Genomic DNA, 71,479 nt, shown 5'->3' with positions numbered 1-71,479 from the left:
GGTGTTCTTGGGGTCATAGGCAGCATTCCTCCTCCTCCAAACACAGCGAGTTGAGTTGATGCCAAAGAACTCCATTTTAGTCTCATCTGACCACAACACTTTCACCCAGTTGTCCTCTGAATCATTCAGATGTTCATTGGCCAACTTCAGACGGGCATGTATATGTGCATTCTTGAGCAGGGGGACAATGCGGGCATTTCAGTCCTTCACGGCGTAATGTGTTACCAATTGTTTTCTTGGTGACTATGGTCCCAGCTGCCTTGAGATCATTGACAAGATCCTCCCGTGTAGTTCTGGGCTGATTCCTCACTGTTCTCATGATCATTGCAACTCCACGAGGTGAGATCTTGCATGGAGCCCCAGGTCGAGGGAGATTGACAGTTATTTTGTGTTTCTTTCATTTGCGAATAATCGTACCAACTGTTGTCACCTTCTCACCAAGCTGCTTGGCGACGGTCTTGTAGCCCATTCCAGCCTTGTGTAGGTCTACAATCTTGTCCCTGACATCCTTGGAGAGCTCTTTGGTCTTGGCCATGGTAGAGAGTTTGGAATCTGATTGATTGATTGCTTCTGTGGACAGGTGTCTTTTTTACAGGTAACAAGCTGCGGTTAGGAGCACTCCCTTTAAGAGTGTGCTCCTAATCTCAGCTCGTTACCTGTATAAAAGACACCTGGGAGCCAGAAATCTTTCTGATTGAGAGGGGGTCAAATAATTTTTTCCCTCATTAAAATGCAAATCAATTTATAACATTTTTGACATGCGTTTTTCTGGATTTTTTGTTTGTTTGTTGTTATTCTGTCTCTCACTGTTCAAATAAACCTACCATTAAAATTATAGACTGATCATTTCTTTGTCAGTGGGCAAACGTACAAAATCAGCAGGGGATCAAATACTTTTTTCCCTCACTGTATAAACACAATGGGACCACGCAGCCGTCATACCACTCAGGAAGCAGACACGTTCTGTCTCCTAGAGATGAACGTACTTTGGTGCGAAAAGTGCAATCCCAGAACAACAGCAAAGGACGTTGTGAAGATGCTGGAGGCAACAGGTGCAGACGTATCTATATCAACAGTAAAACGAGTCCTGTATTGACATAACCTGAAAGGCTGCTCAGCAAGGAAGAAGCCACTGCTCCAAAACCACCTTAAAAAAAGCCAGACTATGGTTTGCAACTGCATATGAGGACAAATATTGTACTTATTGGAGGAATGTCCTCTAGTCTGATGAAACAAAAATAGAAAGTTTTGGCCATAATGACAATCGTTATTTTTGGAGGAAAAAGGGGGAGGCTTGCAAGCCGAAGGACACCCTCCCAACTGTGAAGCAGGGGGGTGGCAGCATCATGTTGTGGGGGTGCTTTGCTGCAGGAGGGACTGGTGCACTTCACAAAATAGATGGCATCATGAGGATGGAAAATTAATGTGGATATATTGAAGCAACATTAAATCTTGGTCACAAATGGGTCTTCCAAATGGACAATGACCCCAAGCATACTTCCAAAGTTGTGGCAAAATGGCTTAAGGACAACAAAGTCGAGGTATTGGAGTGGCCATCATAAAGCCCTGACCTCAATCCTATGGAAGATTTGTTGGCAGAACTGAAAAAGTGTGTGCGAGCAAGGAGGCCTACAAACCTGACTCAGTTACACCAGCTCTGTCAGGAGGAATTTGCCAAAATTCACCCAACTTATTGTGGGAAGCTTGTGGAAGGCTACCCGAAACGTTTGACCCAAGTTAACCAATTTAAAGGCAATGCTACCAAATAATAATTGAGTGTAAACTTCTGACCCACTGGGAATGTGATGAAAGAAGTAATAGCTGAAATAAATTATTCTCTCTATTATTATTCTGACATTTCACATTCGTAAGATAAAGTGCTGATCCTAACTGACCAAAGACAGGGAATGTTTACTAGGATTAAATGTCAGGAATTGTAAAAAACTGAGTTTAAATGTATTTGGCTAAGGTGCATGTTAACTTCCAATTTCAACTATACGTACTGTCACTCTGGGGACGATGTCGTCGATGTACTTATTTATGAAGCAGATGACTGAGGTGGTGTACTCCTCAATGCCATTAGATGAATCCCGGAACATATTCCAGCCTGTGCTAGCAAAACAGTCCTGTAGTGTAGCATCCGCATCATCTGACCACTTCCATATTGAGCGAGTTACTGGTACTTCCTGCATTCATTTTTGCTTGTAAGCAGGAATCAGGAGGATAGAATTATGGTCAGCTTTGCCAAATGGAGGGCGGGGGAGAGCTTTGTATGCATCTCTGTGTGTTCAGTAAATGTGGTCTATGATTTTTTTTCCTGTGGTTGCACATGTGACATGCTGGTAAAAATTTGGCAAAACTGATTTAAGTTGCCCTACATTAAAGTCCCTGTTGGTTGAGAGCGGTCTTAGTGCCAGCTTCATTCTGTGGTGGTAAATAGACGGCTACGAATAATATAGATGAGAACTCTCTTGGTAGATTGTGTGGTCTACAGCTTATCATAACGTACTCAACCTCAGGCGAGCAAGACCCCGAGACTTCTTTAATATTAGACATCGCGCACCAGCTGTTATTGACAAATAGTCACACACCCCCACCCCTCGTCTTACCAGACATAGTTTCTCTGTTCTGCCGGTGCATGGAAAATCCCGCCAGGTCTATATTATCCGTATCATCGTTCAGCCACGTCTCGGTGAAACACAAGATATTACAGTTTTTACTGTCCCGTTGGTAGGATGATCTTAATCGTAGGTCATCAATTGTATTTTCCAACGATTGCACGTTAGCCAGTAGAATGGAGAGCAGTGGGTGTTAATTCGCTCGCCTACGGATTCTCAGGAGGCAGCCCGAGCTGCGGCCCCTTTTCCTGCTCCTTTTCTTCAAGCAAATTACGGGGATCTGGGCCTATTCCAGTGAAAGCAGTGTATCCTTCTCGTCAGACTTGATTAAGGGAAAAGTTTCTTCCAGTCCGCGGTGAGTAATCGCTGTCTGATGTCCAGAAGTTATTATCAATCATAAAAGACAGTAGGAAATCAAATCAAATCAAATGTATTTATATAGCCCTTCGTACATCAGCTGATATCTCAAAGTGCTGTACAGAAACCCAGCCTAAAACCCCAAACAGCAAGCAATGCATGTGAAAGAAGCACGGTGGCAGCAACATTATGTACAAAATAAGTTAAAAAAGAAGTTACACAACACGCAAAAAGACAATAGCACAATTGGTTGGGAGATTGTAAAACGTCAGTCTTGTTCTTCGGCTCCATCTTTTGATGTCCATTGCTCGTGTTTCTTGGCCCAAGCAAATCTCTTTTTATTATTGGTGTCCTTTAGTAGTGGTTTCTTTGCAGCAATTCGACCATGAAGACCTGATTCATGCAGTCTCCTCTGAACAGTTGATGTTGAGATGTGTCTGTTACTTGATGTTACGTACGCCTCTTGGAGGAGGGAACGCAGCACCCTGCTACATCTCAACTCCCCGTGGAGTGAAAAAGTAGGTGACCGTAGGTGTGGGTGAAGTTGCTAGCTAGCAAGTTAGCATAAACTAGCGCCTACTGGGCAAGTCAGGTAGAAACACATTCATAACCATAAAGGGGTAACTAGCCCCCAGTTGTCCCCAACACACTCATTCAACATTTTACTACTTTACTCAAAAATTATGTGAATGTTTCCTTCTAAACAAGTGGATTATTTATCTTAAGGCTTTCCTCCTTGTATATTAAACAAAAAATGAGATCAAACTTCAATGGAATATATCTACAACTTTTTCAAAATGTTAAAAAAATGGTTCAATTTAGCACAAAATTGTTTTGTTGAATTATCTCCAAATGTTGTGATGAAACAGGAACATTTTTGTTGAGCAAGAGCAGTGGCAGCCAGGGAAAGTGTTGGGAAAATAATTTTGCGACATCTTGTGGTCTTAATGTGAATTACAGTGGAAACACAAATATTCTGGACGTTCTTCGTGAACACCTTCTTCTTCTTTCAAAATCAAATCAAATGTATTTATATAGCCCTTCTTACATCAGCTGATATCTCAAAGTGCTGTACAGAAACCCAGCCTAAAACCCCAAACAGCAAGCAATGCAGGTGTAGAAGCACAGTGGCTAGGAAAAACTCCCAAGAAATGCCAAAACCCAAGAAGAAACCTAGAGAGGAACCAGGCTATGAGGGGTGGCCAGTCCTCTTCTGGCTGTGCCGGGTGGAGATTTTAACAGAACATGGCCAAGATGTTCAAATGTTCATAAATTACCAGCATGGTCAAATAATAATAATCACAGTTGTCGAGGGTGCAACAAGTCAGCACCTCAAGAGTAAATGTCAGTTGGCTTTTCATAGCCGATCATTGAGAGTATCTCTACCGCTCCTGCTGTCTCTAGAGAGTTGAAAACAGCAGGTCTGGGACAGGTAGCACGTCCGGTGAACAGGTCAAGGTTCCATAGCCGCAGGCAGAATAGTTGAAACTGGAGCAGCAGCACGAACAGGTGGACTGGGGACAGCAAGGAGTCATCATGTCAGGTAGTCCTGAGGCATGGTCCTAGGGCTCAGGTCCTCCAAGAGAGAGAAAGAAAGAAAGAGAGAAAGAGAGAATTAGAGAGAGCATACTTAAATTCACACAGGACACCTGATAAGACAGGAGAAATACTCCAGATATAACAGACTGACCCTAGCCCCCCGACACATAACTACTGCAGCATAAATACTGGAGGCTGAGACAGGAGGGGTCAGGAGACACTGTGGCCCCATCCGACGATACCCCTGGACAGGGCCAAACAGGAAGGATATAACCCCACCCAAAGTACAGCCCCCACACCACTAGAGGGATATCTTCAACCACCAACTTACCATCCTGAGACAAGGCCGAGTATAGCCCACAACGATCTCCGCCACGGCACAACCCAAGGGGGGGTGCCAACCCAGACAGGAAGACCACGTCAGTGACTCAACCCACTCAAGTGACGCACCCCTCCTAGGGACGGCATGGAAGAGCACCAATAAGCCAGTGACTCAGCCCCTGTAACAGGGTTAGATGCAGAGAATCCCAGTGGAGAGAGGGGAACCGGCAAGGCAGAGACAGCAAGGGCGGTTCGTTGCTCCAGTGCCTTTCCGTTCACCTTCACTCTCCTGGGCCAGACTACACTCAATCATAGGACCTACTGAAGAAATGAGTCTTCAATAAAGACTTAAAGGTTGAGACCGAGTCTGCATCTCTCACATGGGTAGGCAGACCATTCCATATAAATGGAGCTCTATAGGAGAAAGCCCTGCCTCCAGCTGTTTGCTTAGAAATTCTAGGGACAATTAGGAGGCCTGCGTCTTGTGACTGTAGCGTACGTGTAGGTATGTACGGCAGGACCAAATCGGAAAGATAGGTAGGAGCAAGCCCATGTAATGCTTTAAAGTTTTATGTCAGACTACACCTATTGGTGCATTGCTGCCATCTACAGTACGGGGTCTTCTTCTTTGATATTATTGAGGTCCGCAAACAAATACTACAGTGCATTCGGAAAGTATTCATACCCCTTGACTTTTTTTACATTTTGTTACTTTACAGCTTTATTCTAAAATGGTTTAGTTTTTTCCCCTCATCAATCTACACACAATACCTCATAATGACGTATCACATTTACATAATTATTCAGATCCTTCACTCACTACTTTGTTGAAGCACATTTGGCAGTGATTACAGCCTCAATGCTTCTTGGGTATGACACTACAAGCATGGCACATCTGTATTTGGGAAGTTTCTCCCATTCTTCTTTGCAGATCCTCTCAAGCTCTGTCAGGTTGGATGGGGAGCGTCGCTGCACAGCTATTTTCAAGTCTCTCCAGAGATGTTCGATTGGGTTTAAGTCCGTGCTCTGGCTGGGCCACTCAAGAACATTCAGAGACTTGTCCCAAAGCCACTCCTGCGTTGTCTTAGCTGTGTGCTTAGGGTTGTTGTTCTGTTGGAAGGTGAATCTTTGCTCCAGTCCGAGGTCCTGAGCACTCTGGAGCAGGCCTGATTGGTGGAATGCTGCAGAGATGGTTGTCCTTCTGGAAGGTTCTCCCATATCCACAGAGGAACTCTAGAGCTCTGTCAGAGGGACCATCAAGTTCTTGGTCACCTCCCAGACCAAGGCTCTTCTCCCCCGATTGCTCAGTTTGGCCAGGCGGTCAGCTCTAGGAAGATTCTTGGTGGTTCCACATTTCTTTCATTTAAGAATGATGGAGGCCACTGTGTTCTTGGGGACCTTATATGCTGCAGAAATGTTTTGGTACCATTCCCCAGCTCTGTGCCTCGACAGAATCCTGTCTCGGAGCTCTACGGACTTTTCCTTCAACGTCATGGCTTGGTTTTTGCTCTGACATGCACTGTCAACTGTGGAACCTTATATAGACAGGTGTATGCCGTTCCAAATTATATCCAATCAATTAAATTTACCACAGATGGATTCCAATAAAGTTGTAAAAGCATCTCAAGGATGATTAATGGAAACAGGGTGCACCTGAGCTCAATTTGGAGTCTCATAGCAAAGAGTCTGAATACTTATGTAAATACGTTTTTATTTTATTTTTATACATTTGATAAAATGTCTAAAAACCTGTTTTCGCTTTGTCATTGCAATTATGCATAATTGTTGAAGAAACGTTAATGACAGTATCGATTTAGATTTTAAGTATCAAGGTAAGGTGACTCTTTCGTTTAGAAACATTTTTCACCCCCTAACATGAGACATGAAATGTTACACTACATTTCTAAGATCTTTATACATAAAAACTGTCTGACAGCTAGATCCAGGATTCGTACAGGGTTCAAATTCAATGTCTAAATTAACTGATTAATGCTTAATACTGTATATGATATAATGATATCTAATATTGTTATAAATGAAAAGACAGAAAAGTAATGTAACACAATTTTGGACAAATCTGTCAACACACCAGCAGTGGTGCGTGGGTAAAATCACTGGGGAAGCCAAGCCAGTAAAAAAGCCATATTACAACTTATGTTGTGATAATTGCACTGTTTGCTCTGCAACTCTTTCGCAACTGTGAGATATGATATGGTCGTGACAACAAAAAGACAACAGTCACACAGTGGCGGAATAAATCAAATCAAATTTTATTGGTCACATACACATATTTAGCAGATGTTATTGAGGGTGTAGTGAAATGCTTGTGTTTCTAGCTCCAACAGTGCAGTAATATCTAACAAGTAATATCTAACAATTTCACAACAATACACACAATACAACCAATTTAAAGTAAAAGAATGGAATTAAGAATATCTACATATTTGGACGAGCAATGTCGGAGCGGCATAGACTAAAATAAAGTAGAATAGAATAGGATACAGCATATACAGTTGAAGTCAGAAGTTTACATACACCTTAGCCAAATACTCAGTTTTTCACAATTCCTGACATTTAATCCTAGTAAAAATTCCCTGCCTTAGGTCAGTTAGGATCACCACTTTATTTTAAGAATGTGAAATGTCAGAATAATAGTAAAGAGAATGATTTATTTCAGCTTTTATTTCTTTCATCACATTCCCAGTGGGTCAGAAGTTTACATACACTCAATTAGTATTTGGTAGCATTGCCTTTAAATTGTTTAACTTGAGTCAAACGTTTCGGGTAGCCTTCCACAAGCTTCCCTTCCACTATTCCAGCACCATTTCAACTTAAACATTTAAACATCATCAAATCAACAAGGCTATATATGCTTAGTTTAATACACTGAAAACAAACATTTTGTGCCTTTAGACCCATATGCATATAGGCTACCTAGCTAAAATGCTTTCTAGCCTAACTTCCTTGCATGGGTAACAATGAACCAGCTATGTTAGCTAGCTAGTTATCTAGGCTACCTATTGATCATCTCAGGCCAGTGGCACAAGATAATTCATTTATGATTAGATCAGAATCGCTGTCATAATCATTGGCCTGTACAGAGAATTAAGTCAAAACCACAAGTTCAAATCCACATCTCCATCCATGGCTTAGGAAAGCGACAATTTAGCAAGGACATCAACACAACATCAACACTTGCGAATTGACGGAAAACACAGAGAGAAGAAAGATACATTATTTTATCATTTACATTTTTTTATTGGTCAAATTTTTGGGGAAGCTTAGCTTCACTTGGCATCCATGAATACACACAACTGCAAGACACCAACCACGATAAAGGGTTATTAAGCAGGTTTTAAATCAACTTGTGAATTTAATTAAATATAGATAGCTATGTTCCACCTTTATATCTTAACGTAATGACATGTGTCACTATTTCTGTGTTATTTGATTGTTGTTTCCTTAGGTTACCGCTGGAGTGCACCCTTACCTGGTTTTCTAGTTTCCAGGTCACCCTGATTATTACTTATTGGATTCACCAATGTTTAATTACCTTCTCTGTTCACCTGGTTGCCTTGTTATTTAGGTTTCTCAGTTGGCCTGTATCATTGCTTAGGTCTCATGTTTTATTAGTGTGCTCTTGTGCTGTTGCCTTGTTTTTGTGAAGACTCTAAGTAAATGTTCTGGATTTACCCTTACCTCTGCTTGCTGTGTTTTTCTGCGCCTGGGTTGGAGTTCGTACTAGCATAATTTGTTACAGACATGAACAAAATTGGCAGATTATTATCAATGACTTATCAACAGCTGTAAGAAGTTGTCCAGAGTAGGAAATCCTCACTGGTAGCCTAGTTTATAGAAAGACCCATATGCATTTCAGCTGTATACCTGAAGAGGGCTTTAGATCCAACCCTGCTCTAACACACCTGATTCTACTCCTCAGCTGAAGGACAGGGTTTGGGGCCTCGCGGCTACGGCCTGTTAAACTGTCTGCGTTCATCTCATCTCAGATGTTCTGTTCAAATGCTCCAATTAGTCTCCAACCCCCTCTGGCGATAACATTATTAACCGAACTACAGACACACACACACACACACAGAGTGAGGTTCAAAAGTATTTGGACAGTGACACATTTTCTGTTGTTTTGGCTCTGTACTCCATCACTTTGGATTTGAAATTATACAATGACTAAGTGCAGACTGTCAGATTTCATTTGAAGGTATTTGCATCCATATCGGATGAACCGTTTTGAAATTACAGCACTTTTTGTACATAGTCCCCCATTTTAGGGAACCAAAAGTATTTGGACAAATTCACTTACATTTGAAGTTGGAAGTTGGAGTCATTAAAACTCGTTTCTGAACCACTCCACAAATTTCTTGTTAACAAACTATAGTTTTGGCAAGTCGGTTAGGACATCTACTTTGTGCCTTTAGACAGCTTGGAAAATTCCGGAAAATGATGTCATGGTTTTAGAAGCTTCTGATTGACTAATTGACATTGACATTGACTAACTGGCTAATTGACATAATTTGAGTCAATTGGAGGTGTACCTGTGGATGTATTTCAAGGCCTACCTTCAAACTCAGTGCCTCTTTGCTTGACATCATGGGAATATCAAAAGAAATCAGCCAAGACCTCAGAAAAAAAATTGTAGACCTCCACAAGTCTGGTTTATCCTTGGGAGCAATTTCTAAACGCCTGAAGGTACCATGTTCATCTGTACAAACAATAGTACGCAAGTATAAACACCATGGGACCACGCAGCCGTCACACCGCTCAGGATGGAGACGCGACGCGTTCTGTCTCCTAGAGATTAACGTACTTTGGTGTGAAAAGTGCAAATCAATCCCAGAACAACAGCAAAGGATCTTGTGAAGATGCTGGAGGAAACAGGTACAAAAGTATCTATATCCACAGTAAAATAAGTCCTATATCAACATAATCTGAAAGGCCGCTCAACAAGGAAGAAGCCACTGCTCCAAAACCGCCATAAAAAAAGCCAGACTACGGTTTGCAACTGCACATTGGGACAAAGATCGTACTTTTTGGAGAAATGTCCTCTGGTCTGATGAAACAAAAATATAGCTGTTTGGCAGTGATGACCACCCTTATGTTTGGAGGAAAAAGGGGGAGGCTTGCAAGCCGAAGAACACCATCCCAACCGTGAAGCATGGGGGCGGCAGCATCATGTTGTGGGGGTGCTTTGCTGCAGGAGGGACTGGTGCACTTCACAAAGTAGATGGCATCATGAGGATGGAAAAGGACGTGGATATATTGAAGCAACATCTCAAGACATCAGTCAGGAAGTTAACGCTTGGTTGCAAATGGGTCTTCCAAATGGACAATGACCCCAAGCATACTTCCAAAGTTGTGGCAAAATGGCTTAAGGACAAAAAAGTCAAGGTATTGGAGTGGCCATCATAAAGCCCTGACCTCAATCCTACATAAAATTTGTTGGTAGAACTGAAAAAGCATGTGCGAGCAAGGAGGACTATAAACCTGACTCAGTTACACCAGCTCTGTCAGGAGGAATGGGCCAAAATTCACCCAACTTATTGTGGGAGGCTTGTGGAAGGGTACCCGAAACGTTTGACCCAAGTTAAACAATTGAAAGGCAATGCAACCAAATACTAATTGAGTGTATGTAAACTTCTGACCCACTGGGAATGTGATGAAAGAAATAAAGCTAAAATAAATTATTCTTTCTACCATTATTCTGACATTTCACATTCTTAAAATAAAGTGGTGATCCTAACTGACCTAAAACAGGGAATTTTTACTAGGATTAAATGTCAGGAGTGTTGAAAAACTGAGTTTAAATGTAGTTGGCTAAGGTGTATATAAACTTCCGACTTCAACTGTATGTGTAAATTAATGCAGTTAAAGGTTTAGTATTTGGTCCCATATTCCAAGAATGCAATGATTACATCAGCCTTGTGACTCTACACACTTGTTGGAAGTATTTGAAGTTTGTTTTGGTTGTGTTTCAGATGATTGGTAAATAATGTATTGTGTCATTTTAGATGAACTTTTATTGTAAATAAGAATATAATGTTTCTGAACACTTCTACATTAATGTGGTTGCTGCCATGATTGCGGATAATCCTGAATGAATCATGAATATCGATGAGTGAGAACGTTACAGATGCACAAATATCATACCCCCAAGACATGCTAACCTCCCCTGTTATTGGTAATGGTAAAAGGTTAACATGTCTTGGGGGTATGGTCTTAGTTCCTCTGTATCTTTTTCAGTCATCAGTATTCACAATTCATTCAGGATTATCCGTAATCATGGTAGCAACCACATTAATGTAGAAGTGTTCAGAAACATATACATTATTTTCTGTTGGACACAAAATAATCTGAAACACAATCAAAATAAACTGCAAATGCATCCAACAAGCTTGTAGAGTCACAAGCATGATGTAGTCATTGTGTGCTAAGAATATGGGACCAAATACTAAATATTTGACTACTTTAAAAGGGAATTAAGTGCACTTACCCCAACCAGCGATTCACTTCCTCATACTTGTTGTGCAGTACAGGGGCTCAGAATATTTTTTTAAAGACCAAAAACATTTAAAGACCTGCATCACTGTACTGAGAGCTTTTCAGTTTCTAAAAGGACATATTTGAGTGTTTGTGGAGCATTTGTTCATGAGCCCCCGTACTGCACAACGAGGATGAGGAAGTGAATCGCTGGTTGGGATTTCTCAAAAACAAGTGAAAAAAAGTATCTGGACCCTTCTATAACATGCCATTTACATCAAAAATAGAGATTTGGTTGTAAAAAAATATCCTTTAATACACATTCTAAGTTAATTTGTCCAAATACTTTTGGTTCCCAAAAATGGGGCGACTCTGTACAAAAGGTGCTGTAAACGGTTCACCCAATATGGATGAAAATACCATCAAATGAAATCTGACAGTCTGCACTTTAACCTCATCGTCATTGTATAATTTCAAGTGCAGAGCCAAAACAACAAAACATTTGTCACTGTCCAAATGGACCTCACTGTATGTGATTGCAGACACACATGGCACACGCACACACACACACACACACACACACACACACACACACACACACACACACACACACACACACACACACACACACACACACACACACACACACACACATCCTGAATGTTTTAGAGCTGAAGCTGTGTAAATGAATTTACTCATGAAGGAAATCTATATCTGAGTGCACTGTCAGTTCAACTGAGCTTAACTCTGATGTAGCCTGAATGAATCCTGTCTGGCACTGAGGTTAAACCCACACTTAGCCAATATTACACACACACACACACACACACACACACACACACACACACACACACACACACACACACACACACACACACACACACACACACACACACACACACACACACACACACACACACACACACACACACACACACACACACACACAACAAACACATGGCTTTTATCATCCCTAACCTGGCCCTGAGGTCAAACCCTCAGTAAAGCCTATATGACAGTGTAACACTGGAGAGGAGCCAGTGGATGACAGGCTGTGTGGTACAGTGGGTTTGTTAACCAATCTCTGTCTGTTCACTGGCCAACACACACACAGGCAGAGAGACTAACAAGAACGCACGGCAGTACACAAACACACACACTCTGCTGCTGCTCTCTCGTCACGTGGTTAGGACCAAAGTGCTCTTAAAGATGTGTTACGTTTGTTGCTCAGTTCTGGTTGAAACCTCTAAAAATGGAGGACGGGCAGTCTGAGAGAATCTCTCCACACGTCCATGTTGTTTCACACACAAACACATACACAGAGACAAACAGGCATACACTCGCACATGCACACGCACACTCGCACGCACGCACGGTTGGAGAACAACATGGAGAGCAACATCACATCTATAGAGAGCAAGCATTGTCAACACAACTCACAGAAACAAAGATCTTTGTAACCTGAAGGCAGATTATTTCTTAGGGTTAGTGGAGGAAATTCTTTCAGCACAGAGAGACAATGGCTGAAAGGTTACATAATGATCCTCCAATGAGATAGAGGCACAGAGGGTTGTGGGTAAGTGAGGGGCAGCAATGCGCACTAACGACACTGAAATGTCCTGTACGCCGCTACGTCTGCATAGTGACAACTCTCAAGTGCACTCCATGACCCACTTATCAGAGAAGTGTTTACTTTTGAGAGCACTCCATCTCCATTGTGCAGTATACTGTATCTATATAAATCGAATGTGACTAATTCATGTGAAGCTTCTCACTGGAACTTTAAGGCAGGGGTTTTCTCCACCCCTGCACTAACACATCTGTCAATTCCCTAATGAGCAGAGCTACCCTTGCCTGTAACTTGAGCTCAGTGGGCTCACACTTTTAGCTCAGTGGGCTCACACAGTCTTGAGTCGTGCAATCATCTGCCATTGCGACATGTTAATGTCATTTTTTGTATTAACACCGCTAAAAGTATTTTTATACAGTATACTGTATGTGCTGGAGAAAAAGGGAGGTGTATTTTCCCTGACGTGACCTCTATCTGAATGCTAGTCTTGGTTGGTTTGGGTTTTTGGCTCAGAGACAGTCCCTTCATTATTTTTTGAGATGTTTGTGTGTATGTTACGTAAGTCGTGCTCATGCACAGTGCTAATCGAATCATTCCCATGACCGAGTCAGCTGGAGCAGAGGCCCAATCTGACTCGTCCTCTTCCTCTCCTCTTTATCCAGATTTCTCTCTCGGGCTTTCTCTCTTTCTGTGAGTCCCTCTCCTAATCTAGTCATTAATATGTTATTAACATGTAATATGCGTCATTCGAATGAGCATTTCTTCATCTCACCGGTAGACACGGGCCATCTACATTTCCTGGTTGTAAGCAAACGACAATATCCAGAATTGTGTTTGTAGCTCCAACAGCGCAGTAGTATCTAACAATTCACAACATTACACACACATCTCAAAGTAAAAGAATGGAATTAAGAAATATATAAATACATATAATATATACAGTATATACAAAGTTGACACACACACACACACACACACACACACACACACACACACACACACACACACACACACACACAGAGAGAAAGAGAGAGGACAATCATAGAGGCACACAATAGCTGTTCTCACACAGAGGACTGAATGGCTGCCCTGTTGGCAGGTCAAGAGGTAGGTGAAATGGGGTTGTGTGTAGGTTGTATGGTGGTTGTGTTGTTCTCTTAAAGGTTGTGTGAGAGTTGTGAGCGATGGTGCGTTATTGGTCAAAGTTGTGTATATTGTTGTTCCCTAGGGAAAAAGTTGTATTGGTATGTTGTGCATTACTAAGGTCTGGTAGAATAAATTATGCAGTCAACAGCCTTTTCATTCAACAGAGTGAAAGACAGATGTCATGTTTCCTTATCATCTAACACTGATGGCATTTGATTGGCTCTTTCAGATTCTTTGATCATTGTTGCAGCTCTCAGGCACACACACACACACACACACACACACACACACACACACACACACACACACACACACACACACACACACACACACACACACACACACACACACACACACACACACACACACACACACACACACACACACACACACAAGTATCTCAGTAGGAGAGTTTTTCACAGCATATTTAAAAGGTTCACAAGGGTTAGAGGTCAAAGTAGTTCTGCTCCCAGGTGTGTGTGGTCGGGGCAGTGGGGGTGGGTGATCAGCCCACTGGATCAGGTGACAACAACAGATAACTCAGGGTTTTAAGCAGACATGGGCAAGACATCTGGAATAACTATTTTGTCTACTAGATTAGTGTGTGTTTGTGTGTGTGTGTGTGTGTGTGTGTGTGTGTATGTGTGTGTTATAGCATCTGATGTCCCAAGGGAATGTTCTCTGGAAAATTCAGCAGGCAAATTCCCAGTCAAAGCTGAATGAAATTCCCATGTCATACTCACTCCTCCCTCCCTCTCGCCTTCTCTTTCTCTCTCTCCCCTCTCTCCCTTGGCTTCTCTCTCTCTCTGTTTCTCTCTGTCTTTCTTTGTGCCCCAGTGTTGCTTTCTCTCTGTTCAGTATAGTCAGGCTGAGTGGTAGGAGGGGGAATGTATGGCAGAGACTGAGGGTCTTACTGAGTGTGGGAGACAAGAGTGTGAGGGGTTTTTAGGAAGAAGAGTGTGAGGGGGTTATAGGAAGACGAGTGTGGGGCAAGAGAGTGTGTGTATTTGTGAGTGAGGGTAGTGTGTTTGTGAGTGTGTGTGTGAGTGAGTGTCCGTGGGGGTGAGCTGCTCGCGTGTCGCATTCCAGCTTCCAGGGCTCGACCCCTGTCTACCGGGAGACGGACCTGGAAAACTTTGAAAAATCATTCTTGGAAAACTGTGTGATTGTAAAACCTCTGAAAACCTGTACCTCTCTGTGACTTTGAACTGTTGCTGGTCTCGCTCGGGAAAATACTAATCTGTTGAAGGAGGGATTCTCTCTACTCTCCACTTGCTCTGTTTCTGCTGCTGGGTCTCTGGGCTTTGGATAGTGGTTTCACTGGTGCTGCACTTACCACGGCTCAAAAACAGGACCGGAGGAGAAAAAAGAAGAGGGCAGATGAAGAAAGGAGAACATGAAATTTAAAAAGTGTTTCAGTGGAATGGATGAATAATCTGGATCATGGATGTGTAAGTATGAACAGTAGCCTATTTGTTGACGTTAATGTTCCCTTAACGTTTCTGATGGATGAGTGGGACATATAGCATGTGTCTTTGTGTGTGTATGAAGTTGTGTGTTGGTGTGTGTGTGTGTGTGTGTGTTGGATAATGTGTGGCATTTCGAGAAGCATAATAATCTAGTGTGTCACATTGTGACTCCACTGCTGGTCTGTTGGTTTGGCTACAGGATGCGTAGGATTGTATGTGTGTAGGGAACACACACACACACACACACACACACACACACACACACACACACACACACACACACACACACACACACACACACACACACACACACACACACACACACACACACACACTGGCACCAGCAGAGAGTTGTTGAGTTGATTTATGAATGGGGGGCTCCTACAGTGTGGTTGTGAGGGGAGGGGGGGGGGGAGTGCAGACTCTTTCTCTTTCTTGCTCTCCCTCTCCATCTTCCTCTCCAACTGTCTCGCCCTCTCGTTCAGTCAAAAGGTGTGATCTATATTTGCTTTGAAAAAACTGGTGGCCTGTAGTATTGCTGTGTTTGAACTGTAGCATGTTCTAACTACAATATCCTCTCTCTGTTTCCATTTCTTTTTCTCTGTATTCCCATTTGTTCTTTAAGCAGGTTAATGAGATGGTTGTATGTTAAAAGCAGACAGGGAGGAAAGTCCAGTGTCACTCTGCAATCGTCTCAGAGTCAACACACACATGCACATGCACGCTTTTTTGGCTAAATTTGGTCTGAAAGCTAGAGGCATGACTTCTCTGGAATATTAATGGCCAGAGCTCTGTGTGTGTGTGGGGGGGGGGGGCTTATTTTTGTCAGAATTCTGCACACACTGGTCGGAGTCATGCCAAGGTGGGGTAGGAGTTGAGCATTATAGGAGAGAAATAGGAGCCCAGTTTAAAACAGCACAGGGACTCTGCACTACAATGGACTATTGTGCTGTAAGACTGTCTGTCTGTCTCTGTCTGTACACATCTCTGTCTATCACCAAGAAATAGGTTTTCGTCTGCACCTGCAGTCTCACAGAAACAGAGTAGAAGAAGAAGAAACAGGAGAGAAGAAGGAGACATACGAATGGAAAGGAGGAAGAGGGGAGAACGAGAGAGGAAAGGAGAGGCTAAAAAGAAGGAGAGTTCATGAACTGTGTTTAGTCGAGTCATTCTAACTGTATTAGACTGTAATCCATTGAGTTGAGTGTTCTAATGAGGTCTAACGAGCTGTAACCAGTTTTAACGAGCTGTGTGTGAGCCAAGTCTGACTCTTCTAAAACTCACCTGTCATTATCAGTACAGTCTGTTTGATACGGACATCAGACAAACCATGCCTGGATAATAGATTTCATTTCACCTTTAGCTGACCTATTCTGTTCCCCTCTTTTTCTCTTTGTTTCTCTCTCCCCATCCATCACAAAGCAGCCTTCATGGATTGTTTCACTGACAGCCAACTAAACTCAGTCTGAGTTCCAGAGGTGGGACCAAGTCATTGTTTTACAAGTCACAAGTAAGTCTCAAGTCTTAGCACTCAAGTCCCAAGTTCAGACAGGCAAGTCCGAGTCAAGTGTCATGTCAAGACCGTCAAGTATCAAGTCAAGTCTCAAGTCCTAAACTTTGAGTTTCGAGTCCTAAACAAGTCATAATGTGCTCTTCACCAAATGTAATACCATTTCATATTTTTAACAAGAGTAATAGTATATTACATTCACGCAAATCATGAATGCTTTTAAAAATATCTATATATTTATTACTTTCCAAATAAACGTCATATTTCCATGGAAATACATGGGTAGCCATGAGAAAGATACACCCCCCCAATAGTGATCGACTATCGAGGATCGCTATGGGGCGCAATCGGGCGATGTAGGCTTGTACACAATCGCCCAACCTTAACACACTCTCTCTCTCTCTCTCTCTCTCTCTGTCTCTCTCTGTCTCTCTGTCTCTCTCTGTCTCTCTCTGTCTCTCTCTGTGTGGTTACAGTAGGCTAACGTATGTCAATGGTTTTAGGAACAGCAGTAACATCAGGCAGGATTTAGGCTGCCAACTGCCTAGCCAGTTGTAGCTCAATCTTGGGTGCAATGATCACGTTCCCTCACTGACTGACTGTGTGGAGGCTTATTGATTTAACGTTACGTTAGCCTACATGATACACTTGTAAAGTAATAAAATATATAGCTGTTTTGTTGATACAGCGTCGTCTATATTTCCGAAAATAATAATTTTGGGTATCATCTTTCCAAGAGCCGACGTTCCTCTGCACTGCCACGCACAACTTTTTCTCAGCTGGCACAATTTGATTGGCTGCTGTCCGATTCAAACTGTAATCTGTTAAATGAAGAGTTGATGCGCTGCACACTTTTTTTAATAGCATCATTTTTAATATTTGGGCTTGGGGAGGGTATCAAGTCAGGTTGAGTCATAAGGCTCAAGTCAAGTCAGGAGTCATTGGTGTTAAAGTCAAAGTCGAGTTGCAAGTCATCATATTTGTGACTCGAGTCTGACTCGAGTCCAAGTCATATTACTCGAGTCCACACCTCTGCTAAGTTCACACGCAAACACACACACACACACACACACACACACACACACACACACACACACACACACACACACACACACACACACACACACACACACACACACACACACACACACACACACACACAACCAGCTGTGATACTGTGTAGTCTACAGTTCCCTGTTCCTCATTTTCAGTACTGTCCAAATCATCTCCACGGAAGATAGATGAATATGTACCTGTCATAAATTTACACAGGGCTTTCTCCCTTATTTAAGTTATTTCTTTCCTTCTTTCTGTTGAGTGTGTGTGCATGTGTGTGCTTGTGCCTACGCGGGCGATTGCATGAGTTTATGTGAGAAAAGGAGAGAAGACATACCAATGCAACTTTATTTTCTCTCTGGAATATGAGTCCTATGTGTGTAGGAGGGAAGAGAATGAGAGGGGGAGCGGAGGAAAGAGAGAGAAGGAGAAAATGGGTAGAAGGGGAAATGGAAGAGAGGGGTGTTTTCTTCAGGGTTGCAGGTCTGCTATTCTGATCAGACAATGACTCATGGACCCTATATTACCACACCTTCACACTCTCCCTCTTCTCTCTCTCTTTCGCTCTTTTTCTTTCTCTCCTCTCTCTCTCCCTCTCCTTGGAAAACCGTAACCCAAGGAACAAGGCTTTATAAAAAATAAAAACATATCTTTTTTTTAGAGGGAGTATCAGTTTTAATATTGCGGATAGATTGTTGCTTCCATCAATGTAATTGTCTGCATCATTTCCAATCCCCCATATATTTTGGGGGTAAATATATCTAAATACATGCATACATACATACACATACCCATATACATATACAGTTGAAGTCGGAAGTTTACATACACCATAGCCAAATACATTTAAACTCAGTTTTTCACAATTCCTGACATTTAATCCTAGTAAAAATTCCCTGTCTTAGGTCAGTTAGGATCACCACTTTATTTTAAGAATGTAAAATGTCAGAATATGTCACGACTTCCGCCGAAGTCGGTTCCTCTCCTTGTTCGGGCGGCGCTCGGCGGTCGGCGTCGCCGGTCTTCTAGCCATCATCGATCCACTTTTCATTTTCCATTTGTTTTGTCTTGTCTTCTCACACACCTGGTCTCAATTTCCCTCATTACATGTTGTGTATTTAACCCTCTGTTCCCCCCATGTGTTTGTGCGGAATTGTTTATTGTAAGTGCATGTGCACGTTTTCTCTGGTGCGCGACGGGTTTTGTACCCATTTGTTTGTGGTTCTGGTTACCGGTGGTTTTATGAATAGGCTGAAAAGGCAGAGAAATTCCTGTTCTTCCAGCAGTCCGTCTCCTTCCTAGGGTACCGCATTTCCACTTCAGGGGTGGAGATGGAGAGTGACCGCATTTCAGCCGTGCGTAATTGGCCGACTCCCACCACGGTAAAGGAGGTGCAGCGGTTTTTAGGGTTTGCCAACTACTACCGGAGGTTTATCCGGGGTTTTGGTCAGGTAGCGGCTCCCATTACCTCACTGTTGAAGGGGGGCCCGGTACGTTTGCAGTGGTCGGTTGAGGCGGACAGGGCTTGTCACCTGAGGGCTCTGTTTAACCTCGGCTCCCGTGCTGGCCCATCCAGATCCCTCTTTGGCGTTCATAGTGGAGGTGGACGAGTCCGAGGCTGGGATAGGAGCTGTGCTCTCTCAGCGCTCGGGTACGCCACCGAAGCTCCGCCCCTGTGCCTTCTTCTCGAAGAGGCTCAGCCCGGCGGAGCGAAACTATGATGTGGGGGACCGGGAGCTGTTGGCTGTCGTCAAGGCCTTGAAGGCGTGGAGACATTGGCTTGAGGGGGCTAAACACCCTTTTCTCATCTGGACTGACCACCACAATCTGGAGTACATCCGGGCAGCCCTCGTCAGGCAAGGGCAACCCTCGTCAGGCAAGGTGGGCCATGTTTTTCACCCGTTTTGTTTTCACCCTGTCCTACAGACCAGGCTCCCAGAACGTGAAGGCAGACGCACTGTCCTGGCTGTATGACACAGAGGAGTGGCCCATGGATCATACTCCCTTACTTCCGGCCTCCTGCCTGGTAGCGCCGGTGGTGTGGGAGCTGGACGCGGACATTGAGCAGAGCCCGCTCCCATCCAGTGTCCCGCTGTGCGGTTGTACGCCCCGTCTGCTGTCCGTGACCGGTTGATCTATTGGGCCAACACGTCACCCTCCTCTGGTCATCCTGGGATTGGTCGGACAGTGCGCTGTTTGAGCAGGAGGTACTGGTGGCCTACCTTGGCTAAGGACGTGAGGGTTTATGTTTCCTCCTGCTCGGTGTGCGCCCAGTGTAAGGCTCCTAGGCACCTGCCCAGAGGGAAGCTACACCCCTTACCCATTCCACAACGGCCGTGGTCGCACCTGTCAGTGGATCCTTACTGATCTCCCCCCCTCAGAGGGTAACACCGCGATCCTGGTTGTTGTGGATCGGTTCTCTAAGTCCTGCCGTCTCTTCCCTCTGCCCGGTCTCCCTACGGCCCTACAGACTGCGGAGGCCTTGTGCCTGAGGATATAGTGTCTGGTCGAGGTCCCCAGTTCACGTCGAGGGTCTGGAAGGCTTCATGGAACGTCTGGGGGTCTCGATCAGCCTCGGGGTTTCACCCCGAGAGTAATGGGCAGGTGGAGAGAGTAAACCAGAATGTGGGCAGGTTTCTGTGGTCTTATTGCCAGGACCGATCGGGGGAGTGGGCGGCGTTCGTGCCCTGGGCCGAGATGGCACAGAACTCGCTCCACCACTCCTCCACTAACCTCTCTCCCTTCCAGTGCGTACTGGGGTACCAGCCGGTTCTGGCGCCTTGGCATCAGATTCAGACTGAGGCTCCTGCGGTGGACGACTGGTTCAGGCATGCGGAGGAGACATGAGAAGCTGCCCGTGTTCACCTTCAGCAGGCCGTGCTGTGCCAGAAAAACAGAGCAGACCGTCACCGCAGTGAGGCCCCGGTGGACCGGGTCTGGCTCTCGACCCGAAACCTGCCCCTCCGCCTGCCCTGCCGGAAGCTGGGCCCGCGGTTTGTGGGGCCATTCAAAGTCCTGAGGAGAGTGAACGAGGTGTGTTACAGGTTACAGCTTCCCCCCGATTACTGTATTAACCCCTCGTTCCATGTGTCTCTCCTCAGGCCGGTGGTGGCTGGCCCGCTCCAGGAGTCTGAGGTGCGGGAGGTTCCTCCGCCCCCTCTGGACATCGAGGGGGCCCGGCATACTCCGTTCGCTCCATACTGGATTCAAGGCATCGGGCGAGGGGCCTTCAGTACCTCGTGGAGTGGGAGAGGTACGGTCCGGAGGAGAGGTGCTGGGTTCTGGTCGAGGACGTGTTGGACCCTTCAATGCTGCAGGAGTTCCACCATCTCCGTCCGGATCGCCCGGCGCCTCGCCCTCCGGGTCGTCCCCGAGGCCAGTGTCGGCGCGCTGCTGGAGCCGCGCGTCAAGGGGGGGTACTGTTATGACTGCTGCCGAAGTCGGTTCCTCTCCTTATTCTAGCCATCATCGATCCACTTTTCATTTTCCATTTGTTTTGTCTTGTCTTCTCACACACCTGGTCTCAATTTCCCTCATTACATGTTGTGTATTTAACCCTCTGTTCCCCCATGTCTTTGTGCGGAATTGTTTATTGTAAGTGCATGTGGATGTTTTCTCTGGTGCGTGACGGGTTTTGTACCCATTTGTTTGTGGTTCTGGTTTCCGGTGGTTTTATGAATAAAACTGCTCCGTTGATTACCAAGTTTTGCTCTCCTGCGCCTGACTTCCCTGCTGCCAGTTACGCACTCCCTAACAGAATAAAAGCAGAGAGAATTATTTATTTCAGCTTTTCTTTATTTCATCACATTCCCAGTGGATCAGAAGTTTACATACACTCAATTAGTATTTGGTAGCATTGCCTTTAAATTGTTTAACTTGGGTCAAATGTTTTGGGAAGGCTTCCACAAGCTTCCCACAATAAATTGGGTGAATTTTGGCCCATTCCTCCTGACAGAGCTTGTGTAACTGAGTCAGGTTTGTAGGCCTCCTTGCTCGCACAGTTCTGCCCACAAATTTTCTATAGGATTGAGGTCAGGGATTTGTGATGGCCACTCCAATACCTTGACTTTGTTGTCCTTAAGCCATTTTGCAACAACTTTGGAAGTTTGCTTGGGGTCATTGTCCATTGTCCATTTGGAAGACGCAAGCTTTATCTTCCTGACTGATGTCTTGAGATGTTGCTTCAATATATCCACATAATTTTCCGTCCTAATGATGCCATCTATTTTGTGAAGTGCACCAGTCCCTCCTGCAGCAAAGCAACCCCACAACATGATGCTGCCACCCCCATGCTTCATGGTTGGGATGGTGTTCTTCGGCTTGCTAGCCTCCCCCTTTTTCCTCCAAACATAACGATGTTCATTATGGCCAAACAGTTATATATTTGTTACATCAGACCGGAGGACATTTCTCCAAAAAGTATGATCTTTGTCCCAATGTGCAGTTGCAAACTGTAGTCTGGCTTTTTTATGGTGGTTTTGGAGCATTGGCTTCTTCCTTGCTGAGCGGCCTTTCAGGTTATGTTGATATAGGACTTGTTTTATTGTGGATATAAATACTTTTGTACCTGTTTCCTCCATCATCTTCACAAGGTCCTTTGCTGTTGTTCTGAGATTCATTTGCACTTTTCGCACCAAAGTACGTTCATCTCTAGGAGACAGAATGCGTCTCCTTCCTGAGCGGTATGATGGCTGCGTGGTCCCATGCTGTTTATACTTGCGTACTATTGTTTGTACAGATGAATGTGGTACCTTCAGGCGTTTGGAAATTGCTCCCAAGGATGAACCAGACTTGTGGAGGTCTACAATTTTCTTTCTGAGGTCTTGACTGATTTCTTTTGATATTCCCATGATGTCAATTAAAGAGGCACTGAGTTTGAAGGTAGGCCTTGGAATACATCCACAGGTACAACTCCAATTGACTCAAATTATGTCAAATAGCTGTCAGAAGCTTCTAAAGCCATGACATAATTTTCTGTAATTTTCCAAGCTGTTTAAAGGCACAGTCAACTTAGTGTATGTAAACTTCTGACCCACTGGAATTGTGATACAGTGAATTATAAGTAAAATAATCTGTCTGTAAACAACTGTTGGAAACATTACTTGTGTCATGCACAAAGTAGATATCCTAACTGACTTGGCAAACCTGTAGTTTGTTAACAAGAAATTTGTGGAGTGGTTGAAAAACGAGTTTTAATGACTCCAACCTAAGTGTATGTAAACTTCCGACTTCAACTGTACCTTTATTATTACCCACAAACCCTACCACCCCTCCCCCAATTGGAGTAAACTAATAAACAATAACACTTAGGCTTCTACCTTCAGTTTATACATATCATAAGTTACACACTTTACAGACACAATCCATTTAACAATAGTTATATTTTGTTTGTTTTTAGTCCTTCCTCGATTTCTGATGTCCATCCAGTTTGATTTCTATTTGTAACTGTGCTATTTCACAACATTTCTGAACCTATATGCATTTTACAGACCCAGTATGTTTTACATGGGTTATCTTGTTGTTAGAAGTCCCACCCTTCAGCTCCATTCAACCCCTCCCATCTATCGCTTAACACCATCCATTTTGGATTTCTATTTGCCATATATTTTTCAACTGTGCTGTGATGCTTCCCAAAAGTCCTGAACCTTTCTATTCTTATAGTTTCTACAGATTGGAAATTAAAGATAAACATTTTTGCTAAAATAATTATTATATTATTGATTGATTGATTGACTATGACTTTTCAAATCACCCAGTATTGCTATCTGCAGCATTTGTTCTAGGTAAATGTTGCAATTCTTCAGCCATTCCTGGACCTGTGACCAAAAACAAGCTACATATGGACAGTACCAAAACAAATGATATAATGACTCTGCCTCCTCACAGCAAAATCTGCAGAGCTGGGATGGTTGTATATATATAACATTCTATTGGTAGCAAGATTTTTTAATAATATTTTAATAACTTCTTACGGCTGAAATCCCGTTAACGGGATCGATATGACAACAGCCAGTGAAAGTGCAGAGCACCAAATTCAAAACAGCAAAAATCTCATAATTAAAATTTCTCAAACATACAAGTATTATACACCATTTTAAAGATAAGATTCTCATTAATCCAACCACAGTGTCCGATTTCAAAAAGGCTTTACAGCGAAAGCACACCAAACGATTATGTTAGGTCAGCACCTAGTCACAAAAAAACATACAGCCAATTTCCAGCCAAAGAGAGTCACAAAAAGCAGAAATAGAGATAAAATGAATAACTAACCTTTGATGATCTTCATCAGATGGCACTCATAGGACTTCATGTTACACATTTACATTACATTTACATTTACGTCATTTAGCAGACGCTCTTATCCAGAGCGACTTAGAAATTGGTGCATTACACAATACATGTATGTTTTGTTTGATAAAGTTCATATTTATATCCAAAAATCTCAGTTTACATTGGCACGTTATGTTCAGTAATGTTTTGCCTCCAAAACCTCCGGTGACTTTGCAGAGAGCCACATCAATTTACAGAAATACTTATCATAAACTTTGATAAAATATACAAGTGTTATGCACAGAATTAAAGATACACTTCTCTTTAAAGCAACTGCTGTGTCAGATTTCATAAAAGCTTTATGGCGAAAGCAAACTTTGCAATCTGAGTACAGCGCTCAGACATCAAAACAATCCATACAGATACCCGCCATTTTGGAGTCAACAGAAGTCACAAATACCATTATAAATATTCACTTACCTTTGATGATCTTCATCGGAATGCACTCCCAGGAATCCCAGTTCCACAATAAATGTTTGTTTTGTTCGATAAAGTCCATCTTTTATGTCCAAATACCTCCTTTTTGTTCGCGTTCCGTCGAGTAATCCAAATGCACTGTGCTCGTGCAGTTAGTTCAGACGAATAGTCAAAAAAGTTGTATTACAGTTCGTAGAAACATGTCAAACGATGTATAGAATCAATCTTTAGGATGTTTTTATCATAAATCTTCCATAATATTCCAACCGGACGATTCCTTTGTCTTCAGAAATGAAAAGGAACACAGCTAACTCTCACGGGAGCGCGCACCACTGAGCTCATGTCATTTTCTCAGTCATCTGATTCCAATGGCTCTTATTCTCTCCCCATTCACAGTAGAAGCATGAAACAACGTTCTAAAGACTGTTGACATCTAGTGGAAGCCTTAGGAAGTGCAAAATGACCCCACAGACACTGTATACTGGATAGGCAATCACTTGAAAAACTACAAACCTCAGATTTCAACACTCCCTGGTTGGATTTTTCTCAGGTTTTTGCCTGCCATATGAGTTCTGTTATAGTCACAGACATCATTCAAACAGTTTTAGAAACTTCAGCGTGTTTTCTATCCAAATCTACTAATAATATGCATATCTTAGCTTCTGGGACTGAGTAGCAGGCAATTTACTCTGGGCACCTTCTTCATTCAAGCTACTAAATACTGCCACCCATCCATAAGAAGTTTTAAACAGAAAAATTTGAAGTTTTGAATCCGGCGTCAATTTGCGTGTCAATTCATAAACCATGTGCCATGGAATCGGTACATCGAAAATCTCTTCCCAACAATTTTGCAATTTATAAGGCACAGCTGTCAATTTTTTGTTCATTAAATTAAATTGGTATATATTTTTATTTATCACAACGAGGCTTGCCAAACCAAAAAGAAAAGCAGCGCTGCCTTTCTAACTTTACAGTGTTTACACATTTTTTCCCTTCACTAAATACTATCGTTGTGTCCTCTCCTTCTGATTGGGTGGAAGGCCACTGTGTTTGGATAACATCTAAGTGGTATGTCTGGTGTAAATTAGGGCATTTTGTAGTGCTTTATTGACTACATAACTGCAATGGCATGTTTACAAGGGGGGCAAGTGGAAACCAATGATTATCTCAGGCTCTGCAATTTTTTCTAGACTCGTCAGACAGTCCCTCAATCATCCAGAGCCATCAGAGTTTGAGACAGGGTTCATCGCTTGCTCAATGTTTATGTGACACTTTTATTTAACACGTGGCTAATGAGGAGATACCAGGATAGGGACATTTCTCAGACTTTCTTGTAAATCATGCAATAATTATGAGATCATATAAAATGATCTTACTTTGTCACTCACTACTCTCCTTCCCTCCCTCCCTCTCTCCCTCCCCCCTATTTGAAGCCTACAGTGACATAGAAGACTGCTGTGCTGTTCTCAGCTGAGGACAAGAGAGAATTCAGTTCAGACATTATGGAAGGGGGTAGCCAGAAGATCTGATGATGCCCTAAGGGTTCAAATATTGTTTCCATAAAACCATATAGGATTAAAGACCAGAGTTAGCCGAGTCTGACTTATAGACAGAAGATACTAGCCTAGACCAGAGAGGCCAAAGACACAGTTAGTGACATCATCATGAATGCCCCGCCCACAGGAAGTCCCAGCCCAAATATGGAGGTGAAGGTGGTCTCCCAGGAGATGGCGTTGTTTAGCAATGCCCTGGCGGCCTACACCTTCATAGCAGGTAAATATTGACTGATACAACAGTTGTACAGCACAGGATGGAGCTGAGTGGAGGAAGGCTCATAACAATGGCTGGAATTGAGTGAATGGAATGGTATCAAACACATGGAAACCACGTGTTTGAAGTGTTCGATACCATTCCATTGATTCCGTTCCAGCCATTACTATGAGTCCATCCTCCCCAATTAAGGTGCCTGGATTGTACATGTGTTATTACTATTGTTTGGAATATATTTTTGTTACAAATGATGATTGAAAAACATATACTTTTTTACCTTTATTTAACTAGACAAGTCAGTTAAGAACAAATTCTTATTTACAATGTTGGCCTACCCCAGCCAAACCCTAACCCTAACCTACTCACGGCCAGGTGTGATACAGCTTGGAATCGAACCAGGGTCTGTAGTGATGCCTCTAGCGCTGAGATGCAGTGCCTTAGACCACCGCGCCACTTGGGAGCTCGACAGGTGTCTGCCAGTGTTACCTGCATATATAAAGAAGATTACTCTTATTCATCTCGGCAGGTAGCCTAGTGGTTAGAGTGTTGGACTACTAACCGTAAAGGTTGCTGGATCAAAACCCCGAGCTGACAAGGTAATAATCTGTAGTTCTTCCCCTGAAAAAGGCAGTTAACCCACTGTTCCCTGGTAGGCCATCATTGAAAATAAGGATTTGTTCTTAACTGACTTGCCTAGTTAAATAAAGGTTACATTTAAAAAATATATTTTCTGCTCTCATGCTCTTTGTTTGTCTCTCTTTCTCTCTCCCTCTCCCTCTCCCTCTTGTCTCAGACCAGCCGGAGCGAGCAGCTCTTGTGTTTGTTAGTGGTGTGTGTGTGGGTCTCCTTCTCACCCTCTGTGCCCTGGTGGTCCAGATACACTGTCGCACCGACTGTCACTACAGTAACCGACGGCGACATCACCATCAGCATAGAAACAGGACTCACCACCATCACCATGGGGACCATCACTGTCACCACCATCACCAACCTGGCAACCCTAACACAGGCAACCCTGGCGTAACCACGGAGATGAGTGAAGACAGCGACTCAGAGGACTGGGACGACAGGAACTCTGACCTTACGGCTCGACGACGAAGGCGCTTTGAGAGAACGCTGCTGCAAACCAGCGTTTTCACCTCCGCAGAAGGTAACACACACACTGTGGAAACATTTGAAGTGCTTTGTTGTTTTTTTGTTGTTAAGTGTACAGTTTATTATTAAAATGTTCTGGAAGCAGTTGAAATAAAGATGGTTTTGTTTTGTTCTGAAGAGTTGGAGCGAGCTCAGAGGGTTGAGGAGAGAGAGAGGATCATGCGAGAGATCTGGATGAATGGACAGCCTGACGTCAACACTGTCACACGCAGCCTCAACAGATATTACTGACAGGAACAGAGAGAGAGAGGAAGAGAGAGACAAAGAGGGTGATGGATACACATACGGATGGAATAAGAGAAAAAGAAAGGATAGGGAAAGGATGCAATTTTAGACAATGTCGCATTGAAGGGTGCGTGAAGCCTTCAAATCAAATATTATTGGTCACATACACATATTTAGCAGATGTTATTGCGGGTGTAGCGAAATGCTTGTGTTCAGTAGTTGTGGATAGAGACAAATGGGAATGGATGAGGGAGAGGACAATGACCTCGATCCAGTCCCTCTGACACTGGGCACAGAACCATGAGGTTTAGGGTGTGTCTGGCACAGTGATGTAGTGGTAAAGAAATAAGTGGGTTTACGCTGATCACCTTCGCAGTGAGTAAAGTAACGTTCCTTCAATGCATTTTCCACAAAAATTGCGCAAAAATAAAAATGGTGCGTAAACGTCTTTTACGTGCGTTTACCCTCTACCACACCACTGGTCTGACATGACACCAGGCTTACGCCAATCTAAGGCTTTTGGGAGCTGTGATGGGGAGGGAGAAAGTGCACACTTCACACTAGAGGAAAGAAGTAGGTAATGAGAATGCAGCAGCCTAATAGTTGCCCAGAATGGTTCCTCTGGAGTCAGCCCCCGCCCGAGACCTGAGGTGGATGTTGTCATCAACCTGTGTGTAAACTGTGACCTTCCTGACATCATCACCATCACCGTTGACAACGGCCCACAATTCACATCTATGGAAATCTCTGTTTTCCTGGCTGAACGTTCTCGTTTTTGTACTTTGTTCCAGACTGGTACTGACTTACACAGCACAGTTCACTACAAGGACAAGCACCACAGAGAAAACCTGTCAACTGGAATGACATTTTTTTTACCTTCCCTCAATCTTAATGTGTATTTCATTGATTCACTGTTGTACCTTGTGGATTAATTCCTTTTTATAAAATAGCAACACTTTCTTAGTTTGTCTCAGGGATGCTTTTAAGGGTTGTCGTTGGGGAAATGTTTGTATTTTGAAGATGAAGCAACAATCATTCCTTAGAGAGACTGTGACTATAAAACCGCGTCAGTTTGGTTTGTCAGCAGGAGTGTGCATTCGTTAGGTAACTAGCACGGCTGTGTGCCTTAAATGTAGTCACGACTGCTCCAATTCAGTCAGCTCCTGAGCAGTGCCCTTCAGATAACAAGTGCAATACGGTCCCCGTACAGCCCTAAAAGAAGCCACCACCATATTGCTAACACCTATCTTTTCCCTTCAGATGTGAAACACTGAAGAGGTAGCTAGAGTCTCTACTATATGTGTTGCTTATGGAGTGACGCGGGGTGGTGCAACACTACCTTGTGATGTTTTTAATCGGGTAAATGGCGCAACACAACAGTGTTATTATCTCTGCAGTGTTTCTGGGTGTTTCCCCCTAGCTTGTCGTCTGTATTAGAAAAGCTGTCTGTGAAGTGAAAAGTCTGTCTGAGAGAGAGGTTCTGTATGCATCCTTCCTTCCTCTCTTCCTTGAGGGAATCACGGATCTGAGAGAGGTGTATAGGTGAAAACAGTAGGATAGAGGCCTTGTTCTCACTTATCCAGTCAATACAGATCCGTGATTTCCTCAAGGAAGGGAGAAAAGAAGGAAATAAAGATTGCATTGAAGGATACTTTAATTTAGCACTCAAACAAGGACTGTGAATGACTGAGACCAACACACTGACCTTTTATTGAATAATAAAACCCTTTAGAAACAAATGGTCTGCCTGTTTTGGTCTGTCCTGTGGGAATATACTACCATCTGATGTTAACTGTAATGTACTACACCACTTGTTCAATCCCTCCAAAACTAGATGGGATGGATGAAGGGGCTTCCTTTCCAAATATTTGGTACAATTCTTAGTTATTTGGTAACAAATGCCATCACGAGATAAATATTGTATCAACTATCTAATACAGGACACTAAATAATGTATTAACTATTTATTATAAAAGTCATGCTTTACCAATGTTATTCATTAGTTGAAATGACAAAAATCTGAGACTTTGCCTTTTTAAAGGGGCAATCACTAGTTGAAACAATAACAAAGCCACACCCCTCCCCTTTCAGTAAAAAGCTGAGGGACGGGACTGGATAAGTGTAACCACTCTCAAATTCATAGACAGAGCTATGAATGCAAGGACTGACCATCCATGATATGAACATTATAATTGTAACCATGTTTGAGGCTATATAATGTTGGTTTACAAACATTGGAATTTAAAAAAAAAGCTCATATTTTGGATTCTGATGGGGGAAAGACAGTTGTACTAAGCTCATGAGATATTTATAAGGTATATTCTTCAAGAATCAATGGGTACATATCATTAATTTATACGTCCCAAAATAGATGTAGCATCTGCAGATTGACTTTTTAATGGGCCATGACGGGACATGACGTCAGAAGCCATCTTCAAAGGACTACGGATCCGAGCAGAGAGCCGGGTAGCCTCCCTACTTTGGACCGGATTATGCTGCATGGGACTCATCACAATAACAACACAACAGTTAAAGATTCTACATATCCGTGATGAGACAATACACCACTTCCCGGGAGAGGGGAGGCTCCTGCGTGGCCTGCTGCCAAGTTTGCGTTTTCGCGTTTACTGCATTTCTCATTGTGGCTGAGCGGACTGCGCGTAAGTTTAGCACTGCCGTTACCGAGAACGACCGAAACACACCCCTCCGGTGATGGAGATAGGCCTGTTATATCTCTCACCACACCTAGGCTACACGTCAAATCATATCAGTACAGTGTTATACCACGAAAAGCTGCATGCATAAAGGTTTAATTCATTCATATTTCCTAAAGTATAAAAATGTTAATCTGCATTTGCAGATACATTCGAATCTTTATAGGTGCGTGCATCACTTGTGTTGTTTTTCTATATTTACCCAGGTGATTATGAAACCATGCAGCAGCACAGCCGCGAACACGTTGCAGCTGTAGCTTTAGTCATGCTAATAGAAAAGTGGCGCATTTTTGTCATATTCGAGCGCCTTTTTCTGGGTGCCATGAATGGATAGCGGGTTGGACGGACCCTACTCTACCCTCTCTCCTATACCGCCCATCTGGTCCGGCAGATGGTTCATATTACTGGGACAGGAGAGGGAGAAAGAGGGAGGGGAGGGGAGGAGAAAGAAAATGCGGATCTGAAGGGAGAGAGCACTGCATCGTTCATTCAATGGTTCTCCCAGACATGAGGAGCGTGCATTTTGTAGCCAATTAGAGATACGTAAACAGCGCAGAATCTCCCAGACCCTACCCTGGCCTCAGCCTATAGTCGTGATGGAGTTCGCACACACACATACTATGCTGAAACTGCCCTTGTTCAAATGCTTAGCACACGTTTGTGGTCTCGAGTCAGAACAGATATTAATTCAGATATTAATTACACATTAGTTCGATGTTAATTACATATTGATTACATTTTGCCTGTTCACATTTGTACATAATCACCATCAGCAAGTAGACTACAAAAAAAAGTGTACATGTGTGTAGATGTACTGTATGTCATCTCTAATCAATTACCTGTGCATTTGTCTCCACAGTGATCTACTGTTTTGTGTACTACCTGTGGGTGGGGCATAACTATTGCTATGGCCACTGGGCGGGGCTTACAGCCTTGTTTCTCCTCCCTGGATGGGGCCCCCAGTTGCTAAGTTGGCTGTGGTACCAGGCAGATGGACGTATATGCAGCAAAGATCTCAAATGGACTCACATCCTGCACCTGGGCATCTTTAGAAGGTAATGTACTACACAGAAAATTGAACAGTGTTGATTTTTCAGTGTAACATTTCTAGTGTTGATTCAGGAGTTAAATTCACGCTGCAAGTGTGAAATTAACACTCAGTGGCATAAAAGAGCCCCCAGTGTTGGTGTTAATAAACAGAGTTATTGTTTTACACTGTGGAGAGTAAAACAGTCCCAAACACAAAATTATATTTCCCAGCATGCTCTACTGTAGGTAGAATTTTTAGGATTGTTTTTAATATCTGTATTTGCATGTACATTGATTCATCTTATACACTAAGATAAATAACATACATTTTTTAAAACAAATCCAATCAGTTAGTTAGATTTACTGCACCCGTTTACTGATTTAAATGGTTTACGTCTTTAGGTCATATTTTTCATCAAGTTTTCTAACCCTGGCAGCCATTCTGAATGCAGTTTGCGGGTGAATAAAAACGGTTGGATATCGTAACTCTGGATTTCAATAGGAATTACACATCACTTTGCAAGCCAGCATAATGTGACTTGCAGGCCTGATGTGGCCTGTAAACCTGGAGTTTCCTAACACCACTGTGTTAAGGCGTCCGCATCCTTCCCCTCTGAAACAGTTCGAAACAGTTTGTGCATATATTATGACATTTTGTGACGTTTTTGTTCGTTTTGGCCTTCGGCAAGGGTTTGTGAACACAAGAAAAATTCTCGAGGCAACTGTCACGAGAATTTTGCTATCTCAATGGTTGAACTCAACTATCACTCAAGCTTTGACCAATTCCCAGAGGTTGTAAGGCTCTGGTGGCTCTGGTTAATGAAGAATTAGACAAAGTCTCAGATTCTGCAATAGATCAATACTTTTTTCAGAGAGCGCTCTGTCTTCAAAATGAGAACACAATCTTTTTATAACACACACACACAAATGAACTCACATCAGTAGGTGGGCTGTATTTTTCCAAAGTTCACATACATTGTTTATCACCCTTCTGCAACATGTTTCATTATCTTCTGCAAGCCTAGCCATTTCTAACAGTTTTTCTCCTCCCTAGGGTGGGGAGGCCTCTTTCCAGTTATTAGTTTCACCGTTATCACAAGTCGACAGTTCAGTTGTCCTTGAATGTCTCAACTATACCCAGTTCATATTGCGAAATAGTAACACAATGGCCTAGTCACACACATTATTGGATTATGACTCTAACACATTTCATACAATTATATGGTTTCAGGGTAGAATACTTTAGTCATTATCTTAAACATACAAATTCTTCTATCAGCAACGCCGAAGATCGGAAGCCGAAGTCTACGCCGATTCGACGGTGATTGGTCAACAGTAGGGATTCTTTAATAAAGTGTTTGTTGTCATTCAACGATAGACGACTCGTTTTCATGATTTTTTTTTTCTTTGAGAAATACTGCACCAAACATCCTAGTTGGATGTACAATTACACAACTAAGCTTTCCTCTGCAAAAACGTCAAAATATATGACAGATTTCTTGAGTTATCGTAGATTAATTCTCACTATTTTGAGGGAGTGTATACTGGCTACGTCGTCTCAAGATGGACAAACAGTACTATTTGTGAAGAGGCGACTTCGGGATGCTGGCCTTCTAGGCAGGGTTCCTCTGTCCAGTGTCTGTGTTCTTTTGCCCATCATAATCTTTTCTTTTTATTGGCCAGTCTGAGATATGGCTTTTTCTTTTCAACTCTGCCTAGAAGGCCAGCATCCCGTAGTCGCCTCTTCACTGTTGACGTTGAGACTGGTGTTTTGCGGGTACTATTTAAGGAAGCTGCCAGTTAAGGACTTGTGAGGCATCTGTTTCTCAAACTAAACACTCTAATGTACTTGTCCTCTTGCTCAGTTGTGCACCTGGGCCTCCCACTCCTCTTTTTATTCTGGTTAGAGCCAGTTTGTACTGTTCTGTGAAGGGAGTAGTACACAGCGTTGTACGAGATCTTCAGTTTCTTGCCAATTTCTCGCATGGAATAGCCTTCATTTCTTAGAACAACAATAGACTGATGAGTTTCAGAAGAAAGTGCTTTGTTTCTGGCCATTTTGAGCCTGTAATCGAACCCACAAATGCTGATGCTCCAGATACTCAACTAGTCTAAAGAAGGCCAGTTTTGTCACGTCCTGACCAGTAATAGGGGTTATTTGTTATTGTAGTTTGGTCAGGATGTGGCAGAGGGTATTTGTTTTATGTGGTTCGGGGTGGTGGTTTGTTTAGTAGGGTATTTGATTTATGTATTCCGGGGTTTTTTGGGCACTGTTCTATGTTAGTGTATTTCTATGTTCTGTCTAGTCTTTTGTATTTCTATGTTTTGTTAATTGGGGTTGGACTCTCAATTGGAGGCAGATGTTTTCTAGTTGCCTCTGATTGAGAGTCCTATATATAGGTATGTGTTTGTTGAGTACTTTGTGGGAGATTATGCTGTGTATAGCTTTGTGCCTGACCAGCCTGTGATTGGTCGTTGTGTTTTCTTTGTGTTTGTTTTGGTTCTCCTTCTTGTCCGTTTATAATAAAGAAGATGAGTGCACATTTCCCTGCTGCATTTTGGTCTAAATCCGACGACAACCGTTACAAGTTTGATTGTTTCTTTAATCAGAACAACAGTTTTCACCTGTGCTAACATAATTGCAAAATGGTTTTCTAATGATCAATTAGCCTTTTAAAATGATAAACTTGGATTAGCTAACACAACGTGCCATTGGAACACAGGAGTGATGGTTGCTGATAATGGGCCTCTGTACACCTATGTAGATATTCCATAAAAAATCATCCGTTTCCAGCTACATTTTTTAAAAAATTTTAGTCATTTAGCAGATGCTCTTATCCAGAGCGACTTACAGTAGTGAATGCATACATTTAATTCCATAAATTTTTCTCTGTGCTGGTCCCCCGCGGGAATCGAACCCACAACCCTGGCGTTGCAAACACCATGCTCTACCAACTAAGCTACAGGGATGGTGTAAATGACAATAGTCATTTACACCATTAACAATGTCTGCACTGTATTTCTGATCAATTTGATGTTATTTTAATGGACAAAAAATGTGCTTTTCTTTCAAAAACAAGGACATTTCTAAGTGACACCAAACTTTTGAAAGATAGTGTACTGTATATATTTATTTTTGGGGACATAAAACACTGTAAAAACACCAGCAAATCAGCTCAGTGATTTTAATTTGGAAATCTGTTCTAAAGTATTCCCACAAATAATAGAGAGATATATGTGATTGTATAAAAATGTAAGCAAGGTTTGAAATTATTATGTTTTAGTCAAATATTATATCTGTTTGGACTTTTTGCGGTCTACAAATTATTTTAATTATGTTCCGGCCCCCTGATCATCCGCTCCAGAAAGAATTGGGCCACAGCTGAATCTAGTTGATGATCCCTGCCATACAGTGTTAAAACAACACCCAAAATGACTTACTGTAACAGTGTTTTTGTTTAACACTAATAGTGGTTCAACACTAGGATTGAATATAAATAAGTGTGAGTGTTAATTACGCCATAGTGTTAAATATGAGTAACACTGGCAAGTATATATATATGCAGTGTACATTTTCTACAGTACGGAGTGTTACATTAACACTATAATCAGAGCACTTTTTACACTCAGAGATAGTGTTAAAATGGACTATTTAAGTGTTGATTTAACACTGCAAATTTTGCTGTGTGCTACTGTAGTACCTCTAGGGTTAGGGGTCAGAGGTGAGAGGTCAGCGATGAAACAAAAACAGTGAGCTGAACTCTGTGTTGAAGTGTCTCACTCCCTCTAACTATGTGTTGTGTGTGTGTGTTCCAGGTTATGGGAGACTATGACATCCACTGGAGTGGATCGGTGTAGTGAGATAATGCAGCAGGCTGATGTTTCAGCTCTCCGCCTGTTGGAGGCGCTGGTGGTAACTCTGCCACAGACTGTCTTGCAGACATATGTCCTCATCTGTACCGATGTAGGACTCTCTTCACCAGGTACCACTTGTCTGTGTGTGTGTCTGTGTCTGTATGTGTGTTGGATACAATCACCCTACAGAGTATTCATATTATCTCTACCTCCACCTCCCTCCCCCTTCCCTCTTTCTTTCCCCAACCTCTTACTCTCTCTCTCTTCAGTGTCCGTGTGTTTTGCGGTGTGCCTGCTCTCCCTGGCCTGGGCCTTAGTGTTGTATGCCAGAGCCTGTTCCCTCATCAGACCTGGACATCTCCCCATGACCCCTGCTGCTATCGCCTGTAGACTGCTCTGGAGGGTAGGAGGGCTGGCTGGACTGGGTGTGTGTTTGTGTGTGTGGGAGTGTGTGTGTGATAGTAACAGACTTATTGTATTGTGTTTAGGTCAGTATGTTGGGAGCACGTCTCGCCACCCTCACGCTCTTCACACGCCTGTTCCGCCAGTGGGTACTTGGAGTTATTGGTGAGTGTGTGTATATATATATATATATATATATGTATGTATGTATGTGTGTGTGTGTGTGTGTGTGTGTGTGTGTGTCTCTTTTAGTGTGCGTTTGTAGATAGATATATGTGTGTGTGAACATTCAGTGATGTTTGTCCTGCTCCTGTGTGTCTCAGGTCTTCACTGGTTGGGTGCTACGTTCTGGTTGGTGTCGCAGCAGAGTGACATCATTAAAACGCCATTGCGCTGGCGCCTGTTCAACCTGGTTCTGGGAGCTGTTCACATCTTCCTCTTCCTCAACGTCAAAGACGGAGCCTCCAGATGCCGCATGGCCGGCTTCTACTTGGTGTGTGTGTGTGTGTGTGTGTGTGTGTGTGTGTGTGTGTGTGTGTGTGTGTGTGTGTGTGTGTGTGTGTGTATATGTAACTCTCTACTCTCTCCTGCAGGCCATGTTTATCGAGAACGCTCTTCTTCTGCTGGCAGGTTCCGACTTCTTCAGTGTTGCATCATGGGATAGCATGGGTATCCCAGCCGCCGTGTTCTGTAGTTTCCTCATTGGTGAGACGCGCGTGCGCACACACACACACACACACACACACACACACACACACACACACACACACACACACACACACACACTCATACTCACACACTCATATGGTGGTCTGTGTTATTACAGGAGTGATAGCCTTAGTCCTGTACTACCGGTTCCTCCACCCTAAGTCCTTTGAGATCTTCCAGAGCATACGTCACCATGGAATGGGCGGAGCTTGTGCAGACCGGGGCTCTTCTCTCTCATTGGAAGAGAAGAGCCATCGCCACGGTCAACTTGTGGGTGGCGGGAATCTGCTGGAGCTCCCTAGCCAATGGCAGGGCTGGAAGCACCACCACTGGTTGCTGATTCGCCTAGCCATGAAGACAGGTGATGTGGCTAGAATAAGCCATGCCTATGGTGAAGGGGGATTGGTCGGGCTGCTGGGACTAGAGGAAGAGACTCTGCCAAGGTCCCCAGACATTCCGCAACGTTCTCTCAACGTTCCACAAGATCCCCCCATCGTTCCACAATCTTCTCCCATCGTTCCCCAGGTTGACCAGGTCAGACAGGTGGAGGAGGTGAGATGAGCACCCAATTCCATTTGTCCCCCTTCTCCTTGAAGTGTACCCTTGACAGGTTGTTGTTTTTGTCAAGTTCCTGTGTCATGTTTAGATGTTCAGAACTCCTATCTTTTCCAAATAAACCCGCACTCTGGTATCTGCTTTTGAATGTTCTGTTTTCATGTGGTTGAAGCGTTGTTTGTCTTAAAACAGAGCAGGGTGCGGATTTATTTGCTATTCTCTACTACTGTTGGATGTTCTCTGATAAGTTATCTATTTCCTGGATGTGAAAACAGGACAAATATAAGCACCAACCAAATGATTATTATTATAGAATATCATTCACCATAGCGGTCCTTCTTCTACCTAGGTTATAAAGGCAGCCCCCGCCAGAGACATCATCAGTGAGGTTAGACAGGCAGTGAGACAGGGGGAGGTGAGACATGTGCTGCCCTCACCATCTCCCATCCAGGAAGTCAACCCGCCGCTGGTGGAGGTCCTAGTTGAGGAGGTCAGAGGTCACCTCTCTGAGCCCTCCAACCTGCAAGACAACTCCAGCCCCCCTCACTCCAGCCCCCCTCCCTCTGAAGAACGAGATGACGAAGACTTCCAGAGCGCAACCTACTGCTCCCCCACACCCTCTTCTCCCAAGTACCCAGACTACCGCCACATCGACAGCAACGTGGTCACCTCGAACACCGAAGGGTCATCTTCTGCAGGGTCACTGGATGTCAGACGTGATTCGTCTCCAGAGAGATCACCGTCCCTGCTGTTGGGAATGGGAAGCCCCCAGCGGAACTTTAACCCCACGGAGTCTGGCACCGCCTTGTACTTCAGCACTGATGCAGTCTCCCCATCCAGTGGCAGTTACCTGGGCTGGGGCTCTGAGCTGTCGCCCATCTCCACCTACCGGAGCCCCTACCGCATCAGGGAGCCCCTCTTTACCTCCACTCCCAGACAGGAGCCTCGTGCTGTTCCAGAGGAACCAGGTCCTAGCCCCTCTACCACCGCCACCACCACCATGCATGCTAGAAAACAACTGGTCCAGTTTGTAGACCATAGAGAAAAATTGATCTAAAGGGGGACAATGGGTGGAGTGAGATGGTCAGACCTCGTCAAATACATGTAAAATACTGTCAAATACTTATTGAGGTGTATTTGATTTAGCTTGACCGGTGTGCTGCTTGGTGGGTGAGATTTACACTTTCGGGACTATTTAATTGGTTCCATTGTACCACTGTTCCATTCTATTCCAAGCTAAATCAAGTGTGCCTAAAGTATTTAACATTATTGTATTTGACCCAGGTCTAGAGATGATATAGAACCCAAAATATAGAGAGTATGTTACAAGATATATGACGTTAGCCTGAGTGTAAGGCTGGTTCTGTATTCAACAGTGCTATTACAACATCGTTGTCATGCCAGACAACTGGTCTATTACTAGCCAAGGGCTTGTTGACTAAATTAGAACCAGCTCGTTAGCCAACCCCCAGGTTAGCCAGACGTGTTTCACACTAAATAACAATAGCTTGTCTTGAGTGTCCATTTTAATTAGCCAGTGTGAGGTTGTGAATCCACATGTATCTATCACACACAGACACACTAACATAGAAACTGCACTGGAAGTAGTCTTTAGTGAAGGAACAGAGGGATGTCCTTTGCTCTTAGGCCCCAATTCAATCAATCACAGATAAAGAAAACTGCACTGTGAGTATACTCAGAATGTCCATGCAGTATTATTTTAATAACAGATGCGGTTTCATGTTGACATTGAATGATAATGTCCGTGAGAGTAATAGCGTGTTTGGTGTGTCAGATTTAACATGGTTAACGCCTCTGCTAGAGCATATACCATAGAAATAGAATCTAAAACTAGAATCTAAAACTAGATGATATTTCTATGGCATAAAAATTGTGAGTGAACCCTCAGTGTGGTTTACTTTATGCTATGGATTGAATTAGTGCCATCATAAAGCGTTATGATTCATCATTAGGCCATAATAGCTTAAGTTGTGGTTTATTAAGGTTTGACAGAGAAGAGAGTGTATATGTTTGTCTTTGTTTCTTTCTTTCAGGCAGTTTGCACTTTTATGAGGTATTATGATATGGTTGGGATAATTGAAGGGGTGCTAATAGTTAGTCAATGGAGACACTCTGATCACTTGTTAGGTTTTACTATACTATTATAGGCTACTGTATATACATTCATTATTATAGTATTCAAATGTGATATTTAATCTAAAGGTAACCTAACAATAATAGGTCATGTACGTAAATACTTTCATTATGTGAAATTTTAACCGATATTCTTACTCCTATTTACAATTTGTTTACAGCTAGTCCCGACATGTCAAGCAGACCTTTAAGTCTGATAGGTACTAGTATTTAAATATATACAAAATTATTCAAATGTGTTCCGTGTTCAATTCATTTCGGTCAGTATAGGTGCTATTTCTAAGTCTCGAATTTACCTCAAATGGTGAAGATATAAGATCTTTGTGAACCATTGTAGGGAAAAATCATTTCTACTTCTGTGAGACAGGAGAAAGATCCAACTAATCGTATCTATTCAAGTGGCATCAAAGCAGACTGTATCTATCAGTGTGGAAGTGCCTGAAATAAGCTGCTAGTAGTATTGATGAGCTTCCGGATCCTCTACAGCCTGGTCCTATTCCTATCCCTATCCCTTACCTTAGTCCCTAAGGGGGCCCTTTGTTCCTAGAAGGGGCTAGGGAGAGAAATAGAGCTAGGCCTATCTAGAGGTTATAGGTCATGTGCTGCCATGGATGTTTGGAGGTCAGTGTTATCAGAATGTTGTGTTTTTTACATTGTTTTTTACTGTTGTTTATTTTGTTTGATTGTGTTTATAGTGAATTCAGAACTAACTTTGTACCCAGGCTCGAGAGAGAGAGAGAGAGAGAGAGAGAGAGAGAGAGAGAGAGAGAGAGAGAGAGAGAGAGAGAGAGAGAGAGAGAGAGAGAGCCAGCTCGGGACGAGATCAGTTCAGAACTATTGTTTTATCTCTGTTGATATAAAGGGAATGTGTGAGCTACCTAGAGCTGAGGAAAATGGTACTGCTGCATGCTCGTCCTTATTTTTACACAGCCTGACAAAGACAGTGTACTGTATCTAATGATAGATGTGAAAAGAGAAATCACTTACACACACATTGCATTAACCAGCTTTTAGAATGTATGTCTATGCAAAGTTAATATACTAGCTAATATAGCCTACTAATATCAGTATGGACTTTTAAATGTATCTTGGTGCACAAACACGCTTTAGAACGCTATCTCAATGCCTGGCTTGATAATGAAATAATCAGCGCTTGCCTCGTAGAAACGACAGCATCAGCTGCAATGGCTGTCAGTCTCATTGCCTTATCTGTATATGCTCATCACAATGAATGGAATGGTGCACTTCAATTTCCAGTTTCTTGCATTGTAGACATCTTTCTTTTTGTTGTTGTTGTTTACTGTATGAAATGTGTACAGTAGTGTGATTCACTGTGTTCTGACTAGGTAAAGTTTTATATCTGTACTTGACAATGTATTAACAAGATCTTGTTGTTGTCGTTTTGGTGATTATTGTTATACCAGGTGAATGTGATGCATCTGATTGCTTCATCGTAATGTCATTATTCAAATAATATAATGGTTATTAATAATTGTGTAAAGTACACCTGAATAAACACTAGCGTTACCACGATGGAAGGATGCTGTGTTTCTATTGTTTATCTAGTCATGCAGACGACCAGGGTTCAAAGCCCAATCTGTCACACCTTCTTTATTCTGTTTCTTCATGATTATCTAACACGTTTGTCAGCGGAGTTAAACTAACAGAGGAACAGAAAGAAGAGTGATCATTCATTAGTTACACAATAGCTTCGCTGTGGTTTATGTCTTTTGCCCTCTGATGCTTTATTTTATATGATGACTTTGCTTGTTTTGCAGTCACAAGTTGTTCTTGAAATGCAGTCTTTTGTGTAGATGATCCTTTAAACGTATCCTGATGTGTGTTAGTGAATGCAAATCCTATAGGCCTACGTTTCTGCTTTACCTGCATCGAGGGGCTTGTTCAGGAGGACAGTGTATTTATTTGTATTTTACCTTTATTTCACTAGGCAAGTCAGTTAAGAACAAATTCTTATTTACAATGACAGCCTACCAAAAAGGAAAAGGCCTCCTGTGGGGAAGGCCTACCAAAATGCCTCTTGCAGGGACGGGGACTGAGAATAAAAATAAATGAAATAAAAATATAGGCCAAAACACACATCAGACATAAAGAGAGACCTAAAACAACAACATAGTATGGTAGCCATGTAACAGCCAACATGGTAGCACCACAAAACATTGTACAAACATTATTGGGCTAGAACAGTCTGTCATGTAGCAATAATTTCTGTCTGAAATGGTGCACATTTCATCTCACCTGAATATACCCCCTACTCATCATAGTTGTTATAAATAAATAGGCCTACAGTAGTTACATCACAGGCCTACTGTGTCAATTCACTCGTTACCAAATCTAACGTGCACCAGCCAGAATCACGAGGACCGTGAACGCTAGAGGCTCATGACAAGTCACGTGATTGACCGGATTTAAACGCCGGGCTCCGGAACGCGAAAGCATTTTGAGAAAGGTGCATGTGTAGTGTAATTGTTCTTCGGTACACCTGACAAGCAGACAACAGGTAACGTATCTGATTTCACCACTTGAGGAACGTTAAATTTGGCTACAGGAACAGGCAACAGCGTTACGTAGTTTACGTTAACTACTGTAGGCAACAATAGCGAAATGTAGCTACGCTAACGTTAATTCGCAAGCTAGCGAGATTGTCCTCTTGGATAAGACGACAATGGATAGATAACGTTAGCTAGTTAGTATTTATTTCCTGATATACGTTTTTGTTGTGACACACAGATCGATATTAATGTTACTTAGAATGACTACCGTTATGCAGTTTTAAAACGCGGCGGTGTTGTTTTGGGCGGTGTGTCTGTCAGCCCACTACGTTACTTTCAAAGTGCCAGTTCTAAAATTGGTTGATAGCAACCTAATGCTATTCTTGTCTCTCAACTTGTCTTCGATATACGCGTGTGCGTGCTATGAATTGTGCAATGACTAGATAACTCAAGACCTTATCTCAAAGGCATTTTCTGAAAGGGCTCGGATAAGTTCCCTACCTTATGTAAGCAACATGTCGACTGGTATGTAATGGAAATCCTGGTTTCATTGTAAACAAGTCTGATAGCCCTGGATAAGAAATTGAAAGCCAGACACTTCCTTAGTAATTGGATCTCAAAGTTACTCTTGTGGTGTCGTGAAGTCAAGTGATCTAAAATACCTGGGCCACCCTCATTTCATACGCGGTGTTCTTCACTCCTGTCCTGGTCACCCTGTGTACAGGCATTTGTCCAAGTCTACTAGCCAAATACCTAATTCAACTAACTTATTGTCTTGATGGTTATTTGATTGAGTAGCTAGCTCAATCGTGAGTGTTGGTGTTTAGCCAGAGCGAAATCCTGTACATACAGGTTCTATCTAGACCGTTATATGCGGGTGCTGCAGACCGACCAAACAACGTTTGTCAGTTAATTTTCCATGTGATGAGGCTAGTGATTCACGTCAAAGCAGAACAATAAGCCACTGCTGAGAAATACGCTTTCCATTTCCTCTGTGGGTTTATGAATGGGTGGGTACAATTTGTGGTACGTTGCAACAGGAATCTGTTCCAAAAAAAACTTAAATAACAAGGTTGATAACAAACGCATATAAAGTTGTATAGCGGCAGAATAAGATTCCGGGTAGGGAGTGGGCTATTTAATCACGTTTTCACTTACCACGTTTATTCCCGAAAAAATGTATGTCCTCACTCTGGTTGCCAATGGAAAAACATTTTAAGAATAAACTACGTGGTGAGTAGATGCCTATTCGGCAGCTAGTTAGCTAGGTGAATTGATCATGCTACTTTGTATGCCTTGTTTGTTGGCGTCCTTGTACATTACGAAGTTTTTGGAACAGATTCCTGTTAGAACGCCCTTCATGAATGCCTGTTCTGACAGAAGTTCAGGTATCTTCCCCTTACTAAACGTTGCCCTGTTTATCTCCTTTCGAGACTAGTTTAGACGTGGTTGGAGTTAATCTATCCTTGACCTACTGATGGAAGACACGGTGCTGCTTTATCAATTGCCAGTGAGATAGCTTGTTGCACCAGTCTGACAGGATGGAAAAACAATGTCTTATAGGCATGTAGCTTAACTTTCATCAAGTAAAAAAATGAAATCTGAAATGTCTTGGTGATTCATATGTTCCTCTACCATATGACCAGTAGTCCTGTGCTTTAGGGAACTTCTCTACTGGCCCTGCCTATTGAATAGAGGCAACCATCTTTAGAGAAGTGGTACTTGGCTGCCAGCCTGGCTGAATCTTGTCTATGCTGAGTTGAGAGTCATAGGCAGTCATGTTGTTGAGGGGAATTTCCTGTTGAACTACTTACCCTTTTTTACATGATTTGGCTGCTGACTCATGCCTGCCATGTGACTTCAGTATTGCACAGCCCCCCCTCCTTACCAAGAATGACTGCAGTATCTGAACCTTGCACACCCTCTCTGCCCTGGTATTGATCTGTGGGCCTGAACCAAGTTGATTTATTTTTTTCCCTCCAGTTAAACGGAAGATATCTTCTTTCTGTCCTCTTGATCTGATTGTCCTGAGTGGTCTTTTCTGTGGCCTTGCTGCTTTAGTTCAGCTCAAGTGTTTGTGTCCCTGCATGACTGCATGCTCGCCAGTCTGCAGGTGGTAGGTCTACGTGTGGTATATCTTTGTTATTAACTAGGCGATTACGCACCAAACTTGTGTTGATTAGGGCCTAGCCTTCCCCTTTACAAGAATCACATGGAGTGGAGAGACTAGTCTCTTTCAACAGTTGGTGGGACAATTCCCATCGTCAGTCGACGTCTCTGTAAATGTGCCACAGTCAACATTTAGTTACGTCTAATTTCCACCTGTGGGTGTCTAGATACGGGGTTGACTTGATCTAGGCACGCAAATGTCAAACTACATTGCCTTACTCTTTAGTGTTTGAACTCCAGTTCCCATGATGCCTTTGTCCTTACAGGAAGTGATGTGGTGTGCATTGTTCCTGGTGCTGGGGTCTGGGCTGTCAATCAGCTGGGCCCGGCCCCACCTACCGCCGCTCTCCCACGAGATGGTTAACTTCATCAACAAGGCCAACACTACATGGAAGGCTGGCCACAACTTTCATAATGTGGACTACAGCTATGTCAAGAGGCTGTGTGGCACCCTGCTCAAAGGACCCAAACTCTCCACCATGTGAGTGTCAGCGGTGTGTGGGTTCTATTGAGGGAATGTACTAGCTAGTGTTTGTGCTGAATCGAGACTATAAGGAAGTGAAAATGGATCAACTTCAGGTTGACTCCGCCAACAGTACACATGTTCAGCCTGGGTCCTCTCCTGTTATTCTTTCTCCATGGCTGTCTCTCTGGAGGGTAAGGTAGGGTTAAGGACCATCTTGTTCTCTCCTTTGTAGGGTGCAGTATACAGAGGACATGGAGCTGCCTAAAAACTTTGACCCCAGACTGCAGTGGCCCAACTGCCCCACTCTGAAGGAGGTCAGGGACCAGGGCTCCTGTGGCAGCTGCTGGGTAAGAACACACACAGATATCCCTCTGACTGATCCGTGAACTTGAGTGTGTGTTTGACGTGCTTGTTCCTCTGAAGGCGTTTGGTGCTGCGGAGGCCATCTCAGACCGCGTGTGTATCCATAGCAATGCCAAAGTCAGCGTGGAGATCTCATCTGAAGACCTGCTCAGCTGTTGTGAAAGTTGTGGCATGGGGTATGTGCATATGTTTCTCGTTCACCTGCTGTGTGCCCTGGGGTTGGTGGGACTTGTGCGCTTGCATTGCTAACTGTGTGTGTTCTTAGATGTAATGGTGGTTACCCCTCTGCTGCGTGGGACTTCTGGACTAAAGAGGGGCTGGTCTCTGGAGGACTCTATGACTCTCACATCGGTGAGTAGGGCGCACACTTTCTCACTGTTTTCAGTCATCCCTACTCCATCCTCTGAGCATCATGTGATACACACTTACTCTCTCTGTCTGGTCTCCTCTCAGGTTGCAGGCCCTACTCCATCCCTCCCTGTGAGCACCATGTCAATGGCACACGACCCCCCTGTAAAGGAGAGGAGGGTGACACCCCACAATGTACCAACCAGTGTGAGCCCGGATACACACCTGGCTACAAGCAGGACAAACACTTTGGTAAGACGCATGCATTATGTATTACTTTGAAAATGAGTGATTTTAATCTGTAGTTAGTGTATTCAAGCAAGGCTGTGGCCCATGGAGATGCACATGCCCTCTCGCCTGTCCTCTAGGTAAGCGTTCGTACAGTGTGCCCTCAGACGAGAAGGAGATAATGAAGGAGCTTTACAAGAATGGGCCTGTAGAGGGTGCTTTCACTGTCTATGAAGACTTCCTGCTCTACAAGTCTGGTGAGGTCACTCATTTTCCACTCTTTCTCTCATTTACCCACTCACTTTCCACTCTATCAAACATTTTCGTATTTCTCACACCCTAAAACTTATCTCTCTATAGGTGTGTACCGGCATGTGTCTGGCAGTGCAGTAGGAGGCCATGCCATTAAGGTCCTGGGCTGGGGAGAGGAGGGGGGAATTCCTTACTGGCTGGCTGCTAACTCCTGGAACACTGATTGGGGAGAGAATGGTGAGACACTCTGGCCAAATAAGACCTCACCTATTGTTGATAGAGGTTTTTCTGGTGTCTAATGTGTTTCCCTCCTGTGCCTCAGGTTTCTTCAAGATCGTGCGAGGTGAGGACCACTGTGGCATCGAGTCCGAGATGGTGGCTGGCATCCCTTTGTAACCATAGCGGTAACAGGATGTGATGAGAGAGGCGGCTGCAGATGCGCCAGTTTCCTGTCCACTAGACAGACCCCCCCCCGGGCAACTCTGTAGTTCCAAAATAATTTAAGAGAACTCCACCCTATCAGAGGGAAAGATGGAGCCGCTACCATATTGCTCATACCTGTCCTATTCTGATTTGCTTATCAGATCTGAGTAGTGTGTAAGAGTAGTGGCTAGGGTTCATTTTGGACCATGGCTTAGTCTGTTCAATGTTTATCACTTTTTTTTAACTACAGGACAGAACACTACTAATGTCTGTGGTACAGTGTTATACCTATGGCTCATGTTACACGTATGACCGACTGTCTCGGGGTGTCTCTGTAGTGGCTTCCCCCTCTTGTATCTGACAACACAGGATGGGTGAAGGCAATATGGAGGATCTCTGTCACCTGTCCAGTTGTGTTGTCAGTGCAGGGAGAATACGCCACTATTGAGACCGCCCCCAGTGAGTGACTGGTTTCTATGATGTTGCCAGTGATGGCAAGGTCACTAGCTGTGCTAAAATACTTCTGTCCCGGTTTGCATTTATTTAATTATGCTTTTAAAGTGTTAAACCCCTTTTTTTAGAAGAGATTTTTCATTCAACGTGATCAGTTGTGCACATTTTGTGTTGGATCATCATTGAAATGTGGATTATTTTATTTTTTTGTACTGATGGGTTATGCTTTTTCTTCTAATGGTTCTCCCTACTCTGATCAAGTGTTCTGAGATGCTTGTTTGAATTACATGATGAAATAAAAGTTTACATGTTATGCTTGGCCTCAACTGTCATGTCCTTGTTTAGTGGATCCTTTTCTTCTCACCCCCAGGACTTGTTGTTCTAAACATCCAGCTAACGTTCTATACATGAATGCCTCGGCATTCTTTGTTTTACTTTGACCCATCTGGTGACTGAATTGTCATTAGTAGGTGTGGACCAATACGCACTTGTCGATTTTAATAGTGTAAGCAACATGGTGAAACTTCCACATACTGGTAGCTTAGATGGCAAGGTGGTGAATATTACCATATTGCTTACAGCTGTCAGATCCTCTTGGCTCTAAGTGCTTAGGGGCCCAATTGGGATTTTGGCATAGGAATCCCTGAGTGGAAATGTTGTAACAGCAAAGTGAGTGGACATGCCCCTTTTAAACAAACAAGGCACAATCAGTACCTAGTGACCACTGTGATAGAAACTACACAAAGGTGGCAGTCATGTTGGCTTTTTTTTTGTCAAATATACACACCTTCCAATTCAGGAAATTTACAGCAAACCAAATATTCATCCCATGTTACTAAATCATTGATTACACTTCTCCCCAAAGTGTATTTGTTTACTCCCCTCATGGATTTTAAAGGAACAAGTGCACACTTCTAGAAGTGAGACTAAATTGGGCTCTAGTACTGTTGTGGCTGAGCAGGCAGCAAAGCAAAAAATATAATTTGTGTAAATCACCAGATGGCACTTTAGTTTATAGGTCTCAAGTGAAAAAGCCCTGGGGTTTTTGACCTGGAAAAGGGAGAATCTAGTCAACAGCTGCTGTGACAATGAGAGAGCCCAACTCAAAGGGATTTTCCCACTGAATTTCTTAAACCAAACCACTCCTTTTGCATCCATGAAGGGGAGTGAACAATGTTTTTTTTTTATATTGCACTGGAGGGGGAATACTTTTTCTCCAAGTATCATTTAAAGGCATTGCGTTTGACACGTTCATACATGCAGTCCATTAACTTTTCAGATTGTCCATTCCAATATGGCTTCATTTTCATAGCTTCAACAAAGCAACTATTTACCCCAAAATCAATAAACTAAAGGTCAAACTGTACTATTTAGCAGTATCTTTTGGCAAAATACATTTAATACTGAATTATATTCTCGTTCAGAATTGCAATGTGTTGAAATATATAACAGCAGCTTAAACAATATGGCTGATATCTCAGTTTACAATTCTTCAGTACCAAAGAAAAATCCCTCAATGTGAAACAAACAAGCCCCTCCCCTCAAGGTAGATTAGGTGATTTGCTAATTCTGCTGTCAGTCAAAGGGCTCCTGCTATTGACTGACCCCCTTGATCTGGACGGAAGTATTGTAGTAGTGTTGGAGTGCTGTTTGCGTGTTATTGTGTGTTTACATTTCAGGCTGCCCCTGATGAACAGGAGCAGGCCTATTTTGCTCATGATCAGCAGCAGGGGCCTCGGGGATATGCAGTCCTTTCTCCTCTGCCTGTATCGGATGTTCATTGGTCTTAACTTCCTGTCTCACAACTCCTGGCTTTGACTCTTCTTCCTTGGGCTGTTCCTCTACATTCATCTCCTCTTTCTGTGCTGCATTTTCTTGTTTTGGTTCCTCAACAACTTTGACTTCCACTTTGACCTCTACCTGCTCCTGGGCCACACTCCCTCCCTGTTCAGGTGCACCCTGGGAGTCTGGTTGTTGTAGTTTGGGGGGAGAGAGTAGCTCAGGGGGAGCTATTAGACCATCCATGTTTAGATCCTGAGTCTGCAGGAGAAAGTCTACCATGTCCACCACCTGGGACGCACGCACACACACAAAAAACATTGGCTTAGTGTACATATTCACTAACAAATACTGTACAGTCAACTTTAGGATTAGTGGAGATTCACTTACAGCTAAAGTGAGTCCAACAGTAACATCTTCATACCGACACAACAGTACAGGCTACATTATCTATTTGAATCCTGATACACAACCCTTATATTATTTCCTGCTACCTAGTTGGCCAAACTGACTAAGATCAAGACAAAGTTACAAAATCAGTCAGTACAATAAAGTATGTCCTAACCATAACACTGAAGATCTTTTCTACAGATATTCCACAAAAACACACACCCCTCTCACCGGCTCAGCTGACTGTTCTCCAGGTGTATTGTGGGAGTTGTATTCAGAGAGCAGCTTCATCATCTCCAGGCCATCCATGTCACCACTGCGGTCATAGTCATGGAGACTGAACAGGAAAAACACCTCTGACCAGCAGGAAATAGGAAGATGTTGATTCATTATTTAGGTCAATGATTTTTTTTGTGTGTGTGTGTGTGTGTGTGTGTTTTTACCTTGTTCCCAGGTGCTATCTGGTCCTCCCTGTCCCTCCTTCAGGTTGGCCTTGATGTAGCTCTGCAGCAGCCTAACACACACACGTTAGAGGCCAGCAGTTACAGTTCACAGAGGTTAGGGCTTGGGATAGAAGGTTAAACCTCAGGCCCACCTGACTGGGTAGCACGTTACTTCACTGTACAGAAAGTATCACTGTAATCTAGTCTCAACATGTCTCAAGGTTTAACAAACAAGCTCTCTGTTCCCTCCCTGGTCTGTTCTGTCTACGGTAGGGATAAATATTTTCCCTGTATTTTTCAAATGTTTAATCCTGAGAATAAATCACTTTTCTCCTGTGTAAGCAAGTATTTTCCCACCCAAACCGGAAGTGTCATGTCAAAACATTACGAACACCTTCCTAATATTGAGCTGCACCCCCCCCTGCCCTCAGAACAGCATCAAATCATCAGGGCATGGACTCTACAAGCTGTCAAAAGCGTTCCACAGGGATGCTGGCCCATGTTGACTAAAATGCTTCCCCCAGTTGTCACACGGGAAACGGTTGAGCATGAAAAACCCAGCATTGTTGCAGTTCTTGACACAAACCGGTGCACCTGGTACCTACTACCATACTCCGTTCAAAGGCACTTAAATCTTTTGTCTTGCCCATTCACCCTCTGAATGGCACACATACACAATCCATGTCTCTATTGTCTCAAGCCTTAAAAATCATTATTTATCTGTCTCTCCTTCATCTACAGTGACTGGAGTGGATTTAACAAGAGACATCAATAAGGGATCCGTTTTCACCTGGATTTACCTGGTCAGTATATGGAATGAGCAGGTGTTCTTATTGTTTTGTACACTCAGTGTATAAAGCATCGAAATATGTCAGGATCTGATTAGAGCTTTGATCAGCATGAAAATTCAAGCCTGATGCTACCTGAGCCTGATGAGCCATACATTAAAAGACATTAAGATCCTTAAGCCCAAAAAAGCCCAAATGATTTTGTCGTTATCCAATACATAGCCTATGATATATAGGCTACCGCACATTATGTACGACAGAAAAACATAAAAGCCAATAGATGTATGCCTGCCTATACTGTCTTGGGTAAATAAATGAAACATCTCCAGTAGGCTAAATCTTTGTGTGGACTGTAGGCCGCATGTCCTGCATCAGCGTCACATGTTCTCCCCCAGCTTCATGGATTGAACGAGGTGCGTAATTCCAGTCCGTATAACACAGTACAATACAATACCGTAACTAATACAAAGTTACAATTATAGGCTAGCGAATTTCATTTTAATTTTGAAATATAATAGGGCCTATTTTACATGTTTATAATTAGTAGGCCAACGCATATATACCTCTCATCATATTTCCCCTAATGTTGTGCGGCGTGCGTATTAGCCTACCTCTTTCTCTCTCCATTGTCGCGTCATTCCTTCCTCGACTTTCAACAGTTAAATGAAATACGTCTCGTTGTCCTTATCTTCATCATTGTGATGACATGCTTGAATAAATATAGGACTAGAATAAGATGCAGACGGCTTTCTCTTCTCTTAACAAAGATTGAATGGTTATGGGTCTGAACAAATAACTGCTATAGCTTACCGCCATCCCGCGATCTCTATTCTTTCACTCACCGGGAGTTCTACTGGCTGCTGTATTTAACAGTCAGAAAAGGGACGCAAGCTCTTGTTTGCTAATAGTCTATTAGTATAAGATTTGTTTTATTAAGTCCAGCAAGCTATTCTAGTCTCGCTTTTCCTGGGACTCCAAGAGTTAAGGAGCCAGCGGAGTGAAGGTGCATATTGTGCAAGAGACAGAGGCTATAAGTTAGAAGCTTATGCATAACCCATCATTCATTAGCTACATTTAAGGCTAATACTGCGTTGAATGCATTACCTGAAACAGGGTAGTCTAGGACATCTATATATACAGTACACTGCGTGTACAAAACATTAGGAAAACCTTCCTAATATTGAGTTGCACGTCCTTTTGCCCTCAGAACAGCCTTAATCGTCGTGGCATGGACTCTATAAGGTGTTTTCCCATGTTGACTCCAATGCTTCCCACAGTTGTGTCAAGTTGGATGGTAGTGGATCTCTACTCCAAATAGCTTGTTCAGTCTCATCCCACAGATGCTCAATTAGATTGAGATCTGGTGGCTGGGCAGGCCACTGCAGTAAGCTGAATTACGTGTCATGTCAGTGGAACCCTCCCTGGACAATCCTAAACTTGTGGCATTGGGCATTATCCAGCTGAAAAAATCGATTTGCCGATGGATACACTGCTGCCATGAAGGGATGCACCTGATTGTCAATGCTGTTCAGATATCCTGTGGCATTCAAACGTTGCTCCACTTTTATCAAGGGGCCCAATGTATGGAATGAAAACACAACCCACACCATCACCACCAGCCTGCAATGTTGAGATGAGGCATGATGGATGGATGTACTCATGTGGTTTTCTCCATACCCTAGTCGTCCTAACAGTGTGAAACAGCAGGAACCAGGATTCATCAGACAAGGCAATGTTTTTCACATTCTCCAGTGTCCAGTGTTTTTGTTCCTTAGCCCACTGCAACCGCAGTTTCTTGTTTTTATGCTGAAAGAAGTTGAACTCTGTAAGGTTGTCGGCTGCCAAACCCCATTCGAGTCAAGATATGATGAGTTGTGCATTCTTTTATTGGTCTTTGGGCACCAATGTTGTACTGGACTGTCAGTTGACTAACTGTAGCCCGTCTGTTGCTCCGCACAATTCGTGACAGCCAGCTTTGTCCTCTTTCATCAATGACCCGTTTTCGACCACTGGTCTGACGTTGGCTGGATGTCTTTTGGGTGGTGGACCATTCTTGATACACACGGGAAACTGTTGAGCATGAAAAACCCAGCAGAGTTTTTGACACACTCAAACCGGTGCGCATGGCACCTACTACTATACCCAATGTTCCCTCAAAATGTTTTGTCACTGAGCAAATTTCAGGTCTGCTGAGCGCAAGCTTGAACGTTGTGAAAATTCTGTGCAACTTCCAGTGCGCGTTTACTGTGAACACTGAGGCTGTACCCACTTTAAGTTACAGTTTGAACAGTGGTTAACTAGGCTACTTGTGGATATTTGATCATAATGTAGGCCTACCAGAGTGCCCTACCATAAAAAACAATGGAGAAAATGCATCCCATAACATTTTAACATGGAAATAGCTGTTCTGTCGTTCCGCCTCCTGTAGCAGCCAATGTATGGTGTTCAATGTAGACCTACATTCCAGGAGACTTTTGAAAAATACATGCAGGGCTTGACATTAACCTGTTTATCCACTTGTCCTTCAGACAAGGAGGTGACTAAAAATGTTGTTGTGTTGTTTGATGCAAGAGACCACTTTACAAAATCAAATGCATTATTGTTCCCATATCATTATTACAGAGAATCAGACACATGATGTTGCCCTCTGCCTATTGGCTACTTAGCTTATTCAAGCCTGCCTCAAAATACAACACTGCCCCTTTATGACAAAAAAAAGCTCTTTACCTGACTTGCTTTTCAAAGATGTCTAGAAATGTACACATTCTGTGCTCTTGTAGGCAGTCACTACCCTATTGCGGACTAGAAGTTATCTATAACCAGGCTAATATCTCACTAACTAGCAAAGGAAATTAGCAGAATGTGCACACATGGTTACATGGAGCTCTTGCAGTACAGTTCAAAGTAAGACCCATACATGGCAATGGTCTATTTGCATATAGGTCTACTGCAGCTCTGATTTGTTATGCCGCGCCGGTCTGGGCTGAGTCGTGCGCAATAGACTCCTACTCCGATGCGTTCGGCAAAATCTCTTGCATAGTTCGTTTTGTTTCGGTATGTTGCAATGAAAGTGGCTAATATTGCGCTGATTTGATCACTATTGCCACAGTAAAGGGAAACGTTGACGAGTGTGGCTGAAATAGCCGAATCCACTCATTTGAAGGGGTGTCCACATACACTATTTATACAAAAGTATCAATCTTGAACATAATTATCTATTTTGGATGCAATTTGAATGGCGAGAGAAAGACTGCGATCGTGCTTGCGTGCACACTGACTTAAAGCAACAATATTCAAGCTATATGCTGTTTTAAAACTCTGCAGCTGCAATTACATTTTAAAAAAGCTGACCCCTGAAAGCCAGATGGAGATGTGTAAATTAGATGCAGATTCAGTACTTATAGCCTATTAATGTAGCATAGGCTATGCTGCAGCACATGTAGGCCTGTCTGTAGGCCTGTCTGAGATGCCCTGTCTGTCCCCACCCTGAGTGATGATGATTGATCAAGCCGATAGCAGAGAGAAGTCCGTAGACAAGACAGATTTAGACATTGCATATCATTTTAAAGTTCCATTTCACATCATGCTGTTCATAGAAATGATTTATTATAATTTACCGGTTTCTCGCAGTTATTTATCCCGGGAAAAGGGAGTGGGTTCGGACTGAAATCCGCTATTCAACCCCTAGTGTACAGTTAGCATGCCCTTGTGCTCACCTGTCTTAAATCACACAGTAGGCCTAGTCAGTGGCGTGTGTGAGCTGCATATAAATTGAGGCCTGGACAGATCACACACCTAGACAACCTTTGACCTTTTACAGAACACAACTAAATGGGGTAATTGTGTAATAGCAGAAACTATTTCAGTCATTTGTTTGTTCATTCGTTTGTTCAACCAGATTGTTGTGAAAATAGGCAAACATTATAACAGCATCCTAAACCTGTGTTTGAACATAGCTACATACAGCATCTTATCTGTCTGGGCGACACATCATAACACCTACTCAAAGTCCAGAGCTGATGGTGTGAAATAACATAATACATGCCCCTGTCAGATTAAAGGGTTAAATTAGGGCTGGAGCAAAGCCCTGCACACCCAGCAGCTCTCCTGGAGGAGGGTTGGCCAGATTTGGCCTGATTAAACCCTTTATTTTGTAGAGTTGACCACCCCTGTAATAATTAAAGTAAAAGGTGCCACTCACCTGCGCTCCTCGTCTCCAGAGCCAAAGGGATTGGCCAGTGTGAGAGGGGCTCCTGCTGACTCTACTCTGTGGGACAAACACAGAGAGACAGAGACAGAGAGAGACTGTTGTGAGAACAAATACTTTATGTTGGTTTTATTAATAGGATTAAGTGCAGGGAAAGATTACCTTTGACCTCTACCTGAGGTGCTATATAAACAGGCTCACTCGGAACTCTGACCCCTATTTCTCCTCTGTTGTTGCTGTTACCACCCAGGGACAGGATGTGATGTAATTCCCTTAACATTATACTTCCTGTCTCTGTTATTCCAATATGACCTTATCAGTGTTTTTTTTTTGTGTTTTTTTTTTATACTTCAGGTGGCATCACTCCTACACAACGCTAGTCCCTCAGTGCTGGCTGATGGCTGAATGCTGTCAGGGGGGCTACACATCATGTTGTCTGACTGGTTCACCAAATAAACAACAAATGAAAGACAAAATATACCCAAGCCAACAGGAAACCTAAACTTGCTGGAAAATCCATCTTGGTTCATATTCAAAACTTGAGGCCAAACCCTATACCTTCGATGTGTGTGTAAGTGAGTGTGTGTCAGGGCCCACCTTTGGTCCCCGGGCACCTGTGGCGCAGAAACACACTGGTGCGCGAGTAGGAGCAGGGAAAGCACACCGGTCACCAACATGTCAGCGCCAGTCTCCAACGATGCACCTGCAAGTACGAAAATAACTGGGGCTGTCATTCTGCTCCGACATTAAACATTTTAGGCGTATTGTAACATTTCGGCCGTTAATTTTGTTATTCAAACATTTCTGAATTATGTTCTGGAAGATGTAACTAAGGCAATAGCCGTAGGTTATGGGAAATAATGTATGCTTTCAGCCCATCAGTTCTGCATCCGTAGGAAGGCCAGACGAGCGTAGGCTATTTTACAATTGCAGTGATTTGGCATTTGTGTCCAACGTTGAATTATTAAGCGGTATCATTATAACATACAGTAGGCCTAGTGATTTAAAACATCTCCATTATTACTAGAGATAGCTGTGATGCTAATGCTGCAACATTCTATCCATCTGATGCTACAACGGTAACGTAGAAATCGCTCACTCAAAACGTCTCTCAAATAAGTTATGATGCATCGTTTTATATAGTTGCAATCTTGCCATATCCTACCTGATGGCCGGTTTGACGAGTAGACAGAGAAACGCATGCTAACGTCGTGTTGTAAGTTGAGGTTGTGATTTCATAGCGGGAGATTCTACCGTTCAGCCCTCCCGGTAATATCTGCACTGCGCAGGGGCGAGATCAAGTCACCGGTCGAATCATTTCAATATATCCTTCTTTTCTTCCTTTCCTTTAAGTGTTCACTGATCTGACGTAACAGCAGAGGTGGACGATATATAGGGGGAAGGATGTATTTGGAAAGTATTCGAACTGGCCCACGGGATGTGTTTTGGTCAATGACTGGGTCCACGTGGAACTCCGGGCGAGGAGAGGACGTGTCCTGGTCCAGTGCGGTCTCTCTCTTTCTCTCAATTTAAATGTAAGGGCTCTCTTTCCGCCCTATACTGGCGATGCCACGTATCTGCAGCTGACTAGGCACGACTCAGTCGGGGAGGGAACGACAGTAGTGTGTGCAGCTGCACTGCTACTGTTCTGTAGTGTAATTTCCCCCTGCCTCTCTTTCCCGTGTAAGCCCACGAACTGCACTTTTTTCTACATGGATTGTGAGCATGGATGTCACCCGCTGCCGAGCAAATGGTGCACGGCAGGGCGCTCATCCTCGCCAGCCAGCAGCCGCTATACAGTATCTCACTCACACATTCTCACAGGCAGACTACAAGACTACATTGGTCCAATACCTACTTTTCATCATTATAACTGACACGACAACATTCACCTTCATTTATAATGTTTCTTTTGACTACACAGCTACGAATTTCCCTTTGGAACAAATTGATTGTTTTGGGAAATGTAGTCTACTTGTCTCTCTGTTGGAAAAGCTTGGTGCAGTAGGGTGTGGCTGCTTGGTCAGAGAGTTGGAGCAATGGTTGGTCCAAAGGGCGATATATACCGAGTATACAAAACATTAAGAACACCTGCACTCTCCATGACATAGAATGACCAACTGAATCCAGGTGAAAGCTATGATCCCTTATTGATGTCACTTGTTAAATCCACTTCGATCAGTGTAGATTAAGGGAAGGAGACGGGTTAAAGAAGGATATTTAAGCATTGAGACATGGATTGTGTGTGTGTGTGTGTGCCATTCAGAAGGTGAATGAGCAAGACAAAATATTTAAGTGCCTTTGAACGGGGTATGGTGGTAGGTGCCAGCCGAACCGGTTTGTTTCATGCTCAACAGTTCCGTGTATATCAAGAATGGTCCACCACCCAACTTGACACAACTGTGGGAAGCATTGGAGTCAACATGGGCCAACATCCTTGTGGAACCCTTTTGACAGCTTGTAGAGTCCATTCCCCGACGAATTAATGCTGTTCTGCGGGCAAAAAGAGGTGAGGGGAGTCAATATTAGGAAGGTGTTCCTAATGTTTGATATACTCAGTGTTGGTTTCCGCGTGTGTGTTTAACCACATTATTGTAGTGTTCCACTGTAATGATTTGTTTTGACCACTAGATGGCAATATTGTCTTACTAGAACATGTGGTATAGGGAAGGAGAGAACAAACAGAGGGCCTCAGTCAAATCAGGGAGAGTGAGGCAGAAATGGAAGGATGGTGAGAGGGGTGGATGGAGAGCAGGAGAGAGATGAAAGTATTGGGTAACAGCGGGAGCAGGAGACAATCTCAGCATGATCCCTGTGCTGGAGCGCCAGATTGGTTGTCAGGGAGAGGCTGACACGCACACGCGTACTGAGGCAAGGGCACAGACACGCGCGCACACACGCACGCTAGAGATGCGCGGGTCAGCTGTTTGTTCACGCACCCGCCGGCTATTGCCAATAAACCCATCCGCAACCGCCCAACTATAGGCTACAGTGATAAAGTTCACATTTTAGGATTAGATAGCCTACATGCAGCTTCTCTTCTATCATTACTTGTTGCCCTAGGCTAAATAAACCCTTGCTCACCAGAATAATGTCATATATAGATAGAATAAATACCCTTGCTCACTAGTGTAATGTCATAAATCGATAGAATGAATGCTTCAATCTAGTTGACATGGGTAAAGTTTGTTCCCTTTTTGCTTTTTCATCTATGCTTCTCATATGCGCAGAAAAGACGCTTAGGGACGGGGAGAATATGCCAACCCCCCAAAAAGGCCAATGATTTTCCGTTAAAAATGTCCAAATTACATCAGTTTGTTCGGTTTTAAGGGACTGTATGTTATTTATAATGCAGGACACCTGGAGAAAATCGTATCTCTCTGAAATAAAAATGGATGGCCCTCCCTTCAGTCAAATCTCTCTCACAGCTGCTAACTGGGATGGTCATCGTGGCCTGTATGATTGCCTTCAGTGATGGGAACTTTAGGCCTAAATGCTCAAGCGTACACGCATTTGTTCTGACTGTCTGATCAGACTAACAGCCTCACCTGTTGTTCCTGTCAATCAGACACGCAGTGTCAACCAATGAACCAAAGATGCGTGAGGGAGGGCCGAGGCCAACTCACTCAGTCACACACTTAGCAGCCGAGGAGAGAGAGGAAGGACAGCTGTGAAAATAACAGCTGGAAAATGAGTCGGAAGCACAGTAGCATTTGGATGCATTTGAATAATGTAGAGCACAGTGTAGAATTTGCCAAAACAAAATGTCATATATAGCCAGTTCTACGCACAACCTACACCGGCATATACGAACTGTACACACAACTGTGAAGCTAGCTGTAGCGGAGCTTGGAGAAACTAGCGGGCCTGCTAGTGATAGTGGTGGAGCCAGAGATGTATCCTCTCAGTCAAGTAGGCCTACTCCGTGACCCACAGCAACGCAGTCTTCTATGGACAAGTTTATGCCAAAGTCTATGTCTGTAGCAAAACATGGCCAAATTGATATTGCATTGGCTAAAATGATTGCCACCGATTTCCAGCCATTTTCCACCGTGGAGGACAGAGGTTTTAGAAATTATAGCAATAGTCTAAATCCAATGTACACAATTCCAGGCAGGAAAACCCTTTCAAAATCACTTATTCCACAACTGTAAGAGAGCACAAAGGCTTCAGTGTGGGAAAGAGTCCAAAATGCTACTGCAGTTTGCCTCATCACTGACTACTAGACATCAAGGGTAACCATGTCGGTTACATGTCACTTCATTGACGATTTTTCGATGTCAAGCTGTCTTCTGGACTGCTTTGAGTTCAGCGACAGACACACCCCAGAGAACTTGGCAGAGGAACTGTTGAAAATGGCAAGTAGATGGAAAAGTGGTCTGTTGTGTTAGCGACAATGCAGTTAACATAACCAAAGCCATGAACATTTTAAAATGGACCCATCATCCATGTCTTACCCACACAATCAACCTGATTTGTAAGAGAAGCTCCGAAGGTGATGAAGCCCACTGTGGACAAAGTGAAAGCAGCTGTGGAATACTTCCACAGGAGCACAGTATGTGCTGAAAAACTAAAGTCCACACAACGCCAGATGGCTGAGGCCTAAACAAGACTACACTACGTGGTGGAATTCAACATTTTATATGTTGAAGCAGTTTCTTGAGTCAAAGGATGCCATCATCTCTACCCTGGCCATTGTCAATGCACCTGTTGATGCTCTGTCCCAAGAGGAATGGGAGGTGGTGGAGGAGGTGTGCAGAGTCCTGGAACCCTTTGAGCAGGTCACTGTGGCGATCAGTGGAGAGAGGTACAGTAAGCAGTTATTACTACATCATTATTTAATCCAGTATTATATATGTATATGAGCAGTAGATGAGAATGTAGTATCAGTAGACAAACCATGAACTTGAACTAATAAGTTACTGTTCTCTCTTTTCAGCTATGTGACAGCCTCAAAAATGATACTCCTGTGTAAGGGTCTGCAGCGAATCTCAGCCAGCCGCCAGAGAGAAGCAAATGCAAATGTAACCACAGAACATGTGACAGACACCCTATGTTCATCAATGTTCAGAAAGTTCCACAGAATGGAATATAATCACATGCTATCAGAAACCGCTGCACTTGACCCCAGGTTTAAGAAGTTAGTCTTCAGTGATGCCAGAGCGATTGATGAGGCTCTTCAAAGAATAACCTCAGCAGCAGGGAGGGACAGCCCCAGCAGTCAGCTGTCTCAGGCACCTGGGCAACAGGAAGAAGAGGGATCAGATGGAGCAGAAGCACCAGCAGTAGTGCCACAAACGTCTGCTGTTTGGATGCTGTTTGACAAGAGAGCAACTGGGGATGCAGCACGAAGGAATCCCTCAGCAGATGCCATAATGGAGGTCCGATCCTATTTGTAGGAGTCCCTCCTCCAAAGATCTGCAGATTCTCTGAGCTGGTGAAAGAACAAGGCCTCTGTCTACCCACGACTTCCTAAAGTCCTGACAGGGAGACTCTGCATAGTGGCCACATCCATTCCCTCTGAGAGGGTCTTCTCGAAAACGGGACAAATAATTACTGAGAGAAGAAACCACATCAGTCCCTCGAAAGTGAGGCAGCTTGCATTTCTGAATGCAAATTTCTCATACAAGCTAAATATGGTCAGCATTGCTGTGTGCTGCTGGTTATAACATGGCAATAAAGAAGAGAGAGAAAAGAGGGACCAGTTTAATGTTTTAAATGGGATGCTGCAGTTTTGAACATTATTTATTTTTCTTTGATATGGTGCAATATTCTATTATGCTGTTCAGATTGCATTCATTTGGAATGGTTACATTTATATGCACTTTGTTTAAATACATTAAAAACGTTATACTTTAAATGCAAATGTTTAATAGCATTCTTTTTCATAACAAACAAATGCATTTTTAAATACATTGTGGTTAAGGTAGAGTATGATTTCATGTAATAATTTAATTAGAATTGTTTTAACACCAATCATAGTCAAACTATCACAAACTGTTTGATTTGAAAAAATACAAAACATATTTTTTTTAAAGAGCCGTTTGGGAGCTCTTTTTGGTGAGCTGAGCCGAACGAGCCGGCTCACTGAAAAGAGCCAGAATGCCCATCACTAGTCTGAAGTTCTGTTTCCTGGATCTCCTATATTATTACAGAGACGGCACAATATCAGTATCGTAGCAATATGGAGTATTTTGAACAGACAAACACACACAGAAGTAATATACACACACACACAACAGGCAAATAATGTTTACCTGAATTGAGCTAAAGGTCAAATCTGGGATCATTTCTGTTCCTTGATGATATTAGCAGTTCACTCAATCTTAAACCTGATTAACATTCAACTGTCTTACCCTTCACTGTCCACAATACTTGTGTTCTTGCTTTAGTAACAAAAATAAACATGCGTGCAACCATGGGGCAAAACAGATGAGTGCACACTTGTTGTTTCAAATACAGTACCAGTCAAAAGTTTGGGCACACCTACTCATTCAAGGGTTTTTCTTAATTTTTTACTATTTTCTACATTGTAGAATAATAGTGAAGACATCAAAACTATGAAATAACACATATGGAATCATGTAGTAACCAAATAAGTGTTAAACAAATCTAAATATATTTTAGATTCTTCAAAGTAGCCACTCTTTGCCTTGACAGCTTTGCACACTCTTGGCATTCTCTCAACCAGCTTCACTTGGAATGCTTTTCCAACAGTCTTGAAGGAATTCCCACATATGCTGAGCACTTGTTGGCTGCTTTTCTTTCACTCTGCAGTCCAACTCATCCCAAACCATCTCAATTGGGTTGAGGTCAGGTGATTGTGGAGGCCAGGTCATCTGATGCAGCACTCCATCCCTCTCCTTCTTGGTCAAATACCCCTTACACAGTCTGGAGGTGTGTTGGGTCATTGTCCTGTTGAAAAAGAAATTATAGTCCCACTAAGCGCAAACCAGATTTGATAGCGTATCACTGCAGAATGATAGCCATGCTGGTTAAGTGTGTCTTGAATTCTAAATAAATCACTGAGTGTCACCAGCAAAGCACCCCCCACACCATCACACCTCCTCCTCCATGCTTCACGGTGGGAACCACACATGCAAAGATCATTCGTTCACCTACTCTGCGTCTCACAAAGACACGGTGGTTGGAACTAAACATCAAAAATTTGGACTCATCAGACCAAAGGACAGATTTGTTTAACACTTTTTTGGTTACTACATGATTCCATGTGTTATTTCATAGTTTTGATGTCTTCACTATTACTCTACAATGTAGAAAATAGTACTGGTACTGTACATCATTACAGTTGTTGGTTAGCTAGCTAGCGAATTTGAGCCATATTTGCATTGACATGAAAAATAATTGCCAAATCAGCCAAAACACCTCAAAATAAGACATGGTATCAATAACATGATGAAACATGCTGAAAGAAGCCAGTTATTCCCCACATGGCAGTGTCATTCTTGCTCACGACAGGCTGACTTCTGCCCCATGGAAACGCGCACATCGTTTTCGTGACGTACTACGAAATAAGGGGCAAAAGGTGGCGTGCCAGTGCACGGTGCTACCGCGGTGTGGGTATGGTGTTGTGTGAATGAATATACAGTGTATATTCATATTATTATTTAATTGGAAAGGCAAAAGGCACAATGAGCAATGTGAGATGGGAAATTAGCTTTCAGAATGCGAATGTTGGCACTGTTCAATAACTGGTAAACGGAGTGGTGTTTTCCAAAGTTGACATTGCCATTATCTGCTGCATAGGCTGTGATGTGTCTAATATCCAGTTCATGCTTTTCCCGACAGTTCACCAGAGCTTGATGTATGCCATTAGCAGTATCATCACTCTCTTCATAAAAGTCAAGTAACTTGTACTGCACTCCATCAGACACAGAAATATCTCAAGCACACTGGAAACATTTATCTATTTCCCTTGTTTGAGGCATCACTGGCAAATGAGAAATACACGGGCTCGCCACGCATACGGTAGGACGCATATCATCATTTTCCGCAGCTGACGTCACGAAGAAATCACCGATGTTGCTAGCACCTTTAGCTAGCGTGGCCTTCTTGTGCCTTTCGGTGGATGCATGCTGAGTTAGGTCATTTTCCCCTCCGTGGCTATTGAGAATTCCCGACGGCATAAAGTACAGAAAGCTTTCGTCGAGTCACCACCGACGGTTTTAACCCACGTCTTTTTGGCTTCCCATTGTTTGTTGTAGCCGCACAGTCTTTTCTTTTTTGCGGGTTTATCCATATTTCCTTGATATGTCAAACCGACCGAAAAACAACAGAAATGACTTTGCAGGAATTGGCGCGTTTACGCGATACTGTGATTGGATGAATATACGGGACAAACCAATTTAGCCCAATATGAGGGACATCCCGGCTAACACGGGACAGTTGGCAACCCATCTATGTAGCCAGATGTTAAATAATTGTATTGTAAACACACACACAAAATATATTCACTTACTCCTGCAAATACAACAACCGTCTCTGTATTTGCTGAGCTGCATCTCTCTCAAGAATAATTTCCGTTTGTCCATCTTTTATAAATCGGAAACATTGTTAACTCTGCTATCCAGCATTTTTTTTTCAACAGATAACGTTAGCTAGCTAATTGAGCTGACGTTACCAAAAGTAGCTAACGTCATGTTAGCTAGCTGTCTTTACTAGTCATTTTGTTACTAGTTGGACAGTACTTGATTAGACAATAATTGGTTAGTTAGTGATACTTTGTTTGGTGGTGAACAGAGTTCCAGCAGTTGGATTCAGTGTCCAGATAGCAACTGTCAAAACCCTGCTCATAAAATTGGCTAGGTTGCTAATGAAGCAACACTGTTGCTAGCTAGACTGGGTAGTCCCTCGCGTTAGTTAGTTTAACGTTATCTGTCAGTGCAGCTTTTGAGTCAACACGTCGAAACATAAATTACTCAAATCTGGTTTACTGTGAGGTCAATAATTGAATAACATCATCACGGGCTAACAAAATGTGCTATGGTAATAGCAAGCTAACAAAGTTTACCTCCGGTTCTCATCTTTGCCGTCGGTGCACCTGAGCTCTGAATACTTATGTAAGTAAGGTATTTCCATTTTTTATTTGTAAGAAATTAGCAGCAGAAATGTCAAAAAACCTGTTTTCGCATGGTTATTATGGGGTATTCGTGTGTAGATTGATGAGGGGAAAAACTATGTAATACATTTTAGAATAAGGCTGTAACATAACAACATGTGGAAAAAGTCAAGGGGTCTGAATACTTTCCGAATGCACTTTATATTCTAGGTTTGATAGTCTGGACTTTAGTACTGAGAAGGATGAGCTGCTGTGTGAACTCTTATCACAGCAATAAGCAGTTGTTACATCCATTTTTTTACTTTATTTTTTATTTTTTTATTTAACCTTTATTTTAACAGGGCAGACATACTGAGACCTCTCACAAATGCGCCCTGAATATACTTGTCCCTTCTACTCCCGCTCCCCCTGCTCCCCCTCTCCGGCGCAGGACGTAGCCTGTCTACCTACCACCGGTCCTGGCAAACCATCACTACGCACACCTGGCAACCCTTTATTACGCACACCTGCGCCTCATCGTTAGGCACACCTGGACCTTATCACTTCCCTAATTGCTCCCCCTATATATAGCGCTCCGTTGTCATTTCACGTCATGCGTTATTGTCTCTGTTTATGTTCTCATGTCCAGACGCTTCTGTTGTTTTTGTTTTACATGTTCATTTATATTAAACTCTCCAACTGCACCTGCTTCCTAACGCCCTGCGTCTACATTACAATACAACATAAATATATACATTATACCCAAACTATAAATATACCGTATACAGTGCATTCGGAAAGTATTCAGAACCCTTTACTTTTTCCACATTTTGTTACGTTACAGATTTATTCTAAAATGGATAAAAAACTAAATTTTTCTCTCATCAATCTACACACAATACCCCATAATGACAAAGCAAAAACAGTTTTTTTTTGAAAACCCCCCGGAAATATCAACGAAATTCAGAAACTTGACCTGAAGCCAGTCCTGCGTTGTCTTGGCTGTGTGCTTAGGGTCGTTGTCCTGTTGGAAGGTGAACCTTCGCCCCAGTCTGAGGTCCTGAGCGCTCTGGAGCAGGTTTTCATCAAGGATCTCTCTGTGCTTTGCTCTGTTCATCTTCCCTCGATCCTGACTAGTCTCCCAGTCCCTGCCACTGAAGAACATCCCCACAGCATGATGCTGCCACCAGGTTTACTCCAGCTGTGACGCTTGGAATTCAGGCCAAAGAGTTCAATGTTGGTTTCATCAGACCAGAGAATCTTCTTTCTCTGAGAGTCCTTTAGGTGCCTTTTGGCAAACTCCAAGCGGGCTGTCATGCGCATTTTACTGAGGAGTGGCTTCCGTCTGGCCACTCTACCATAAAGGCCTGATTGGTGGAGTGCTGCAGAGATGGTTGTCCTTTTGGAAGGTTCTCCTATCTCCACAGAGGAACTCTGGAGCTCTGTCAGAGTGACCATCGGGTTCTTGGTCACCTCCCTGACCAAGGCCCTTCTCCCCCGATTGCTCAGTTTGGCTGGACGGCCGGCTCTAGGAAGAGTCTTGGTGGTTCCAAACTTCTTCCATCTATCTAGCTGGCCAGCTAATGCCAACTTCATAAAATTGCTAGGTGGCTAGTATTACAAAGAAACAACAAAACATGTACAGTATGTGGTATTTATACATCAAGAAGGAATCAATAGGCTACATAGCTTGATCAAATGAATTTACAAACTTACTTCCTGCTAGTCCTGGCCATCACTGGCAGCTAAAATCAAATCAAATGCTGTGTGTCACTCATAACACTCTCTCTCCTTCTCCACTCATGATACTGTCTACATGAATATCTGCTCTGTGGTGCACCTTGGAAGGACCACTTACTAGTAGGGAGGATAAGGGGGATACTCTTATTTATTGTTTTACCCCTTTTTCTCCCCAATTTTGTGGTGTCCAGTTGGTAGGAGGAATGTGTCGGAGGAAACACCGTACACCTGGTGACAGTGTCAGCGTGCACTGCGCACGGCCCACCACAGGAGTCGCTAGTGCGCGATGGGACAAGGTCATCCCTGCTGGCCAAGCCCTCCCCTAATCCAGACGCCCCATGGGTCTCCCGGTCGCGGCAGAGCCTTGACTCGAACCCAGAATCTCTAGTGGCACAGCTAGCACTGCAATGCAGTGCCTTAGACCACTGCGCTACTCAGGAGGCTACAGCTGACAGATCTTTTTAATAAATAATTATGATATGTGGGCTTAAAAATTAAGTTTAGAAAAGGTATTTAACATCTGAAAAATTGAAAAACAGGACAAATCTGAAAATTAAGCTAAGGCTACACACTAACGCCAGATAGTAAAAGATAAACCTCAATGTAGCCTACAGATATGAACTGCACAAGAATAATACATTTATGGATTTTGAATGCATTGGTTTCTCTTTATTCAAACCACCCACCCTTTATCCACACAATATTTCAGGGCCCTAAACCCGCCCACCCTGCGGATATAACCATGGGGACTGCAGGTTGTGTCAACCCATGCATTGCTATGAGAGATTGGTCCTCTATGAGAGATGGGTCCTCTAGGACTCATCAGTTACTCTGTGGAGACGTAACCTCCTGACCCCATAATGGCTCCTTGGGGAGAGAGCCATTGTTGTCTAATTTCCTGCTCCCAGGTTGCATTGGGGTCAAAATTGAGTGCCTATTTCCTAGGGATAATCCCAATTGGGCAAAAGTCTGTTCTCTCCCCGTTCTTCCGTCCTCCTCTGCTCCGTGACCTGGAAACCGATAAGTGGTCGAGGAGAGTGCCAATTTATAGTAGGCGAACAAAGGAGTGTCCTCCTCCTACCAAAGAAGCACAAGTGTATCTCAGCTCCTTATCGCAGAAGCGTTTTGAAAACTGCCACGTGTTTGTGTGTGTGTGTGTGTGTGTGTGTGTGCGTGCTTGATGGGAAGGTTTGTGGAACGGTTTCCTCACAGAATTGAACAATGGTGAAATTCTACTCATCATAAACACACACATCAGGTGTGACTAATTTCCCTTTTTAACCCCATTGTTTTCTGCTTGAGGTGCGCAAGGGAGGTGACGCACACCAGAGGTATGGTTGTTCAAGGGGGCATGTTGTAATGGAGGCTTGTGAGTTTGAGGAACAAACTCTTGCCTCCTGGGCTGCACCACCTCCTGTGCCTTTGGTTTTGGTTAGACTTTAATATGCAAGGTTTATTGGTTGGGTTTGATGTGTGAAAAGAAAACTAAAGATTACATATCACATTCTGAGACTGAGAACAGTTACGTAAACCATGCCTTCATTTATTAAATGTTTGAAACTGGTCCTTGATGTCTGTGAATGGCTGCATTTAGACAGGTAGCCCAGTTCTGATCTTTTTTCCCCACTAATTGTTTTTTTGACCAATCAGATCAGCTCTGAAAAAGATCTGTGATTGATGAAAATCAGAATTGGGCTGCTGATGTAAACTCAGCCTACTTCACTCTGCCTGCTAAACCCAGATCCAAAATAACTTGTCACTTTTCCACTTTATGACACACACACAGCTCACTGGATAGGCTGAGCTAAACCAACTCAGCCATTCAGTGGAATTCCATTCAGAGACATCACCACATAACTGAAGCTTAACTCTTCTCTCTCACCGCTCCATAGCCCTCTCACTCTCCTATCTCTCTCACCGCTCTCTCCTCCATTATCCCTTTGCCTCTCTGCTCTCTTTTCCTCACATGTGCTCATTAAGATTCAATTTTATCCATCTCTCTCTGAAGTTGAGCCAGCCCATCAGACGTTCTATTAATAGGTGAGCCTATCAGGGCAGTCCTGATAATTAATGACAGGTGTGTAATTGCATGAGAGTCAACAGGTGAAATCCACTTGCTTGATCAAGTCCATCTCAGCAGTATTCTGCTCCACTCGGAGGGATTTTGTACAGCCGTCCCTAATGTGTGTTGCACATTTCTAATTGGTAAAAGCTCAATGCAGTCCTTTTCTTTATTGACTAATCTAATGGCTAAAGTGGCCCTTCTGTGGCTTTCTGGTGTGCGACCCTGGTGGGCGTTTAGAATGATAAGCTGGCATATGTGGGCCGCCTCTCCATGTTAGGACCACTTGTTGGTCAGGAGCGGTGTAGGCATGGCAGAGTAAGCCACTTGGGCAGGCTCAGGTGAGACCCCTTGAATGGGTATATGGTAGGCCACCTCTTGGACTGGCTCGCATAGCATCTCGTGGCCTACCATGTACCCAATCTGGGTCTCCAATGGGAGAAGCCAATGTCTTGACCATTAAACCAAGAGGGCCAACGCTGGGTTTCTTTTCTATTATACATTTCTCTCAATCTCATAATATTGACTGTTCAATTATCAAACGTTTAAAAATGTTAGTTAATCGCATATACAAAATTCTGCTCAAATTGAGCTGTAATTTCATATATTTTTTTATATAAAAAGCATTACAAGAATATTGACATCTTTATTTTTTTCAAAGTAACGGATAGCAAAATCTGGTAAATTGATAAAGCACACTTTTTTATCAATGTCAATTTGTTTTGGCATGACATTGTCATTTTTAGCTGTATAGATAATGTATTTTTGATGTTTTCTGGGTGTTTTTAATACTTTCAGACCATACAATTAAAGTATCTGTTTACATTTATTCCAATAGCAAACATTCATACATTTTCAAATACATTAAAATTCATTTTCAGCCTGTGTATTAAATGCAACAAAAACCAATGGACAGCTAACAATAACAGAAGCAAAAAATAGCTAGTTAGGACAAAATGGAAGGCTAACTATCGCCTATTAGTAAGCTAGCTAGCAGTTAGCAAATAGCATGCGACCATTAGATACAAATGTCATAAAAAGTAGCATTCTAAAATATATATCATGAGCATGGTTCATATGTACACATGTAAATACACTCAATATGAGCCCTCATTTGTAAAAAATAATAATAATAAAAAAACATTTGATAGCCAAAACATTTATAATGGAAAATAATAAATCTTCCAAAATGCCATCTTGTTCTAATTGACTTGCATACAAAAGTGAGCTAGCTAGCTAGCAACTTAGCTTGGCTACACTCATGTAAATGGAAAATCTCACTAGTTTTTCACTCGATAAAAACAATTAAAGTAACTGTCCTGTGAAAATCTAACATTTAGAAGTTAATACTCTGTTAACTCATACCCAAATAATGTTGTTGACTCATCCGTATGTGTGGTCAAAGCATAATTTGGAGAAAAAACATAAAAACCCCCACCTCAAACTTGTATCGAAAACAGACCATTTTAAAATGCTTGCTATTTCCTAATATAGTATGATGTCATGAGGAGGATGAGCTGGCCAATCAGAGGTCTAGAGGAGGATGAGGAAAACCATTTTTTTTAAGGAAAAAATGTCAGTCATATTGTAAGTAATTATAGGTCATTTTTCATAGAACGTGAGTTGGCTTGATATAGGTTGAGTTCAATAACTACAGGCAGATGTAGTTGGGGCTCCCGAGTGGCGCAGTGGTCTAAGCACTGCATCTCAGTGCCAGAGACATCACTACAGACCCTAGTTTGATTCCAGGCTGTATTGCAACCAACCGTGATTGGGAGTCCCAAAGGGCTGCGAACAATTGGCCCAGTGTCGTCCAGGTTAGGGTTTGGCACTGACTTGCCTAGTTAAATAAAAAAATTAAGATGTATGGTGAGATGCCAGAGGAAGCTTTGAATAGGTCAGTAGCCTACAGAGTAATATGAGAAGAATGCAGTTGTGTAATTTATCTAGATATTCTAAAGTAAGTGTTTTGATAACTTTCAAATGTAATAACAGGTCTGTGCAGAATTAACAACCCTTTACATAATACCATAGAAGCAGTTTTCAGCTAATATAACAATGTCCACCTTTCACCTTTCATTGTCATTCCCAGCAGATACAGATACTGTGTCTATCGGCATTTTGTCTGGTGGTAATGGGGCTACCTTGGCAAACATGTCAGAGTGGTCATACCTTCCTGTGTGGTGTCCCGTATACAACAGGAGTTCCCTGATCCTGGTGCAGAATACACAGGGTTTCTCCCTCCCAATATTGACTGATACTATTCAAATCAATAATCAATTCAATAATTGAAGTATAAGTTGTGTCTAGTAAAATTGTCATGCCTAGTGGCAGGTCTCTCCATTTAGAGACATCAGTATCAAGCCCGTCTGTCAATCTGGACTTCATCACATCATTTTGCAAGTCTCCATGTGCTGGCTCCATACATGTTTCTGTGAACACATACACACATAGTCACAGTTCTATCACCAATGGCAGGAAGGATAGATAATATCTGACTCACAAACAGGTACTATGTGGAAGTTTGAAATACTGGGCATTTCTGCTGTCCTGTATTATTAGTAATTACCTTCAGTCCTACATTGTGGATGTAAGTGCCTATCTCTCGGTCATGTCTCCAAGTTCTGGGTCCATAGATGCATCTGTGAACACATACAGTACACAGTCATTGTTCTATTACCAGTGGCAGGTAAAATAGGTGTAGTCTCACGTTGCCATACCTCCAAAATCACATCGTTGTCACGCCTCCCTTGGGGGTCTGGAGGATTTTGTATTGCAAAAACGGTTTGAATGGTCCGCTGCCTCCTAGCGGCAAGATTTTGATTGTATGTTACATTTCAAGAACACTCCCCCCACACCACAGGAGGTTGGTGGCTCGTTAATTGGGGAGAACAGGCTCTTTCTAATGACTGGAGCGGAATAGGTGGAATGGTAACAAATGCATCAAACACATGGTTTCCAGGTGTTCAATGCCATTCCATTTGCGCCGTTCCGGCCATTATTATGAGCCATTCTCCCCTCAGCAGCCTCCTGTGCCCCACACGCCCGTTGAAGGGGGTGGTACATGTTATGTTAGTCACTGTTTTCCGACCAGGTAGGACACATTATGTAGAAAGTTGTTCCATATGCTAGCTAGTTTGCAACATTGCAGAAAATTGATGTTTCAGCATGATCATGCACGGCCCCATGTCGCAAGGGTCTGTACACAATTCCTGGAAACTGAAAATGTCCCAGTTCTTCCATGGCTTGCATACTCACCTGACATGTCACAATTTGAGAAGGTTTGGGATGCTTTGGATCGACGTGTACGACAGCCTGTTTCAGTTCCCGCCAATATCAAGCTACTTCGCACAGCCATTGAAGAGGAGTGGGACAGCATTCCACAGGCCACAATCGAAAGCCTGATCAACTCTATACAAAGGAGAGGTGTCGCGCTGCATGAGGCTAATGGTGGTCACTAATGATCCCATGGCACTTATCGTAAGAGTAGGGGTGTTAACCCCAGTGTCCTGGCTAAATTCATACCATCGTGGTCACCGAATCATCCCCAGCTTCCAATTGGCTCATTCATCCCTCCTCTCCCCTGTAACTATTTCCCAGGTTGTTGCTGTAAATGAGAATATGTTTTAAGTCAATTTACCTGGTTAAATAAAAAGAACAGAATAACATATTCTGAGTTGTACTTACAGTTGAAGTCGGAAGTTTACATACACTTGGTTGTCATTAAAACTCATTAAATCTTGTTTTTCAACCACTTCACAAATTTCTTGTTAACAAACTATAGTTTTGGCAAGTCAGTTAGGACATCTACTTTGTGCATGACACAAGTAATTTTTCCAACAATTGTTTACAGACAGATTATTTCACTTATAATTCACTGTATCACAATTCCAGTGGGTCAGAATTTTACATACACAAAGTTGACTGTGCCTTTAAACAGCTTGGAAGATTCCAGAAAATGATGTCATGGCTTTAGAAGCTTCTGATAGGCTAATTGACATAATTTGAGTCAATTGGAGGTGTACCTGTGGATGTATTTCAAGGCCTACCTTCGAACTCCGTGCCTCTTTAATTGACATCATGGGAAAATCAAAAGAAATCCTCCAAGACCTCTGAAAAATAATTGTAGACCTCAACAAGTCTGGTTCATCTTTGGGAGCAATTTCCAAACGCCTGAAGGTACCATTGTTCATCTGTACAAACAATAGTACGCAGGTATTAACACCATGGGACCACGCAGCCGTCATACTGCTCAGGAAGGAGATGCATTATGTCTCCTAGAGATGAACGTACTTTGGTGCAAAAAGTGCAAATCAATCCCAGAACAACAGCAAAGGACTTTGTAAAGATGCTGGAGGAAACAGGTACAAAAGTATCTATATCCACAATAAAATGAGTCCTATATCGA

General features: G+C 43.0%; 4 protein-coding genes across 9 annotated transcripts; 3 read left to right on the top strand and 1 right to left on the bottom strand.

The window, feature by feature from the left end:
- Positions 1–14,856: 14,856 nt before the first annotated feature.
- LOC106603178 (protein eva-1 homolog A) lies at positions 14,857–29,714 on the top strand. Of its 4 annotated transcripts, none has more exons than XR_001328386.2 (5): positions 14,857–15,494; positions 16,935–17,022; positions 26,259–26,598; positions 27,394–27,745; positions 27,869–29,714. XR_001328386.2 is itself a non-coding variant. In XM_014196510.2 (5 exons), exons 3-5 carry the CDS (start codon positions 26,490–26,492, stop codon positions 27,979–27,981), a joined length of 579 nt encoding a protein of 192 aa, XP_014051985.1. In that variant the 5' UTR covers positions 14,858–15,494; positions 16,938–17,022; positions 26,259–26,489; the 3' UTR covers positions 27,982–29,714. The 4 variants fall into 4 exon arrangements, 3 of the variants coding, with proteins under 3 accessions (XP_014051985.1, XP_014051989.1, XP_014051976.1); XM_014196510.2 differs by having other exon boundaries at positions 14,858–15,494; positions 16,938–17,022; positions 27,389–27,745; XM_014196514.2 differs by having other exon boundaries at positions 14,858–15,494; positions 26,509–26,598; positions 27,389–27,745.
- A 667-nt stretch (positions 29,715–30,381) lies between these two features.
- LOC106603195 (XK-related protein 5) lies at positions 30,382–40,925 on the top strand. Its single transcript, XM_014196525.2, has 9 exons — positions 30,382–30,635; positions 31,549–31,744; positions 35,535–35,701; positions 35,843–35,976; positions 36,062–36,140; positions 36,299–36,468; positions 36,569–36,680; positions 36,802–37,235; positions 37,588–40,925. Exons 1-9 carry the CDS (start codon positions 30,527–30,529, stop codon positions 38,293–38,295), a joined length of 2,109 nt encoding a protein of 702 aa, XP_014052000.1. The 5' UTR covers positions 30,382–30,526; the 3' UTR covers positions 38,296–40,925.
- A 934-nt stretch (positions 40,926–41,859) lies between these two features.
- Positions 41,860–46,917, top strand: catb (Cathepsin B). The gene is given in 9 exon segments (NM_001140522.1): positions 41,860–41,910; positions 44,338–44,552; positions 44,770–44,884; positions 44,961–45,076; positions 45,166–45,251; positions 45,354–45,500; positions 45,617–45,733; positions 45,837–45,965; positions 46,051–46,917. Coding segments are annotated over 8 exon segments (993 nt in total). The 5' UTR covers positions 41,860–41,910; positions 44,338–44,343; the 3' UTR covers positions 46,125–46,917.
- Positions 46,918–47,351: 434 nt separating this feature from the next.
- On the bottom strand, positions 47,352–63,270 carry LOC106603201 (cell growth regulator with EF hand domain protein 1). Of its 3 annotated transcripts, none has more exons than XM_014196558.2 (6): positions 63,243–63,270; positions 54,809–54,914; positions 54,206–54,271; positions 49,217–49,287; positions 48,996–49,129; positions 47,352–48,674 (listed from the first exon to the last, which is right to left on the bottom strand). In XM_014196558.2, exons 1-6 carry the CDS (start codon positions 63,253–63,255, stop codon positions 48,273–48,275), a joined length of 792 nt encoding a protein of 263 aa, XP_014052033.1. In that variant the 5' UTR covers positions 63,256–63,270; the 3' UTR covers positions 47,352–48,272. The 3 variants fall into 3 exon arrangements, with proteins under 3 accessions (XP_014052033.1, XP_014052013.2, XP_014052023.2); XM_014196538.2 differs by lacking the exon at positions 63,243–63,270 and adding an exon at positions 55,377–55,768; XM_014196548.2 differs by lacking the exon at positions 63,243–63,270 and adding an exon at positions 55,377–55,768 and having other exon boundaries at positions 49,005–49,129.
- Between the last annotated feature and the right edge of the window lie 8,209 nt (positions 63,271–71,479).

This window comes from Salmo salar, chromosome ssa01 (genome assembly GCF_905237065.1).
Source record: "Salmo salar chromosome ssa01, Ssal_v3.1, whole genome shotgun sequence".
NCBI lineage: Eukaryota > Metazoa > Chordata > Actinopteri > Salmoniformes > Salmonidae > Salmo > Salmo salar.
The sequence above is the reverse complement of the archived record's forward strand: the minus strand, read 5'-3'. Positions and strand labels throughout refer to the sequence as shown.

What these genes read in the sequence shown, in the direction of transcription:
- LOC106603195 (XM_014196525.2), top strand. Translation starts at nt 30,527, where the DNA reads ATGAGACAATACACCACTTCCCGGGAGAGGGGAGGCTCCTGCGTGGCC. An exon ending in TGTGGCTGAGCGGACTGCGC is followed by an intron (nt 30,636 to 31,548) that starts GTAAGTTTAGCA and finishes TTGTCTCCACAG; the next exon opens with TGATCTACTGTTTTGTGTAC. An exon ending in CACCTGGGCATCTTTAGAAG is followed by an intron (nt 31,745 to 35,534) that starts GTAATGTACTAC and finishes TGTGTGTTCCAG; the next exon opens with GTTATGGGAGACTATGACAT.
- LOC106603178 (XM_014196510.2), top strand. Translation starts at nt 26,490, where the DNA reads ATGAATGCCCCGCCCACAGGAAGTCCCAGCCCAAATATGGAGGTGAAG. An exon ending in GGCCTACACCTTCATAGCAG is followed by an intron (nt 26,599 to 27,388) that starts GTAAATATTGAC and finishes CTCTTGTCTCAG; the next exon opens with ACCAGCCGGAGCGAGCAGCT. An exon ending in CGTTTTCACCTCCGCAGAAG is followed by an intron (nt 27,746 to 27,868) that starts GTAACACACACA and finishes TTTGTTCTGAAG; the next exon opens with AGTTGGAGCGAGCTCAGAGG.
- LOC106603201 (XM_014196538.2), bottom strand. Translation starts at nt 55,413, where the DNA reads ATGCGTTTCTCTGTCTACTCGTCAAACCGGCCATCAG. An exon ending in CTCGTCAAACCGGCCATCAG is followed by an intron (nt 54,915 to 55,376) that starts GTAGGATATGGC and finishes TCGTACTTGCAG; the next exon opens with GTGCATCGTTGGAGACTGGC. An exon ending in CAGCTGAGCCGGTGAGAGGG is followed by an intron (nt 48,675 to 48,995) that starts GTGTGTGTTTTT and finishes CGTGCGTCCCAG; the next exon opens with GTGGTGGACATGGTAGACTT.